We start from the raw sequence: 72089 nt of genomic DNA on the forward strand, positions 1-72089 counted from the left end.
AATTCAGTTAGCCGATGGATCATGTGTGCACCCTGAAGGTTTTTCTTGAGAATGTCCTTGTGAAAGTGAATAATTTTGTTTATCCTGCTGATTTCTATGTGGTGAAAATGCATGGTATGCCGTCGAAAGAGTCAGTCGGTGTTCTGTTAGGTCGTCCTTTCTTAAGGACCACTAGGGCAATCATTGATGTTTATAGTGGCACCATATGTTTGGATTATCATGGAGAGAAGTTCACTTTCAACATTGATGATACCATGAAAAGTCCTTCTGCTATTAAAATTGCTTGTGCCACCAATGTTACTGACCCTTTTGTCCAAGAACATCTTGTGACTAAATCTGCACAGGACAAGTTGGAACCGACCTTGACCAAAAGAGCAACTGGTCTTGATGCTCGTGGGATGAACAATGAAGAAGTCAAATAATCTATCAAGTCTCTTCATGCCCACCCGTAATTGGCAGATTCTGGAAATACGTTATGCTTGCCCAAACAGGACAAATTTCTTCATGCTGACCCGAAACTCGCAGGTTCTGGATATACGGACTGTTTGCCCAAACGGAAGCCACGCAACAGAAGTCTGTATTTTGATGTGGAACCACCCGACTTAAAAGATAAGTGTGAGGATGAGCTTCATCTGGAAGTTTATGATGTCAACATGTAGTATGAGGATCTAACAGCAATATGGTTTCACAAGAATCGGCTCCGAAAGACATTTGAAGTTGGTGAAAAGGTCCAATTCATGCTTGGGAAGCAGAAGACAAAGTGGATAGGCCCTTTCGTGATACAGTCTGTTTGCCCAAATGGGATAGTGGAGATTAAGAGTTTGGCTACGCCAAAAATGTTTCTAGTCAACTATAGCAAGTTGGAGTCGTACTGCGATGCATCACACATGACAACGGTGGAAGAAATTCCATTGTCACCTCAGATGGGACTCTAATCGCATCATAAAGTCTAGCCAAAGACTTTAAATAATGGCGCTTATCGGGAGGCAACCCGATTTTCTTTCCCTTTTTATTTTTCCATTTTGCTTTTCTTTTCTTTTTTTTCCATTAAGTTTTTCTTTCAGTTTCTTAGTTTCCCTTCCTTAGTTTTAATTTTTTTTGTTATGTTTCAATAAAAAAAAGATCGACGGGAACGTGGCAGCCCTATAGGAGAGCATCGCGAATTTGAGCACCACCATTCAGCAGGAGCTGCGGCAGCAGCGCACACGGTGACTTCCTTCCTTTTCTTATCTTGTTTCGTTTATGTCTTTATCTTTATCTTTTAGTTGTGTGTTTCGTGTGCTCCTTTGCTTATGCTTTGTTTGTTTGCTTGAGGGCAAGCAAAATCTAAGTGTGAGGGGGGAGTCTTTGAGTTTGTGTCCTATTGAGTCCGTTTGTTATGTCGTTTTTGTGTGTTTTGAGCTTTGTGTTGTTGAAATATTAGTGATAAGCATGCTACCCGGTTGAGTTATGTGATGAACTTGAGATTTGATACTTGAGATTTGGGATTTTGAGATTGAAAATTTTGTGTTTTTGTTGGATGAAATTTGGAATGACAAATAAGAGCAACAATGAGTAAAAAACCACATATAAGTGAGAATTGAGCTTATTAGAGTAGAGCACTCTCTACTATTTTTCTTTTTGAGTGGTTTGTTATTCATGAAGTTGTGATATGTTGTGAGTCATTGGTAATGCATGATAGAAGGCATTAGGGTAGCCATTTGGCCTGCGTTTCATTGCCTACCTTTACATTAACCCCTAGTGAGCCGTGTTTGAAGCCTTGAACCTTTTTTGTTCTTAATAGTCACTAAATAATAAACCAAAGCCTGTTTTGGACTTTCTTTTGACCCAGTGATGCATGTTTAATCTTGAACCTCATTCCCTCATTTATTAGAGAGAGTTACACAGTATATTTATGTGTCGTTTGCCCAAACTGCTGTCTTGTGTAAAATGATAAGGATCTGTGATCCGTTTAGCCAAACAGTGGCATTGATCAGATCAGTTTTTGGGAGGGGAACAGCTTTGGGAGATGATATTATGGGGAATATTTTGTAAATGATTATCATGTGTTGGAAGTGAAAATAAATATGGGTGTTGCTGTATGCTATAAAGAAAAAAAAAGAGAAAAAAAAGAGAAAAAAGAGAAAAAAAAAAGAGAAAAAAGAAGAGAAAAGAGAAAAAGAATAGAAAGAGAGAAAGAAGTGCAACACCAAATTTTTGAAACATGTTAGAGTTTTTGATGAGTTTTCCCTTTAGTTTTGCAGTGTTCTTCCTCTCTCTATAGTCTTGATTGTATGAATAATGGTTCGGATTGAACATGCACACTTTGAGTTTCAAGAGCTTAGGACCCATAGGATCTTGCCAACATCACGAATAGTCCTTAGCCCCATTACAACCAATGAGAGAAGACCTTTTTGAGTTACTATGTGACCATGACATATCACGACTAAGTGGATTTTTCTTCTTGCGTGTGAATTTCCAAATGAATTCTTGAGAGAATAGTGAACCTTGAGAGGAGCTCGTTGTTGCTTGATTTGGACTGAATTGACAATGAAAACACATGTTTGATATCCCTCTTTCTTGATTCGAGAGTTGGGAGTTGATTGTGAGTTGCATAGTTCGACTTGGCAATATGTCCTGTTACTAGTGTCTTGATGATTACTTGGTTGTTGTTTTTAGTTGAGTTTGTCGTTGTTTAGTGTCTTCGTTCTGTTTAGTTTTCGTTTGCTTGTTAGTTTGTTCTTTTATTTTGTTTTGGAGTCTTTAGTGTCGTGTCAAGGAGGAAAGTTGTCTCTAGTGGCTAATTTTCACCATTAAATTCTTCTTTCATGTCATACTTGAGGACAAGTATGATCTAAGTGTGAGGGGATTTGATGTGTGTATTTTAGTTACCTAGTTTAGTGTGTGTTTGCTATGGTTTTATATGTTTTTTTACATGGTTTGCGATATTTTGGATGTAGGAATTGAGCAAAATTGGAGATGGATCTCGTGGATGAAAGAAATCGAAGGAAGTCGAGATTTTGGATGAAATTGGCATGGATTTGACGAAGATGATGGACTGTGAAGAAGAAGTTTGGAGATCAAGCTTGGAATTAATTGTCTAGAATTTATTTAGCCCATAACTCTTGTTTTTAATTATATTTTTGAGGCCTTATTTTGATTAAGGGTCGAAGCCCATGTTGCTAGGAGGTGGGCGGCAGCCTTAGGGATTAATGTCCCATATTTATGTTTGGTTTTTGGTGGTATACGACGTCCACAACTCACTCTTAACTCTCTCTCTCTCTCTCCCGATTACTCTCACTCGCCGCCTCTCCTCCTCTCCTCGGCGACTCCGTCTCTCCTCCTCCTCCACGGCGACAGCGCGGTGACTCCGCGTCCACCTGCCGCCTTCTCCTGCCCTCTCTACCCTCTTCTTCATCCCTCCACCACCATCTCCTAAACCCTAGTGTCGCCTCCACTGCCTAACGCCGCCACCACCCTCCACCGCCTCCACACCTCTGCGCTTGCTCCATCCGCCGCCGCCACTGAGTGAAACCCTAGCACCAGTTGGCGTTAGATCTGAGCGGCTCCATCGTTGCGCCTCCACCCCCTCTGAGGAAACCATATCAGCGGCCCGGCGGTGGACTGAGTGTGACGCCGCAGCGGCTTCCTTCGCCACCGAGTGAAACCCTAGCACTAGTGCGGCCCCAGATCTGAGCGGCTCCATCGTCGCGCTTCCAAACCTCTGCGCCTGCTCCATCTGCCGCCGCCTCCAAGTGAAACCCTAGCACCAGTGTGGCGCCAGATCTGAGCGGCTCAATCGTTGATTTTTGTTGATTTTGTTCTTTTTTTGAATCTCATTCTTATTCTTGATTTCGTTGATTTCATGATTTTTGTGGAATCTTATTCTTGATTTCATACAATTTCTAGAATCTTATTCTTGATTTTTGTTGATTTCGTGAATTTCATGAATTGTGAATATTTGTTGATTTTTAGGATCTTTATTGTTGCTTGGTGAATTTTGTTCTGGTATTTTGATTATGTTTTGTGTTGATTTCGTGAATTTCACCCAGTTCATGAATTTTTTATTTTTCACCCCAGTTCATGTTCTTCCTAATTCCCAAAACTACTTCAGTTCATCTCGATTTTTGTTGATTTCATGAATTTTGACAGCAGCTGTTTCTGCTGATGAAGTTAACAAAATTAAGAAGAAGAAAAAATGCAATCTTCCTGCCTATTTTACTTTGGAAACTTTTTTTTGTGAAATTAGTGTTAATGGTAAGAAATGATTAATTAATTACAGATTTTAAATTTATTTAATGAATCAAGAAATAAATATTTTTATATATTGATAAATTAGAAATAATAAACAATCCCTAAACACAATTCTAATTATGTGGACCATACACTTTTATTCCCTAATTTTCTTCTCCTTAATCTCCGTGCCGAAAAGAAACGTGCCATTAATAACGGGATGGAGGGAGTAATAAATAAGAACTAGAAAAAATATATGAATTTTATATAGAACACGTATGAAATCTCTATATAAAGGTATGAATTGCGAAAAATGAATTTTTGCTACCTTTGGGATTCGAATTCAGGACCATGAATTCATCCAATAGGATGATGAATCAAACGTAGATCTTGATGATTTAAGGACTGAAAATGATTCTTATTTTATATCTTAAGAAGTGTTTTTATTTAGCCCTCCCCTATATATATATATATATATATATATATATATATAATTAAATAAGTCACTACATCCCACATAGGCGGGACCTCTATACCACACAAAGGTGGGAAACTACACTGCATGTAGGTAGGACCTCTACACCACACAAAGATGTGCAAATACTACACCACATGTAGATAAGATTGAACCCAACTACATTATCACTTGAACTAGGCCTCATTGACTACTCTTACTTTAAGCTTGAAATCTGTCATCTATTGCTATTATAAAAGATATCTATAGAACGGGATGGAGGGAGTAATAAATAAGAACTAGAAAAAATATATGAATTTTATATAGAACACGTATGAAATCTCTATATAAAGGTATGAATTGCGAAAAATGAATTTTTGCTACCTTTGGGATTCGAATTCAGGACCATGAATTCATCCAATAGGATGATGAATCAAACGTAGATCTTGATGATTTAAGGACTGAAAATGATTCTTATTTTATATCTTAAGAAGTGTTTTTATTTAGCCCTCCCCTATATATATATATATATATATATATATATAATTAAATAAGTCACTACATCCCACATAGGCGGGACCTCTATACCACACAAAGGTGGGAAACTACACTGCATGTAGGTAGGACCTCTACACCACACAAAGATGTGCAAATACTACACCACATGTAGATAAGATTGAACCCAACTACATTATCACTTGAACTAGGCCTCATTGACTACTCTTACTTTAAGCTTGAAATCTGTCATCTATTGCTATTATAAAAGATATCTATAGAACGGGATGGAGGGAGTAATAAATAAGAACTAGAAAAAATATATGAATTTTATATAGAACACGTATGAAATCTCTATATAAAGGTATGAATTGCGAAAAATGAATTTTTGCTACCTTTGGGATTCGAATTCAGGACCATGAATTCATCCAATAGGATGATGAATCAAACGTAGATCTTGATGATTTAAGGACTGAAAATGATTCTTATTTTATATCTTAAGAAATGTTTTTATTTAGCCCTCCCCTATATATATATATATATATATATATATATATATATAATTAAATAAGTCACTACATCCCAGATAGGCGGGACCTCTATACCACACAAAGGTGGGAAACTACACTGCATGTAGGTAGGACCTCTACACCACACAAAGATGTGCAAATACTACACCACATGTAGATAAGATTGAACCCAACTACATTATCACTTGAACTAGGCCTCATTGACTACTCTTACTTTAAGCTTGAAATCTGTCATCTATTGCTATTATAAAAGATATCTATAGCTATTATAAAAGATGCTAGGGTAACCATTTCACAACAAACGATCTGAAATGACACTGTAATACAACAATTAAGAGGGTGTTTGACTGAACTTATAATATCTTTGAAACAGCTTATAAGCTCCTTCAAAGTGCTTACTACAAATAACCTCTAAGCACTTCTAAGCTCCCAAAAAAATGAATTCATCTACCCTAACTTATTTTCTCATTATCTTATAAGTAACACTCATTTTATGAACATAATTCAACTATGATTTTTTATTTTCATCGTATATCATTCTAATTTCATTTTTCTTCAATTTTTCTCTCTAACAAAGATTTTCTCTCACTAACTAAAAATTCCTTCTCTAACTTATAAGTTCATTTACCCAAAGACTTTGACAACTTACAAGCTCTTAAAAAACTACATCTTATAAGCTCCAAGAACTTATAAGCTCTTTAATTAAAAATAAGCTTAGTCAAACACCCTCTAAGTATATTATCATATTTGATGGAATTAATATGTATTCTTAAGAATGGAGTGTATGTGAGATTATGTATAGCTTTTACTACTAAAAATTTCAATGATCAGGCGGTTTTTTTAGTAATATATGGCTGAATTTAACTTTTTCCTTGTACGAGAATTTGACATTTTCGAACTACGTACATATAGGGATACAATTAATGGATCGGTTTTTGTATTGAGCTATATAAAATAGTTTTTCTTCTTCTTCTTTTTCTTATTATTATTATTATTATTATTATTATTATTATTATTAGGGTTAAGGTGTAGATCCACCCTTGAAGTAGAGGTCTCTAGAGCGTTTACCTCCCCATTTTCGACTATGGCGCAAACACTCCCCCATAGTCCAAGAAAATAGTGCAATTAAATTCAGACCTCTAAAGCCGTTAAGCGCCGTTAAATGTCTGGATTTAATTGCACCATCTACGGTGGATCTTCACCTTAACCCTTTTTTTTTTCAATTTCGGCAATCCACCTCTGACATCAGCTTAGCCGCCCTCATACTCATCGGCTCCGACTTGTACCTTGTCAGCTCGCACGCACTCAATCTCTTGGTCGTCGACTGTCCATCGTCGACATGCAGCAGCGCCACCAGCTTCTTCACCACCCCGCACAACAGCAACTCCTCCAACACCTTAACCCTTTAGGCTTATCTTGTGATATTAATTGTGTATAATATTTTGAATTTTTATAACATTTTTTATAGATTATGGTTTAATTATTTATTTTTGAATAATTGTTAAAACTCTAGACAATAATTATAATTTTATTTTTGGTTAATATAATATTTTTAAAAGAGAAAACAATGGATCCGGGTCAGGACCCGAGACCTTGAGGATCTTATGGATCTGAACCTGGATCTCGTTTTTTTGAATTCAATGAATCTGGACCGGATCCGGACCTAAGTAAAAAAATATGGATCTGGGTCTAGACCAAGCAAGATCCAGTCCAGGTCCAGATTAGGACCTAGTGGCGTTGCTGCATTCCAGCGGTGGGCAGTCGACAAGTAAGAAAATGGGTGCGTGTGAACTGTTAAGGTGCAAGTCGGAGCCGATGAGTACTAGGGCGGCTAAGCTGATGCCGAAGATAGGTTCCTGAAATTGAAAAAAAAAAGGAGGAAGGGGGGTTAAGGTGCAGATCCACCCCTGAAGTGGAGGGTGCAATTAAACCCAAACGTTTAACGGCATTTAACGGCATTAGAGGTTTGGGTTTAATTGCACTCTTTTCTTGGACTATGGGGGGGTGTTAGCGCCAAGGTCGAGAATGAGGGGGTTAACGTTCTAGGGGCTCTACTTCAGGGGTGGATCTGCACCTTAACCCTTATATTATTATTATTATTATTATTATTATTATTATTATTATTATTAGGAAAGGAGAACGATGAGGTTTAAACCCTATACCTCACTATTACGTATAAGAGTTCACATTCCTTCGAGGACAAGCTATGCAATATTTTCAAGAAACAATGGTGTCAAATGGCCACATTGAAGATGCTAACACAATATTTGGCCACTAATTGAAAAAACACAAATTATGGCCATTAATTAGGCAATATGCCTAATATACACCTAAGTAAAAAAAAATTATTTTTTTACTTTTTTAATTCTCTGCGCTCTATCTACCCCTTGACCCCACCCCCCAGACCCCCGACCCCACCCACCCCTCCCCATCCACCACCCACCCCAAGCCAAAAAAAAAAAAAAAATACTTCCCCTGCCTTGTCTACCCCCACCACCCACCCTCCCCCCACCACCCACCCCCAAGCCAAAAAAATATATATATATTTTTACTTCCCTGCCTTATCTACCCCCAAGACCCTCGACCCCACCCACCACCCCAGACCTCCGACCCCACCTACCCTCCCCCCCCCCACCACCCACCCCCAAGCCAAAAAAAAAATTTTTTTACTCCCACTGCCCTGCCTACCCCCCCAGACCCCCGACCTTACCCACCCCACACCCCTCCCACCCACCCCTAAGCCAATTTTTTTTTTACTCCCCCTAGATAAAATAAATCAAATTTTACTTTTGTTATTTTATTTTATAGCACTTATGGTACTAAATAGTGTCATAAGTGCCAAAAGGACCTTTTTAAACACTTCCCATAGGGTTTAGATATTCCATTTAGGGTTTAGATTATCCATTTAGGGTTTAGATGTTCCATTTCGGGTTTAGATGATGTTGTTTCTATATTTGTTCTGCATGTTTGGCACTTATGGCACTAATAGCGCCATAAGTGCTAAAAGATCATTTTACTTTATTTTATTTTGGATTTTTGTTGGCACTTATGGAACTAATAGTGTCATAAGTGCCATAAAATAAAATAACAAAAGTAAAATTTGATTTATTTTTATCTAGGGGGAGTAAATTTTTTTTTTTTGGCTTGGGGTGGGTGGGCGGGGGGGTGGGTTCGGGGGGGTAGACAGGGCAGGGAGAGTAAAAAAAAAAATTTGGCTTGGGTGTGGGTGGGTGGGTGGGGGGAGGGGGGTGGGTGAGGTCGGGGGTCTGGGGGTAGACAGGGCAGGGGGAGTAAAAAAAAAAATCGTTGGCACTTATGGCACTAATAGTGCCATAAGTGTCTAACCCGACCCGCGTACCTGATCCTACCCGGCACGCGACCCGCGCTCCTGACCCTACCCAGTCCGCCCAATTAAGGGCAAAAACGTCCCAAAGCTATAAAAATGGCCAAAATTTATATTTTTTCAATGAGTGGCCATAATTTGTGTTTTATGATTCATTTTGGCTATTTCAAAATTTTACTCTATTTTCAACTTATTTACCACCTCGCATAATCGATCCGAGTGCTAAAAATGCTACCCTATAGTCATAAGATAGAAAAAAACAAAATGCATTTTTTTTATTATTGGTACTACTTTGCAATCTCCCACACTTAAAACCACAGTCGGCAATTGTTTCCCAGAATAAATAAATTAAGATGATCGATAAATTTGTTATTCTTTAATGCTCAAGTTGGTTATTAAACAAAATATGACTTGATATGCACGTCGGAAACTGGCTATTCGTACGCAAACATCGGCGGAGAGAGAGAGAGAGTTACGTGGAAAAAAGTTTGTTACGTAATACATGTGTGTGTGTACGTAGAAATTGTGCAGACAGATCGAGTTCGTAGAAACTATATATTGAGTTTGATAAGATGTCGTTTTAGTGTTAGATGGGAGCACAACATATTACTACTGTTCCATGGGTCCTCCTTCTTCGTCCCAACATATTTAGACCCCAATTAATCATCAATATAATCAACAAATAAAAGTCCATAAAGAGAATTATAGTAAAATTAGTAATATATGGGGCACCATTCTTGCTGCAACCAGCAGAAGGTAAAGAGGGGGCTGTGGTCTCCCGAGGAGGACGAGAAGCTCATCAGATACATCACAACTCATGGCTGTGGCTGCTGGAGCGAAGTGCCTCAGAAAGCAGGTTTTTTCACATTATATTATCTCATTTTAGAATCTTGGATTAAAAAATAAATTGATTTTACGGTAGGGCTTCAAAGATGTGGCAAGAGCTGTCGTTTGAGATGGATAAATTATTTGAGGCCTGATATTCGAAGGGGGAGGTTTACGCCGGAAGAGGAAAAACTCATTATTAACCTTCATGGGGCAGTAGGAAACAGGTATGTATAAATCTTCTCTTTTTTGGGTTGCACCTCTCCTGCATTTTTAAAATAAATTCTACTTATATAAAAAATCACATTTCTTGATTTTGTTAAACTATAACTACAAACACACGGATATATCTTTTTGGACCAAATTCTTGGGTCCTGTAAAAGTAAAACTATTGTTGATTGTGTGGTATACTTTTCGAGATTGTTGTTAATTTGGAAGTATAAATGCAGTTCCTGCATGGAAGTGCCATGTTTTATATTTATATATGTACAGTATATATGAAGTATATATGTACATACGTTATATATATAGATTTCGAATTCTTGAGTGGGTTATACCTATAATTAAGTATTTTAAAATAATGTGGGTATGTGCATGTGTGTGGTGTGTTTTTTCATATTCAAAATACGTAGTTTTCATCACTTGGCAATTTGGAAGTCGTTAAGATGCTAATGTCACATATTCAGTCTAGTTATGGAGTGTTTTTATTGTAAAAAACAAGCATACAGTTCTAGTCAAGTATGAATTATTCTAGCACTTGATTAAAGTCACTTCTCAACGAAGAAATCCCATATTCTTGATTTCTTTCTCCATCAATCATTTTCCTTTTCCGAACCATCTTTAGTTCAAGTCAAGAAATTGCTCCATTCTTTCAATATTACACACAAAATCTTCTTGCTTCAAATAAAAGTCAATGTTACGTCTCATTTCATGAAATTAACAGTAGTTTTTACTTATTTTCAAAAAAAAAAATCACAAAAAGGACTCACTATAATATATATATATATATATATATATATATATATATATATATATATATATATATAGGGTTAGTTTCAATGAAAAAGGCCTAAATATATGTAAGAAAGAAGAGAGAAGTAATCTCATCCGTTGATCTTATATAATCTAACGGACATGATTTGTTCACGCCATGTTCAACGGATTTTTTCGTTGAACATTCGTGAACATATACAATATTTTTGGGGGTTATGGGTTTCGACCCCCCATATGTTCAACGAAAAAAATCCGTTGAACATGGCGTGAACAAATCATGTCCGTTAGATTAGATAAGATCAACGGATGAGATTACTTCTCTCTTCTTTCTTACATTTAGGCCTTCTTCATTGAACCTTGGCCTATATATATATATATATATATATATATATATATATATAAATTATTCATTTTAAAATTGAAAAGATAAAATTACCCTACTTAAAACGTGAACTTTGCTCTACATACTTAACCATTGCAAGTCGAGTATATGAACATTAGTAGTAAATAAATTAATGTTCGAGACACTCGACCTCTGCGAGTGGAGCATTAGTGGTAAGTGTACCAATGTTCGACCATCAATCGAGCATTTTTAAAAATACACTAATGCTCGAAATACTCGACCACTGCAATTTGGTATAGTCGAGCATCAAATTAATGCACATTAACTCGGCATATCTGTAAGTAAAATTATATATTTTGTAAAAAATAAATATTTTTAAAATTTTATCTTTGAAAATGGGTAGATGGAATTTTCATCGAAATTATAAATCATATTCCTTCGTCCATAAAAAATAGCCATTTCTTCCTATTTTGGGATTTCCACAAAAATTTGTCCCTTTCCGTTTTTAGAAACTATATATCACATGGCCGGCCCTATTATTCTCTCACAATACAATTAATTATCATTATAAACACTAATTTTTAAGTACAACCATTTCTCCATTCACAATACAATAACCATTTTTTTATTAAAACACGTGTCGTCTCTTACTATGACTATTTTTTGTGGACGGAGGGTTCTTACACCTAGCCATGAATATTTTTAATATGGTCAACTTTATGTATATGATCCACTTTATATACATATATGGAATGGTTCCAATGAGATCTCTCATATGGTGAGATCTTAGACCGATTTATAGGTGTTGATTTAATGTATTCTATGTCTGATATTTATTTGGAGGGGAAATTTTATTACCTAGACTCGAATCCTAGAGGGAGTGAAAACTTTACTAATTTTTTTAATATTGTTATTCAACACTATATATTGTCTTATTCATCACTATATACTGAATATCTCACAAAAAATAGCAATATCACTAGAACCTAATCCTATATATATATATATATATATATGGAAGGGCTACCGTGAGAACAACTCTTAAAAAGAAATAAGAACAATTTTCAATGTACGAATTTTATGTAGAACACATATGAATTCGCTGTATAAAGATATGAATTGTGAAAAATAAATTTTTGCTACCTTAGATATTCAACTCAGGACCATAAATTCATCCAACAGGGTTACGAATCAACTGTAGATCTTAATGATCTAAGGGCTGAAAATTGTTCTTACGTCCATATTTTAAGTGCAAATTACTTATAGTTTTTGTGCAGTTACTTTGTTCAGCGTAGAGTTTTCACAATATTCACAATAGAAAGTTTTTATACATAATTAAGAAGTTTAATTTTCTCTTATGGAACAATGCATGGCAAAACCTAATTTAAATTATTTGTGTTTGTATGACCTAGCTACGTTACCATCAAAAGATGTATTATTGTAATATATAATATTTTAAAAAACTTAAACATGCAGATGGGCTCATATAGCCAGCCATTTGCCGGGAAGAACAGATAACGAGATAAAAAACTATTGGAATTCATGGATCAAGAAGAAGATAAGAAAGCCATCAACAACTTCATCAAACAATACCAAAATAAACACTAATCAAGATTCTCACTTCACCTCTGCTCAAGACTTCTTCAACCGGAATCTATCTACCAAGTCGCCCGTTCAGGACACACTATTCCCTCTAACGTTCATGTTCGACATCGGCCCGACGACAACGACAACGACGGAAGGCCTCGGCGTCACTGACAACACCAGAATAGATCACATTAATTTCCATGAAAATGCAGGAATATTAATGAACCAAGAAACATGGCAAATGAACCAACACCAGCATCATCAATCGGAAATGCTCCAATTCACACCGTTGATGGAGAATCTCGAGAATATTATGCTGCCTATAGATGTGCAGAATGGTGGGGGAGGGCAGATCTCAGAGGCTGATTGTTTGCAGCAGAGAAATGAGATGAATGAATGGATTGAAGCGCAGAATTCATGTTCTAGTTATTTTTTATGGGATCAAGCACAAGGAAATGTTGGTGGGGATGCTTCGTCAAATATGGCGACTTTGCTCTCTTCTTTTCCATCATCTCTCTGACTCTCAGGATTAACCTATATATGTATATGTGTATGTGTGTGGTTGTCATGATATTTATATTTTCTGGATTTTTTTAGAGGAGTTAAGTTTCATAATTATAGAGTGGTGAAACGTGAGAGTCTTTGGCGATTAATTTCTTGAATAATGTAAAGAAAACTCTGGACACGAAATAAAAATGTTGACAAATTTTCCATTAATGCTTGCAATTTATTTAAGGGTTAATAGTGTTTAATATCCCAAACTTTCAGCGTTTTCCACAAAATGTTCCGAATTTTCATTTTCTCCTAAAAAACCCTGAACTTTCAGTTTTTTCCATAACATGTCCCGTTATATAAAATTCGGTGACAAAAAGATCTCGTCGAAAGAAATATTTTGGGGACCGCCATTGTTGGAAAATTATATTGGGAACCACCATTGTTGGAAAACGCTAAAAGTTCGGATCTTTTTATTATTTTTCTGTCATTGAATTTTGTATAGCGGAACATTTTATGCAAAAATACTGAAAGTTCAGGATTTTTTAGAAGGAAATGAAAGTTCGAAACATTTTATGGAAACCACTGAAAGCTCGGAATATAAAACACTATTAACCCTTTATTTAATTAATTACTTTCGGATTTTCACATATTCAACTTTGATTATACATATATATATATATAGCTTAGAGGCCTCCTCAATTTGTGTTAAATTAAGATTATATGTTAATGTCACGCACACTTCAAATTCGACCACATTGACACATATATCCCTTCATTTTTATTTTTATTTTTGGTTATTTGAGTTGGGCATGCTGATGGTCATGGATCTGTATCCCACCAATATGTCGATGTAGAAATCATATCGCCATATCTAATAAGGAGCAGTCTTGGGTGTGCGCGTGTTGGATGGGATCAGATCAGATCCGGGTCCGACCCTATTTGGATTTGACCTATTTATTTTTATATGTACAAATTGCCACTTATATCAAGCTACAATTATTACTTTTGCAACTAAGACTTTTACTCAAGAGAAAAAATCTGACTTTTCTTCCTCTGTTTCCCTTTCCCACGGCGGCTAGGGCTTCGAGAGTGTAGTCTTCTGTCCTTGGGAGAGACGAGTTCATCCGTTGGAGGGAGTGTTGTCTTCGGCTGTTATTGATTTCCATCGCCTCTGTTTTAATGGATTCCGAGGAAATTGCAAGAAGAGTTGCCAGTCTCAAACTCTCTAGTGAGGCACGAACCAGATCTGTCACGGTTGCGCCTCCAACTTCTGTGGAGGGCGCTCAGAACATGACGAAGATGATCATGGGTAAAGTTTTCTCTAATAGAATCATAAATCGGGATACCCTGAGAGATACGCTACCCAACATTCTTCAAGCAAGGGGTTCGATGGAGATAGATTTGGTGGGAAGGAACATTTTTGCTATCTCGTTGGATCTGGCTTCAGATCGTGATCATATTTTTGCCGACGGCCCTTGGCACTTCTTCAACGATCTCATGATTCTTCAAAAAGCTGAGATCACACACACCGCAACTTCGATCTCGTTTGACTCTGTGACAATATGGGTACAACTACATAATCTTCCCATCTCATGTATGAAAACTCACACTGTCCGTCAGATCGGGGAGCAGATTGGACGTGTGGTAGAGGTGGAGGGCTTTGTTTAGGCCGGTATGCCCGTGTCTATGTTACCTTGTTCCTGTTACCATAGAGGGGTTTTCTGAGGAGATTATGGTGCTTGTTTTATACGAAAAATTGCCAGATCATTTTTGTTTTGCTTGTGGTAAGCTTGGTCACCACATGAGACAGTGCGAGGCTGACCTGGAAACTAAATCCAATCCACAGTTCGGCAATTGGTTGAGAGCGGGTAGAGGAGTTGATTATAGACGTGGTGGAGGGCGCCAATCCCCACCATGGAACAGGACTGATAGACAGAGGTTAGTCCCTAGAGCTGCCCCCCATGGCCCTCGACCTCCATCGAGGAATGATGAGCCCGCCCCGAATCCTCCCACCGTGCGACCGATTGTGGACACAGAGACGAACAAGGAGACAAATTGCCTGGAGTTAGATCTTGTTGACTCGACTTTAAAAGGGGTAATTGAGGACTCTCCTTGTATGGACCTTGAGCTCCCACCACTTGCGACGGAGGGCAGTGATACTACCTCTGTAATTGAGAAGATTATTGATCAGGAGAGTGCTTACTTGGGAAAGGCAGTACAACCAGAAAATGACAAAGGTCCAAAAAACCCCAAAATAAACCAACCTCCGGCAAAGAGTAGACTGAACCCGAATGGCAAAGGTTGGAAAAGAAGAGCACGACAGCTTTCCCCTAACTTTAATATGTCTAAGAATGGGACTACCGAGAAGAAAACTGCGGGGAATAAGCGCTCCGGAGAGGCCATTGGGGAGTTAGATCACAGAGGGCATAAACTTAAGCAATTGAAACTTATTGATGAGGAGAAACAAATTGAGTGTGAAACGCCCCGTCGAGCATTATGAGGTGCATTGCATGGAACGCGAGGGGGTTGGGGAGCCCTCGAGCGTTCCACGAGCTGCGTCGGCTGATTGTCGACCACTCCCCATCGCTACTCTTTGTTTGCGAGACAAAACTCTCTACTTCTCGCTGCAAATGGTGGCGCACGAACTTGGGCTTTGATGGACACTTTATTGTTGATTCGCAGGGAGCAAGTGGGGGCCTCATGTTGTTTTGGAGGGCCCCCCTTGCTCAATTACGATTAAAAGCTACTCGGTGGGTCACATTGATTGTGTTGTTCAGCAAACTGACACATGTTGGCGTTTTACGGGCTTCTATGGAAATCCTATCACTTCTCAGCGGACACACTCTTGGGAGTTAATGCGACGTCTTGCACGAAATGATTTGGAGCAATTACCGTGGATTATGGGAGGCGATTTTAACGAGATTCTTTGCCAAGATGAAAGCTCTGGAGGAGGACGACGCCCATAGGGAAAAATGCAAGGCTTTGGTGCAGCGATATCTTTCTGCGGTTTTCAGACGCTTCCTTGCGATAGTGCATTCACCTGGTACAATCAACGCACGGGAGAGGCTGCCACTTGTCTCCGTTTGGACAGATTTATGGCTAACCAAGCAGCTTTTGATATTTTTGGCGACCCCTCCTCGTCGGCTCTTGATACTTGGGTCAGATCACCGCCCTATTCTCCTTCAGCTTGGTGGCTTTAAGAAAACTACTATCCCGGGCAAAGGTCATCGCCGATTCTACTTCGAGCAAAAATGGCTTCTAGATAAATCTTTTGCAGCTGATTTTCTTACTAATTGGCGATCCTTCCTCCCCATGCAGCTGCATGACCACCTTGAGAGGAGCAAGAGCTTCCTACAGACTTGGGCTAAAAATAAGTTTGAATCTCCGACGAGAGAGCTCATAAAACTACGGAAGAAGTGCACACACTTACTGTCCCATGGAGACCGAAAGCGTTTGGCGAAGGAGCTGAAAAAGTTAGATAAAGAGATTGATAAGTTTATTGAAGCGGAGGAGATCCATTGGAAGCAACGCTCGAGGGCTAACTGGCTCGGCTTGGGCGATCGAAATACCAAGTATTTTCACTCTTTCACGAGTGAAAGGAAAAAGAAGAATACTATCACAAAACTCATTGACAAAAATGGCATTGAGAGAAAGAATGATGAAGAGTTTGCTGAGGTTATTCAAGATTTCTTTGCAGATTTGTTCACATCCTCCGCTCCGCTGGTCGAGCATATTGATGCTGTCACTAACACTGTCTCGGCCTTCTTGAGTGTTGGGGGAAGAGAGGAGCTTGATGCGGAGTTCACATCAGTCGAGGTTCGAAAAGCGGTCTTCTAGATGCAGCCACATAAAGCACCTGGCCCCGATGGCTATCCACCATTCTTTTATCAGAAATTCTGGGGTGCTATTGGAACTTTGGTTACAAGTAATGTGCTGAACATTTTGAATGGCAGAGCTAGCATCCGGGAATGGAACAAGACCCTCATTGTGTTGATCCCGAAAACACACAAGCCTAAAGACGTGAAGGAGTTTAGGCCGATTAGTCTGTGTAACACAAGCTACAAGATTGTGGCCAAGATGTTGGCTAATCGGCTTAGAGGGTTTCTGCAATATCTAGTGGACGATTCTCAGAGCGCGTTTATACCGGGTAGGCTGATATCCGATAATATTTTGTTGGGCTATGAATGCATGCACTGGCTGCGGTCTAAAAAGTTCGAAAAAGAGGGTTTTGCAGCAGCTAAGTTGGACATGAGTAAGGGTTTTGATCAGGTAGAATGGCGATTCCTCCGGGCTATGATGATTGTGATGCGACTGCCGGTTAGACTTGTCAATCTTATTATGAATTGTGTCTCTTCCATGGAATACTCCTTTGTGATCAATAGGAAAGTTTACGAATTACTCACGCCTGGCCGCGGTTTAAGGCAAGGTTGCCCGCTCTCTCCTTTCCTCTTCGTCATTTGTGCACAGGGCTTTTCTTCTTTACTCCGGAGTTTTGAGAATCAAGGGCTCTTTAGTGGGATTAAAATGGCAAAGTTTTGCCCAACTATCACGAACCTCTTCTTTGCCGATGATAGTTTGGTGTTTTTTTAAGGTGGATAGACAAGTGGTGGAAGGCTTTGGCTCCGTTCTTAAGATCTATGAGAGGGCGTCTGGACAAGTTGTTAACTTCGACAAATCAACTGTCTCTTTCAGTGGAAGCACGACCCCAGCTGACATCAAGATGGTTACTGATAGGTTGGGAATTAAAGAGACCGATGGCTATTCCTTGTACCTGGGACTCCCTACTTTTATTGTGAGAAAGAAAAAGCTGCAGTTTGAATACATCCGAGATCGATTTCAGAAGAAAGTCAGCAACTGGAACAATCGTTAGTTTTCTTCGAGAGGCAAGGAGACTCTTATCAAGTCGATTTTATAGGCGATCCCTTCTTACGCTATGACCTGCTTCCGGATACCTGTTGGAATTTGCGAGGATATTGAGCAAATATGCAATAAATTCTGGTGGGGTGATTCAGAAAGCAAAAATAAGATGCACTGGCAGTCGTGGAACAAATTATGTGTGCCTAAATCTCAGGGAGGTCTCGATTTTAGAAAGATCGCCAACTTTAATCAGGCCATGATCGCAAAACAGACTTGGAGACTTATTCACAAGTCGGATTCCTTGCTCGCCAAAGTTCTTAAAGCAAGGTACTATAAAGACTCCAACATCCTTAATGCTCCTACCCCTCCCAACTGCTCGTTTACGTGGCGCTCTATCTGCTGGGGTCGCAAGTTGATCCGCCATGGGCTGCGCTGGAAGGTTGGAGATGGAAGTCAGATTAACGCCTTTAAAGACCCGTGGGTGCCAGGTGCAGGGATCTGCTCGAAGCTTGATCATTCGTTCTACGATGATAATGTTTTGGTTTCTGATTTTATTGATGTTTACGGGGAATGGAATATCCCACGGCTCTCGGAGGCTCTCTCACCACACTGGGTGAATGCTGCTCTGAGTATCAACCTCAAGGAGGGACCAAGAACACACAAGTGTTACTGGAACTTTGATGAGAAAGGACAATACAATGTGAAATCAGGCTACCTTCTTTCCTTAGATTTCTACAAAGCTCCGGCTTCCACCTCAATTGATCGAGGTTCCCAGCTGTGGAAGCGTGTGTGGAGCCTCAACATTCCGCCCAAAGTGCGACACTTTGCGTGGCGAGCTCTTAAGAACTTTATTGCTACTGACGTCAACTTGTTGCGGCACCACGTCCCGACTAACGGGATTTGTTCCTGGTGTTGGAAGGAGTGGGGATCAACCACGCATTGCCTTATGTTCTGTGAGAAAGTCCGTGACGCATGGAAGAACTCCGAGTTTTGGGATTTCATCAAACCAATTCAGTGGCTTTCGTTGGAGGATATGTGTGGGGCAATTTGGGACAGCATGGGTGAGGAGGGAGTTGAGAAGTGGTTGTTCAAGCTTTGGGCGTCGTGGAAGTGCTTGCGCGAGTTCAAGCATAGCACTGATGGCGTCTTTTTTGTTAGGGATATCCAAAGGAGCGATGCAATGTTGAAGGTCTTCAAAGATGCTCGGCACTCTTTGACTATTAAACAGCGAATTTTGCCTAACGAAGGTGCTAAGGACTGGTACGCGCCGCCTCCGGGCAGCTGCCGGCTTGATGTGGATGTTTCTTTCCGTGAGGATGGACAGAAGGTGGGTGCGGGTTTCATTGTCAGGGACTCCTCAGGTACAATCATTTTTGTCGAAGCCCGACCGATTGGATTCACGCCTACGGTTTTACTTGGGGAACTCCAAGCTATGATGATTGTTATAGGCTTTTGCCTTGAACAAGATATCGGTCCAGTCTTTTTTTTCTCCGACTCCCTTCTTGCTATTCATGTGCTTCAGGATGAGAGAGGAGGGTCTGATTCTCTCTGTGATGATTTGTGGGAGGTCTTTGAGCATGCGCGCAAGTACGTGGTGTTGGAGTTTTGTCATGGTCGAAGAAGTGCAAATAGAGCGGCTCATGCTTTAGCTGCTTCTGCTGTGGTTTCTTAGGGTGAGCAAACGTGGACGTCAAACTTTCATGTTTGGCTTCTTGATATTGTAAACTCTGATATGGTTTGATTTATATGATATGCCTTTTCTCTAAAAAAAAAAAACACTTTTACTCAAGAGAATTGTCACTTTTTATTTGTAAATTGTTACTTTATGTTGAATACGTACGGTCATTTTTATTCATGACAACCACTCTCTTTGTTCTTTTTTTATTTTTTTTAAAGAGCATTTATAAAACTCAGAGCCACTAATAGTGATACACAATACTAGGTGGCATTTAATTTTGAGGACTAGGTAGTTTTGATAGATACAAAAAATAAAGCTAATCCCTTTTACTTTGATGAATTGAAATTTTGGAATATCCCAAGTTCTTTGATAATTTATATGATTTGAACTAATTTTACTTGATTTATATATGATTGAAAGGATAATCCTACTCAATTCGAAAAAGTAAGAAAAAAAACATACCAGTTACATGAATAACTAAAACCCAAGCGTCAAGATGTACTCGCATATTATCAGATGGCAAGAAAACTACATATCATGAAATTCATTGAAGACCTAGCACCATGTGCTGCTTTTTCATCATTTGTGCCTTCTTCACGGCGGCCGCTGCGTAACCGTTAGGCTTGGCTCTACTGGAGTAGTTGGTGAATTTGATGCTGAGGTGCCGCAGCCACCAATCCTCGTCAATCAGGAGCGCCTTGACCGGATAATACAAGAGCTTGGCGACGTAGGCCCCGATGATGGCGCAGAGGGACATGACGAAGATCATGTCGGAGATGCCCGTGTAACTGGATGTGAAGTCCAGAGCGAGAAGGTAGCTGAGGCACATGAACACCAGGCAGAGGTGGAGGATCAGGAACATCGGCGAGCCCGGGGCAACGAATATCACGATCACGGCTGACAGCGCGAACGCGAACGTGTTGGTCGGCATGAAGGCCCGGTAGTGGTTCTCCTCCATCACCATCCGCCCCGCCAGGTGCTTCCGCAATGCGTTGTCGCCCGCAGAGTAAAATCTTGTTTGGCGCTGCATTTTCAAAATTTCTGAGAGTTTGAGATTTTTACATAAAAATCGGGTAATTAAAGATAAAGAGGTGGGGGCTGAAGCCCACCTGTGTCCACCCCTGCATATGGTGGCGAGTGTTGCCAATATTGGTTTTATCCTGGGGAGGAGGATAAACTCAGCCGGGGGGCTGAAGCACCCCCTGGTAGGTGGCGGACACGACTAAGGTGGTGTTTGGCTAGGCTTATTTTAAAGAGCTTATAAGCTCTTGGAGCTTATAAGATATTTTAAGAGCTTATAAGATATAGTAATTTTTAAGACCTTATAAGTTATCAAAGTGTTTGGATAATTGCGCTTATAAGCTAGAGAGAGATTTTTTTGTTAGATAGAGAAAATATTTTTTAGAGAGAGAAAATCGAAGAAAAATGAACTTGAATGATATATAATGAAAATAATAAATTATAGTTGAAAAATATTTGTAAAATGATTGTTGCATATGAGATTATAAAAAAATAAGTTGAGGTAGAGGAACTTATTTTTTTGGGAGCTTATAAGCTATTGGAGCTTATTTTTGGAACTTATAAGTTGTTTGAGAGTTTATTTTGCCAAACACTTTGGAGGAGCTTATAAGCTCCTAAACAACTTATAAGCTGTTTTGAGGAACTTATAAGCTCAGCCAAACACCCTCTAAGATGGTGTTGCGCATCTCGAGGGTGAGTTCTCGGGTTAGAAAGTAGTAGGCTCGGGAGACTAGTTCAAAGAAACATGCTTCGGTGAGCACGTATTCTGTTGTTGTTTGCGGGTGGAGAATTTCACTACTTTTCTTGGCTCCATTTTTTTCTAAGATTTTGATCACCGAATATTCGTCGTCTGCAGCTTTGTCTTGGTTGTGTGTTATGGCAAGGTCCAGAGCGGTCTTCTTATCATAATTCAGTCTGTTTAATTTTACCAGACCCACTAATTTTTTCGCGGCCTACGAAAATTAAAGGAGCATTGCATTAATTTATATATATGATATGAAATCAAAGAGCTCACAAGATATTTACACACAATAAGGAACAAGAATAGTTGCGCATCATTTTCAGGGTTTATATATGAGTCAGGGGATGTTTTAGGACATTAACTTAGATTGATTTGAAAATTATGACAATAACTTTCAGATTTGTAAAAATAGGACACTAATTATTTTTTAGAGTAAAATAGGACACTAATTAATAAGCGTCGTAAAAATAGGACATTTCTCAGCCGATAATTGGCTAAAAAATGTCCTGCGGATGCAACACTTATTAATTAGTGTCCTGTTTTACTCTAAAAAAAATTAGTGTCCTATTTTTACAAATTCGAAAGTTATTGTCCTAATTTCCAAATCAATCTAAGTTACTGTCCTAAAAAACCCTCGAACTCGTTTATATATGGTAGATTTTACCAATAATAATAATAATAATAATAAACTCACTATACAAGAAAATTATAAAAAATTATTTATTTTGAAATTGGAAGGACAAAATTCCCTTATTTAATAAATTCAAAATTTCATCTCTTTTTTCATATTGTTCGAATCACAAACTTTGTTCAATATTTTTTACTAATATATACAAGTTCAACATATCCATAAGTAGTGAAAATACATTACTGCTCGATATGTTTGATTGTTGCGAGTCAAGCGTTTCTAAATATATATACTAATGCTCGACATTTTAGATCACTACGAGTTAAACAATTAAGCATTAGTAGTCTAATATTATTCAAAAAAATGCACTAATGCTCGACATATTTGACCACTACGAGTCGAGCATTCCAGCATCAATGGTGGAGCATTGTTGTAGAATGTTCAATATAAGTGTAAAAAGGTCCTAAATAAATATAATTTATATATTTTATAAAAGATAAATATTAAGCTTCAAGGCACACTTACACTTAACTCATGTTTGGTTGGACTTTTTAGAGCTTAGAAAGAAATTCAATTAATTGAATCCATATTGTTTGGTTTGGGTAATGAATTAACCATTATCCTTACTTGAGGGTAACTCAATCGTTCAATTTGCTATCCTTCAAAATAGAAGAGAAACAAATTTAAAAAAAAAAATCTTCTACTAGTGATTCATTTTCATTGTTAAACCAAATACTCAATAAAAATAAGCATTCATCTCCTTTATTTAATATCATTCCTTTTTTATTTCTTTATTTGAACCAAACAACACCATTTTAGTCATCCAAAATAGAACCCGTGTTGTTGAATCATGTCAAATTTCAATGCATCGTAAAAATATTCTGATCTCCAAACAGCTATAAAGTGGATGATGAAATTAATTGATGAATAAGTCAATATATATATTTATATATATTCTGACCTTGACACAGCCAAATTGAGCTGCAGCGTGAAGGGTGGTGTTGCCGTTGATATCCCTGACGGAGAGAACTGATCCTCCTCAGCCAATCCACCAGCATGCAGACAGTGTCGCACCGCCTATGCTCCAGCGCCACGTGAATAACAGTCTGGTTGTTGTTGTTGACGTCGGCGACCGAGTCGGGGCATGCAACCAAGAGCCTTGCAAGAAGCCTCAGATCTTTTATCCCCTCGTCGCCGTCGGCTCTGGCAGCGCATTGCATCAGCGGAGTCATGCCCTTCTTGCCCTTCACCCGCACCAGCTGCTTGTCAGATCTCGCCATCACCCGCGCCGTGTCATGGTGCGCCCCTTCTATGGCCAGGTGGAGGGGGCTCAGCCCCTCCTTGTTCAGCTTCCTGCCCAGCGACGGCATCAGGTTAAAGATCTCCATGGCCACCTCCGTGTTCCCCGCCGCTGCCGCTGTGTGCAGCGGAGTTTCCGCGAACCTCATCTCCTCGATCTCCTTCCACTCCTTTGTGTGATCCTTTATCAGTGAGTATAAATGATCCATGCAGCAGTTTTGTTTGTCTCTGCAGCCACCCTCACATATACTTGCTATGTTTAGAATTTCTTCTGCCGTTTTCTTTTTTTCGCCCTCCATTTTCTGCTGCAGGTATAGACATTTGAATATTGTTACTTTATGGATGTTGTAATGTAATAAATTAATCTAGCATTTATACAATAGCCTAATTTTCTTAATATACGTTTCCTCCCGCTACAAATCATAGTACGTGTTGGAAAATAGAATACAAGATTGTCCCGCTATATGTGTTTGTGGTTTGAAGGAATATACTTCCAAGATACAACAGTTGGAACTGGAGGTGTGTTGCACACTAGAAGCTTAATATTCCGGTAAATTCCTTGATACTCGGGACTGGGCACTGTCCTAGGACTTAAACTATATGGAGATTATGAAAGCTAATTCTAAAAACGTTCGAATCAATATAATATATGTGCTGAATGAGTTATTCTGACCATCCTGTTGGCTTCTATTTATAGCTAGCCATGGGGTAGTTGGTTCAACCCTGCGTGCAGTTGGGTTCGAATAAGTGTATTCCCTGATTTTGGGTCAGGAGAATGCCGTCTAATGCACGAGCACGATCGAACCACCACCGGACCAAACCTAAATTTTCTTATCATTCTTTTATTAATTTCCTAAGGTTGGATAGTGAGATCAGATTTACCCAACCCCCCCCCCCCCCCCCAACTCAGTTGAGAACCGACTAGCCGCCGTCGCGGCTCCTCCGTCAAGCAGCATGGTGCCGCCGCAGTCAGCCCCATCCTCTGAGTCTCTCTCTGCCGGACGAACAGCAGTAACGAGCCGATGTCGTCAACTTCCTTTGCTCTCAACCTACCAGGGCACAGGGAAGTAACCCCCAAAGAAAAAAAAAGACTATTATATATGATTCTCATTTTTGTTCTAGGTTCTTTCGTATTTTGATGCTATATAACTTCATCTATAATTATTTCTTTGGGTTAATAGTGTTTTATGTCCCGAACTTTCAGCATTTTCTATAAAATGTCCCGAATTTTCATTTTCTCCTGAAAAATCCCGAACTTTCAACTTTTTCTATAAAATGTCCCGCTATACAAAATTCGATGATGGAAAGATGACAAAAAATCTCAAACTTTCAATATTTTCTATAAACAGTGGTTCCTAATATGGTTTTTCAACAATGGAGATTTTCAAAATATTTCATCCGCGCGAGATAAGTTATCTTTCCATCACCAAACTTTGTATTGCAGGACAATTTATGGAAAAAGTTGAAAGTTCAGAACTTTTTAGGAGAAAATGAAAGTTCGGGACATTTTATGGAAAATGCTAAAAGTTCGAAACATAAAACACTATTAACCCTATTTCTTTTGGTTTGATGCATAAGAAGTGAAGTCCGTTGTTGCTACGTGAGAGTACTCTTTGATTATGTGTTTGATTTCATTATCACAGCATTTTTTTCTCAGAATCGCAGCATTTAGCATGTTCAGAAAAAAAAGAAGCTAAAACAAGTTGAGTTTAAAAGATAATGAAACCTTGACGATGTGTTGCTTGTTTTCTGGAACTTGGTGAAGTAGAGCAAACTCCAGAGCTTGAGTTCAGTTCATTATCTTTGTTTTTGGTGTTGAATTTCAGTTTCTTCCTTTGTGCTGAATGATTAAGGATATAAAATTTGGACTCATATATTGAGTGTCGATCGGCGTGGCTATTGATTTAGTAGTTTAGGTAATGCAGTGTGTAAGAAAAGGCATGGAGGTAAGCTGAAAATATGGGTATGGTGTGTTTGGGTTGGTCTGATGTAATTGAAGCATGAAAGGCGTAAAAAACAGCATAGTGGTGAAAGAAAAGGGCATGTGTCTTTGCAGGGCTATTGTGTTGTAGGAAAAATTAGACTGGCTGTAGTAAAAGGACGACGCAACGATTTATTGGGATCTAAAACTTTCCGCCTCGTTTCGTTTTTGTGAAAATTTATTGCGGTTTATAAAATCGATTATTAGTAATATATCAGGAAAATTGAGAAAAAAATCGATTTAAACAATTAATTGCTTATTAAAAACTCAATTGCATATTTGACTTGATAGAATTTAACTGACTTGTATCAAGTCACCAACTCGAAATCTATTATCTTAACAGTTTCAAAAAAACAAAAGAAATCTATTATCTTAACCTTACTTTATTATTCAATTAATTTTACGCTTTGAGTCAATTATTTCCTATATATTGCTCGACTGACTTGCAGCGTTATACTCCCTCCGTCCACCAATCAACTTCTCATTTGCCTCTAAAATTTTGTCCACCAATTAACTTCAAACTCTGTTTTTTGGACTTATATACTCTCCCTTACTTTTTAAATTACTACACTTTATCAATTGGACCCACCACACTCTCTATCATTACTTGTCTAATTAATCCAATTTTGATTTTAATTAAATAGAGTAGGATATTTCAAAATTTTCAGTTTATTTTTTATTTTCTGAATTTTCAGTTTACTTATTTTCTGAAAATTTTATTTTCAGTTTATTTATTCATTTTCTGAATTTTCGGTTTATTTATTTATTTATTTATTTTCGAATTTTCAGTTTATTTATTTTCCAGTTTATTTATTTTCGAATTTTCAGTTTATTTATTTCCAGTTTATTTATTTATTTATTTTCTGAATTTCCAGATTATTTATTTATTTACTTTCTGAATTTCCAGTTTATTTATTTATTTATTTTTGAATTTTTAGTTTATTTATTTCCAGTTTATTTATTTATTTATTTTCTAAATTTTCAGTTTATTTATTTATTTACATTCGAATTTTCCAGTTTATTTAATTATTTTCTGAATTTCCAGTTTATTTATTTATTTATTTTCTAAATTTTCAGTTTATTTATTTATTTATTTTCGAATTTTCAGGTTATTTATTTTCTAGTTTATTTATTTCCAGTTTATTTATTTATTTATTTTCTAAATTTTCAGTTTATTTATTTATTTACTTTCGAATTTTCCAGTTTATTTATTTATTTTCTGAATTTTAAGTTTATTTATTTATTTACTTTCTGCATTTCCAGTTTATTTATTTATTTATTTTCGAATTTTCAGGTTATTTATTTTCTAGTTTATTTATTTCCAGTTTATTTATTTATTTATTTTCTAAATTTTTAGTTTATTTATTTATTTACTTTCGAATTTTCCAGTTTATTTATTTATTTTCTGAATTTTAAGTTTATTTATTTATTTACTTTCTGCATTTCCAGTTTATTTATTTATTTATATTCAAATTTTCAGTTTATTTATTTTCCAGTTTATTTATTTATTTTCTGAATTTTCAGATTATTTATTTATTTATTTATTTATTTTCGAATTTTCAGTTTATTTATTTATTTATTTTCTGAATTTCCAGTTTATTTATTTATTTATTTTCAAATTTTCAGTTTATTTATTTTCCAGTTTATTTATTTATTTTCTGAATTTTTAGTTTATTTATTTATTTATTTTCTGAATTTTCAGTTTATTTTTTATTTAGTTACTTTCGAATTTTCCAGTTTATTTATTTATTTTCTGAATTTGCAGTTTATTTATTTATTTACTTTCTGAATTTCAAGTTTATTTATTTATTTATTTTCTGAATTTTCAGTTTATTTATTTATTTATTTTCGAATTTTCAGTTTATTTATTTATTTTCGAATTTTTAGTTTATTTATTTTCGAATTTTCAGTTTATTTATTTTCTTAATTTTCAGTTTATTTATTTATTTATTTTCTGAATTTTTAGTTTATTTATTTATTTTCTGAATTTTTAGTTTATTTAATTAAAGTGTAAAAAAAAAGAATAAATAAATAGCTTATCAAAAAAAAAAAACTTTAAGTCTAGGCATTAAAATAATGTCAAATAGCTACTGAAATATTAGTAAAAGTAATCACAATACATTAACACTACCCTTTTAGTCTTTTACACCACCTTTACACCACCTTTTTCAGCTTTCTTAGTTTCTGTGCCGACCACCAAATGGGAAGTTGATTGGTGGACGGAGGGAGTATATTTTTTCATTGACACCCCCATCTGTTCTCTTAGAGGGGCTCTAACGCATTTTTGATTTTAGATTGCTAGTGGCCATCGATCCGGACATACTCAATATCTTATTTCATGATTATGGGATTCGCCCCCAACAATTTTTAAACTTTAATTTATGTCCCACTTTCAATTTTCTTCATTTTTACATATTTTTTCTTCAATCTTAATATTGTACCTTAATTTAATTATTATGATTATTAACTAGGGTTCAGTCCATTTGGTGAATTGTGAATTAACACCTAAACTAGAAAGCAATAAAGGAGGCAAGATTTACGTGGTTCGGTTATGAAGGCCTACGTCCACGGGAGGTTTTTCGTTGGCTTTACTATCTCAAGAGTATTTTACATATTACAAGTAGAATGAATTGATCTCTCAATGCTAATGCTAAACCTTCTATTTATAGATAACTAATTGGGCCTAACTTTGAAGCCCACGAAACAGAGAAATGGAGCCCAACTTGGTGGTAAAGTTAGCTCTGGCAAGGTCGTCTCTGGCAGAGCTGGTAGCTCTACTCTGTCGGGACGGTTCCTCTGCTCGGGCAGAGCTGGTAGCTCTGCTCGGCTCCGCTACTCTGCTCTGCTCCGCTGCTCTGCTCTGCTCCACCGCTCTACTCCACTCCGCTGCTCTGCTCTGCTCCACTCTGCTGCTCTGCATATATTACTCCTCATCAGCTACTCCCCCCTAGTCAACAATATATGAGTGTTTCTGACGAATTTTTTGTTGCTCTGACTCTTCCTTCATTTGCATTTCTCTGACTCTTCCCGCGTGCTAGCTGGAATACTCTGCACGGAGCATAGCTGGTCGTAGGGACCCAGCTAACTTTCGCGGCTTACGATTAATAAAGAACCCTCTGCGCGGAGCATGGATGATCCGGGGGATGCATCCAACTTTCGCGGCTTACAATTAAGAGAACACCCTGCACGGAGCATAGACGGTCAAAGGGACCCGCCTAACTTTCGTGGCTTACGGTTAAGAGAACACCCTGCACGGAGCATAGACGGTCAAAGGGACCCGCCTAACTTTTGTGGCTTATGGTTAAGAGAACACCCTGCACGGAGCATGAATAATCCGGAGGATGCATCCAACTTTCGTGGCTTACGGTTAAGAGAACACCCTACACGGAGCATGGATGATCCGAGGGATGCATCCAATTTTCGTGGCTTACGGTTAAGAGAACACCCTGCACGGAACATAGATGGTCAAAGGGACCCGCCTAACTTTCGTGGCTTACGGTTAAGAGAACACCCTGCACGGAGCATGGATGATCCGGGGGATGCATCCAACTTTCATGGCTTACGGTTAAGAGATTACTCTGCGCGGAGCATGGATGATCCAGGGGATGCATCCAACTTTCGCGGCTTACGATTAAAAATGAACCTTCTCTCTGCTCTGTTTTACTGTGGTATCCTCTGCTCAACTCTTTAGCTCTGCTTTTCAGCTCTGCCCATTTAACTCTGCTTTTCAACTCTGCTTTTCGGCTCTGATTTTCAACTCTGCCCCTTTTAGCTCTGATTTTCAGCTTTGATTTTCAGCTCTGCCTCTTTTAGCTCTGATTATCAGCTCTGATTTTTAGCTCTGCCCCTTTTAGCTCTGATTTTCAGCTCTGCTTTTCGGCTCTGATTTTCAACTCTGCCCCTTTTAGCTCTGATTTTCAGCTCTGCCCCTTTTAGCTCTGATTTTCAGCTTTACGTGGATGTTGACTCTGGATGTTTGTTTTCCCCTTAACTTGCTAAGCAGCAATTTGGATTGAAATTATGAATTATGGGTATATACCCTACTCCCCCATCTGGTGACATATGCAATGTTATGCATGAACATGTTAAGTAAAATATGCAATGTAAAATGAAATAATTACAATGAACGATACAACCTCACAGAATTCCTAAAACCACGCATCCAATTTATACTTTAGCATATATGCAGAAGTTGTGCAGCTTCCAAGATAACATTAAATTCTCACATCCCATCAAAGATAACATAAATCATGATTATGTCCAATTGTTAAAGTATAACATATCCCAATCATGCTTTTCTCCATTGATAGAGTTCAGCCAAGTACCTGAATTACCACTTATTAGTGGGTTACCCTGTTTTACATTATGGTATTTACCATAATCGTTCAAATCATTCCCCAAATTTGCTTATCCTTACTTTTCCTGAGCAACAATGATGTTCTAAACATTTATTTCACCGATTAAAAGTTGTGAGAATCCCCAAAAATGGCGTATAAATTAGAATATTTGTGTCCCAATGGCTGAAATCCACAATCCTGAAATCATGATTCTCAAAGAGAAAGTATAATGGATAAACAATAATTATTCGTCAGTGCAGATGATATGAAACCCTAGATTCAATAATGTCTTCAACCCAGAAACCCATGTCATAATTAGTCTTTTTTGTGAGTATGTTCAGCAGCCCTGTCTTGACGCTATAACATTCCTCAAAAGTTGAGCCTAGGACCCGAGCAAGTAACTAGCGGAGCTGTCATTTGTCCCCTTGTCAAGAGCTCCCATTAATAAACCATATTTGGCTTGGCTAGGCAATCGTAGTGCTTTCAACAACGAGCAAATGTTGAAATACCCGTCTTGGTGGCCCTGAACTCACAATGCGACAGGGCTAAGTTAGTGCAACAAAATGACAGAATCAATTCCCCAAAATCAGAGCAAAAATCATAGCTAAAGTAATCCCGAATATAGAGCTAAATCATAGCAATATCAGGCCCCAAAATCATAGTAGCATCAGCACTATCAAGCTTACAAGTAAAGTAAAAGCACAATAATACCAAGCTCAAAAGTCCCAAGAACCAGCACAGGGCAAATGATGAATTTAAAAGGGCCAATCGCTACACAATCAAGGTAGTGTACAATAGAAAAGCTACTGAAATATCCTGATCATTTTGCTATCCCTCTAGACAAGAGACGAGTAAATAAAATTAGTAGAAATTAATGGGCTAAGTTCAATATTAATGAAATTCGTATTTGTTTTCAATCACTATAACCCCACAAGTGACAACATGAATCTCGACACAAATCTTTGAATCTTTAAAACCAAGAACACGCAATAGGCATTTCAATATCTCAAACATTTAGCCAAACTTATATGTTCTCCAGATAAACATTTTCAAAAGTAACAATGAAATTAACAGATAGCAAATGGAAATAATCGCAAATGTAATGTTAGTTTTCATCTTTCCTTATGTGATTCAAAAGGTGATAAAATCTAGAGAGATGAATAGATGTCTTAGCTTTTATGTTTATTTCTTCTCGAGGCCCAGATCATCATTTGGGGGGTTTCCAATGGAGCCCTCTTCGAGATTTTGCGGTGTGGAGGAGGCTCGATATACAGACAGACTGAGGCGCGGTAGAATTTCACCGACAAAGGAGAAGAAGACGAAGCACGGACAACCCCAACATAGATCGAGATAGGAATAAGTTGCAATCCAAGGCCCAAATTCAAGCCATTAATGATACACAAATACGCATATATGTGTGTGTGTATATATATATATATAGAAATTTACAATTCCCCGAACACATTTGCGACTGGAGTTAGATCCAGACTTTTTCGATGATCGGAGGCTAACGACGCGTGCAGTGGCGGCGGCAGGGTGCAGCATGCTGCCTGAGCAATTGAGTCCCTGAGACCAGCGGTGGAGCTGAGACCGGCGGTAGATTCCCTGAGATTTTAAGGTTGAACTTAATTTGGAGTTTTTTCTCCCAAATACCAGCTGAAATCGGGATCTAAGAAGCCATAGATCGGCAAAAGCCTTTTGCTGCGATCGGATCTGGAGATAGTCATATTGCTATGGCGTTTGTTGGACCTATGCCTTAACCCAAAATTTCCATCAATGTGAATCAGATTTAGAAACCCAGGATGAATGAACTCATTTTTGGAAAAATGGGCAGAACCTCAATTGAGTTGATAAAGCATGATTTCAGCGAGAGGTTTTTCGTTGGCTTTACTATCTCAAGAGTATTTTACATATTACAAGTGGAATGGTAGAATGAATTGATCTCTCAATGCTAATGCTAAACCTTCTATTTATAGATAACTAATTGGGCCTAACTTTGAAGCCCACGAAACAGAGAAATGGAGCCCAACTCGATGGTAAAGTTAGCTCTGGCAAGGTCGTCTCTGGCAGAGCTGGTAGCTCTACTCTGTCGGGACGGTTCCTCTGCTCGGGCAGAGCTGGTAGCTCTGCTTTGTCGGGACGGTTCCTCTGCTCGAGCAGAGCTGCTCGGCTCTGCTACTCTGCTCTGCTCCGCTCCGCTGCTCTGCTCTGCTCCACCGCTCTACTCCACTCCGCTGCTCTGCTCTGCTCCACTCCGCTGCTCTGCATATATTACTCCTCATCACCATTCAATTAGGGTACATAATTATTTTTTATCATTCAATTTCACTTAATTTTAATTCATTATTAGGATTGATAATTTTAAACTTAGAGTATATAAATTTATCAAATTTCAGTTTTATAAATAAATGTTAGGTATAAAATTATAGTATTGTATTTCATCCCTCGAGCTAAAAAGCGGTATATATATATATAGAGGAGGGCTAAAATAAGATCATTTCACTACAAGAAAACTGGTCGAACACCGACGAAATCACCGACGGACTATTTTCCGTCGGTATCTACCGACGGATCCCCGACTGACCGTCATCCGGCAACATCGCCGGAGCCGGCATCTATTTCCGATGAAAATACCGACTTACTACCGACGGAATCACTTCCGACGGACAATATCCGTCGGTAAATTCGGTATTTTCGATTTTAATAATTATTTTTATTTTTTACCGACGGAATCCCTACCGACGGATTAAACTCCGTCGGAAAATCAGGTAATTTCGAATTTAATAATTATTTTTATGTTTTACCGACGAATTACCGACGGAATATTCCGTCGGTAATTTCAATAAATATTTTTATTTGTATTTTTATTTTTTTTATTTATTTTAAATTATTTTTAAAATTAGTACCGACGGATAAAGTCCGTCGGTAAATTTTTTTTTTATTATTTTATTTATTTTTTATTTTTTATTTTTTTTATTATTTATTATTTATTTTTTTATTTTAAATTATTTTAAATTAATTTTCTATATTATTATTATTTTTAAATTATTGAAAATATTTTAAAATTGATAGTTATTTTTAGCAATAATATTTTCTCTTTTTAATAAACGATAATATTAATTTTTATTTATTATCTTAAATTCGATAATATATTTACCGTCATTTTTTCGTCGGCACCACAAGTCTTAGATATCATCTCGACATATTCTAAGGTTATGAATAAATGATATTGTATATTGAAATAGAGTTTAAATGAATTAATAGGTGCTAGTTATATCAATAATACGCGTGTTCTCTACTGGCGACCACTCGAAAGAAACTTCAAGGTTAAGCGTGCTTGACTCAGAGCATTAGTAAGATGGGTGACCCACTGAGAAGTTGGCCAAATCATATGCAATTAAGTTCAAAATACATTAAAAATACGAAATACTTGTAGAATACGAAGATAGGTTGATAAAAAAAAATTAAAATTAAAAATTAAAATTTAAAAATTAAAAATAATTTACCGACGGAATATTCCGTCGGTGTTCGGCCAGATTCTGGTTGTGTTTCTTAAGATAGAAAATAAAAATTATTTTCAGCCCTTAGATCATGAAGATCTACGGTTGATTCGTAATCCTGTTGGATGAATTTATGGTCCTGAGTTCGAATCCCAAAGGTAGCAAAAATTTATTTTTCACAATTCATACCTTTATACAGTGAATTCATACGTGTTCTACATAAAATTCATACATTAAAAATTGTTCTTATTTCTTATTTTAAGATGTGCTCTCACTGTAGCCCATCCCTATATATATATATATATACAAAAATTAAGATGAATGTGTAAATTGAATGAAAGTGGAAACAAGTTTTTCAAGAATTGGAGGAAATAATAAATTTTAATTTCATAAAAAATATTATTAAAATAATAAATATAATTCTCTCTCCGTGTTCACAGAAAGCATGGTACTTTTGCTGCACATATATTTTATTCATCCGTCCAACTAACCTTTTTTTTCACCAAAAATAGTCATATTTTACTTTTTATACTATTTTACCCTCTTTTGACTGTCATATTTACTTTATTTTGCCATTCATAGACCCACCACAATAAATGATAAACAACCTACTTACTCCTTTAATTAAATCCTAATCAATTTTCTTAATTAAATTCTTCCCATTTGTTTTTGTTCGGTTAAATGCATTTCATTTTCTTCCATTTCTTTGGCAAAAACCTAGTTTCTTCCACACTTGCGCTGCCTTTCTTCGGCGAGGGTGACACCTCTCTTCCCCGGCGAAACTCTTCATCCTTCATCTCTCACAGGCCACCGGTGCCCTCGGAGCCCTGGAGCTCGAATGCGTCAACTCATTCTGAATATTGGCAGATTCGACAGTGACTTGAGCAACTATTCGGAGATTTAGCGACAACAACTTCCTCGTGCCGGTGGGAGATTCGAGCAGCGCGTGGCAGTGGCCCTCTCTCTGCGATGGATTGAGCTTCGAGATTACTTGGTTCATGAACGCCAGCTGGCAAGAGAACTCCACCGGGATTCCATCGATGTGGATTGTGTTAGTCGAGATGTTGCGGTTGGATTCGGGGTTAGGGTTCTCTGATGGTGTTGTTGGTAAGGTGAGTGGAGAAGTGGAATCCCCCCATTTCTTGCCCTTGCGCTGTCGCTGCTCTACAATTTCATTCTCTTCAGATTTAAATTTAAAATTGAAATTTCACCTTAAATTAAATGTATAATTTCAATAAAATAAAAGAATTTTAAACACCAGTAAAATAAAAGAATTAAGTTTAAAAGTTAATAAAGGATTAAGCATTTAAAAAGTGTCATTAGCACTACCCCTATTATAAATTTACTTTTACTCTACTTAATTACACCTACTTTAATAACTTTCTTAAAACTTGTGTTGAATCCCAACTGGTACTCTATTTCATGGATGGAGAAAGTAATAAAATGAGTGGTGATTTTTATGTAGTGTTAAAATGGTTCCATCATTGTATGAATAAACGATTGAGATTGAATTAAAGATGATTTTTTTTTTGTGTAAATAAGGGGTATATATTTATAAAAATAAAAGATAAGGAAAAAATGTGAGGTCATGTTCTAAATATAAAAGTATATTTTTTATAAACATAAAAATTTGACAAAAGTATCATATATTTTTCGTGGATGGATAAGTAATTGGATACCATAACATTCAAAATTGTGGTACACTTAATTACCTAAAGATAACTAGATATAACCACAATCCATTTATTACATTACCAAATTAAACATCTAATTTCATCAACACATCAAATACATGACCCCATCCCAAAAAGAAAAACACACACACACTAGTTACATGAATAATTAAAACCCAAGCATCAAGGCCCACTCGCTTATTCTCAAATGGCAAAAAAAAAAATACATATCATGAAATTCATTCAAGACCTAACACCATGTGCTGCTTCTTCATCTTATGTGCTATCCCCATGGCGGCCGCCGCGTTACCTTTAGGCTTGGCTCTGCTGGAGTAGTTAGCAAATTTGACGCTGAGGTGCCGCAGCCACCAATCCTCGTCGATGAAGAGCGCCCTCACCGGATAATACAGGAGCTTCGTGACGTAGGCCCCGACGATGGCGTAGAGGGCCATCACGAAGATCATGTCGGAGATGCCCGAGTAATTGGATATGGCGCTCAGAGCCAGAAGGTAGCTGAGGCACATGAACACCAGGCAGAGGTGGAGGATCAAGAATACTGGCGAGCCCGGGACCACGAATATCACGATCACGGCTGACAGCGCGAACGCGAACGAGTTCGCCGGCATGAAAGACCGGTAGTGGTCGTTCTCCATCACCATCCGCCCCGCCATGGTTTCCGCAGATGCGGGCGCTGAGTAAAATCTTGTCTGGTGGCGGCGGCTGCCGAGAAGAGTGTTGCCAATATTTTTTTCCTCCTGGGGAGGAGGATAAAGTCCGCCGGGGGGCTGCAGCACCGCCTGATAGGTGGCGGCCACGATGAGCGTGGCCACCACTAAGATGGCGTTGCGCATCTCGAGTGTGAGTTCTCGGGTTAGATAGTAGTAGGCTCGGGAGACTGCTTCGAAGTAACCTGCTTCACTCAGCACGTAGTTTGTTGTTGTTTCAGGGAGGAAAATTTCATCACGTCTCTTGGCTCCATTTTCTTCTAAAGTTTGCTTCACCAAATTTTGATTATGTATTATGGCAAGGTCCAGAGCGGTCCTCTTCTCAGAATTCAGTCTGTTTAATTTAACCAGACCGACTATCTTTTTCGCCCCCTACAATAAAGAATTCCATTAATTAATATAAAATATGAAATCAAAGAGCTCTTAAGATTCTTAGCACACATATAAAATGTGTAACAGCTTATTTTACAATGTTACACATTAAAAAGGTATTTTATTAAAAAAAAATACTACTATATTTTCACAATTTTATCGGTATGGCTAAAATTTCTTTATACTATTTGATTAGAGTAGGGTGTTGCCCCCCCCCCCCCTCTCTCTATATATATATATTCTCACCTTATCTGTCACGACCGCACTTGCTAAGGATAGCAAATTCGGGAAAACCGCGACTAAGGGAGGGAATTTAGGAGCGGGATTTAGAAAGGGGCATATTCGGTTTCTTGATGACTTGACTTGTATAAAGAAATCAATCGAAATATCTAGATATCAATGAAGGCCACAAGGGGACCGTACATAATATTATCCCAAAACGGGGTACTCAATAGTTTTAGTACATTATTCAATAATACATATTGTTTGACATAATATCTTAACATAATCAGTGTTCGCAGCGGAATAACAATTTGAGTATATGTATGAAGACATATACTCTACTCTGAGGTAATCATCCTAGTTTGACAAAGCTCCGCTTGCACACTACATCCTCGATCACCGCTCAACCTGCACATTTAAAAATACATGCAGGGCTAAGTACAAAAGTACTTAGTGGACACTTGCCGAAATTTACATACATGCATAATATTTTATTGTCAAGCCTTTCAACAGTAGTAAAATACGAGGGTTTTCCTTTAAAGACTCGTATTTACCAAACATAATATCATTTCTTTCATCAATAACCCGCGCAGGTATTTTATATCATTAATCACCATATCAGTAACTCGTGCCGAGAGGGAGGCCTCCCTCTACGGACACTATGATCGGCCAACCCGCTAGATGACTCACGATCACAAGGTGTACACTAATTCCGAAGGGATTTGCGGTCCCATCCAGAATCCGAATTCGATTAACATCAGATAGGCAATTAATAATAAAACATAAAGCATTTAGGCATTGACAATATCATTTAAATTCATAAACATAAAGTCTTAACAATTCTAATATATAATTTTAGTTTATACGTAGAAAGCCTACCTGAATAGCAGACTCACGGTTTAGCTCTAACTCTGGTGCTTGACCTTTAATTCGAGAAAATAAAATAAGATTCTAATTCTCGAAAAATCTCAATAAATGAGGATGCGTGAAATGATTATGCATGACTCATATTCCTTTAATTAAATTATGAGATGCTAATCCTATTTAAGGAATTAAAGCTCGTCTTATGAGGTCGGATTATTAATCTTTAATAATCTACTCATCTTAAAATAATCTAATTCACTTACTAATTAATAATTAGTAAGTCTTAAAATCTTCTCTAATTAAATTTAATAGAATAATTATGACGACCCAATTAAAATAAAAATAATCAAGGCCCAAAAGGAATTTAATTCGAGCCCAAAAGAATAAATTCGAAGCCCAGTGCATTAATAATATTAGGCCCAACATCAATTAATTTCTAGAGCCCAACAAATGAGGCCCAAGATAATAAAATCATGAAGCCCAATAAGTGAGCCCATCATCACCCTTTAAAAATTAGTAAATTTTAATATTAATCACTAATTAAAATAATTAGGATTAATAAAGAAGCCTAAAATAATAATTCTTATTGGGTTAAATAAATAAATTTCATTGGACTTAATCAATTAAATCGTAGGAGCCCAAGTAATATAAATTCGAGACCCATTATTAATAAATAATAGGAGTCCAAGTAATAATTAATGTGGACTGGAAAGAATTAATCTTATCTCGTCAAAACCTTAAACTCAAAACATTATCACATAACTATCATTTAGGTTCGAAACTATTTATTCGAACATCAACATGCGCATTAATCATAACTCGTTCTATTTATGTCATCAAGTCAAATATTCCGTCATTTAAAAACAAATCCTATAATATTACATAGATAAATTATATCATCATAGATCATGCTTTCTTATTTTTAAAATCATTTAATCATTTTCAAATAATCCATATTAATAAGTCATTTTGAAAAGAATTAATTTAAATGAGAGTTTAACTCGAAATATTTCATTTTGTAATCCATTTATAAATACTTGAAATAAAGAACTCCATTTAAATAATTAATTTAAAGGTCAATATATAATTAAATTAATCAAGCTCAATTTAAATTAATAATTAAGAGCTCAAATAATTTAAATAGATATAAGCCCAAATTAATTAGATAAATTAAGTCTATCATGTTTTTCTTTGAATAAGGCCCAAACAATTTAATTAAATCGGCCCAAGAGTTTAATTAAATCGGCCCAAGAGGGAGCCCAATATTTTCGGCCCAAACCCGGCTCAAACCCGGCCCAAACCCGGCTGAAACCCGGCCCAAACCCGGCTGAAACCCTAACCTAAATATACACACACAATAAAACACACTCAGCACACACACATCAAATGCGCCTCTCTCTCTCTATCTCTATCTCTCGGCTCTTTCTCTCCCTACTCTCTCTGCTGTCTCTCTTTACTCTCTCTGCTCTCTCTCTTCGTTCTGCCGCCGCCGCTGCCGTTCAACGGCGCCGTCGCCGCCGGCGAGCGGCGCGGCCTCTCCTCCTCTCTCCCTGAACTCTTCCCCCCCCTCTTCTCCTCTATCTCTCTCGCTCAATCTCGGCCGCTGGAAAGGCACAGCAGCGCAACCACGCCGCCGCTCCGTCGCCTCCGCCTCTCTTCCATGGCAGATCCGCCGCCGCTGCAACTGGATCTCGGCGAGCACCGTCGACTGGAAGCCGCTGGAGCTGCTGCTGCTTCGCCGGGAGTCGAGCTGTCGCCGCCTGGAGCTGCTGCTGCTCGCCCGGAGTCGCCGCTGGCTGGCCTGCGATCGACGGCCAGCAGCTCGCTGGAGGAGCGCCGCCGTCAGCCGCTGCCGTTGGCAGCAAGAATCCGGCAGCCGCCTCTCCTGGAGTCGCCGTCGCCGTGAGTCGCTGTGAGGAGCCGAGCACCGTCTCACAAAGGTAAGCCCCGGATCTCCCTATTCTCATTTCATTTTAAATTAAAAACTGAAACTCCTCTTTCCCTTTCTTGGCAGATCGGAGACAACCGCGGCTCCGTCGCCGTCCGTCAACCGCCGGCGACGACGAGCCACCGAGGCTGCCCTCCCCCTGACCTCGACTCACACACGCAATCAGCCAACACAAAGGGTTTTTGTGCGAGAATCATATACTGTAATTGCTCAAATAAAAGTTTTAACTCTTTCCTTGTAACTTCAGTTCACAAGTACATATTTAGTAACTGTAAATCTATGAATTTGCTACTCATTTTCTTCATTTATCAAAGCATATGTAAATCTGAGTTAATGAGCATGTGTTGGTATTCTGGAATTGATGTATACAATTGAAGGATAATATATAAATTAGAAATATAAACCTTGAATGATGAAAGATGTGGTGTCGTTTCTTGGCTGCGAGAGAGATGGTAGATGAATGTGAGAGGTGGGAATTGGCTGAAAAATGGTGTAGGTTATAAAAGAAAAAAAATGGGTTGGCTTGGATGGAAATTCTTCAACTTACAGGTATGAACACTTTCAGCCTGCATGTAAGACTGAAGAATTTCCTTCAGCATGCGCTCAAAAATTCTTCAGCATGCTTTAGGATTCAGCATGCTTAAGATTATTCTAATTAAAATATCCAAGAGATTAATATATTAATTATAAGGTTCCAAACTCATTTAAATACATTAAGACATATAAGCCTAATTCTTATTGAAGCATAAAATCCATTTGAGCTTGCTTCTAACATAAAATAAATTACTCATGGGCTTAAGTAAACAATCGATAAAAGATTCATATTTAACACTTCAGTGTTAAATTCTCCACAATAAATTAATGGACTCAAAATATATTTTGAGTGCATCATCTATTGAAAATAAAAAAAATAAATCATCACATATATAAATTATCAAATTCATATAAGTTCGTATTTTATTAATGGAAGCTGAACTCTAATTACCATAATAATTCCTTAAATCAGTAATTAAAAGTATATAATCCTTAATAAAAAGTCGGGTCATTACATACTATCCCCCTTAAAAAAATTTCGTCCCGAAATTTGCATACCTATGTGAAAAGTTCTGGGTATTTTTCTTTCATCTGGTCCTCAAGTTCCCACGTTGCTTCTTCCGGTCCATGGTGTCTCCACAGTATTTTGACTGACGCGATCGATTTATTCCTTAACTCTTGCACCTTTCGGTCCAAAATGGCTTCAGGTTTTTCCTCGTACGTCAAGTCTGGGTTAAGAATCATTTCATCTTGGTGAATCACGTGTTTGGGGTCAAACACGTACCGTCTCAGCTGTGACACGTGGAACACATTGTGAACGTTTCCAAAGCTAGGTGGCAGTGCCAACCTATACGCTACGGGACCTATTCTTTCAAGGATCTCATAAGGTCCTACAAAACGAGGTCTCAACTTACCCTTAACACCGAATCTAACGATCCCTTTCGAGGGTGATATTTTAAGGAAAACCTTGTCTCCAATCTGAAATTGTAGTTCAGTTCGTCGGGTATCAGCATAAGACTTCTGTCTGTCCTGAGCCTCTTTAATTCTTGCTCTAATCTGGCGGATGGTCTCAATCATCTCGCTTACTGCATCTGGCCCAAGGATTTTTCTTTCACCCACCTCATCCCAGTAAAGTGGTGATCTACACTTCCTTCCATACAGCGCCTCATAAGGTGCCATATCAATGGTTGCCTGGTAACTATTGTTGTAGGCGAATTCGATTAACGGCAGCACTGATTCCCAACTTCCTCCTCGGTCTAGCACCACTGTCCTCAACATATCTTCAAGGGTCTGAATTGTCCTTTCTGATTGTCCATCTGTTTGAGGGTGAAAGGCGGTGCTAAAGTTTAATCTCGTTCCCAACTCTTTCTGCAAACTGATCCAAAATCTAGAAGTAAATTTTGAATCTCTATCTGAAGTAATGGATATTGGTATTCCATGTAGCCGTACAATCTCACGAATGTACAGTTGGGCTAGTTTCTCCGATCCATGGGTAATTGGAATCGGTATAAAATGAGCGCTCTTTGTGAGACGGTCTACTATTACCCAAATAGCTGTGTTGCCCCTATTTGTCTTGGGTAGACCCGTCACGAAATCCATCGCTATGTGCTCCCACTTCCATTCTGGGATTTCCAATGGCTGTAATTTCCCATATGGTCGTTGATGTAAAGCTTTCACTTGCTGGCATGCAAGGCAACGCTCTACAAACGAGGCTATATCTCGTTTCATCCCGTCCCACCAAAACTTCTGTTTTAGATCTTGGTACATTTTGGTACTTCCGGGATGAGCGGTATAGGGCGTGTCATGAGCTTCACTCATGATCTCGTTTCTGAGTTCCTCGTTATGGGGAACACACAATCTTCCTTCAAAAAGAACTGCGTTATCCGTTGCCTCTTGGTAGCCTCCTGGCGTGCCTGTTCGGATCTTGAGACGAACTTTTTCCAAGCTCTCATCCGCTCTCTGGGCACTGACGATCCTTTCTCTGAGGTCTGGGACGGCTACTAGAGTTGCAATAATTGCTCTTGTCGTTGCCGGTGGCTGAACCACTTCTATCTTTAATTTGTCAAAATCCCTTACAAGCGTGTCCTCTTGAGTGAGAAGAAGTCCTAACTCGGATTGAGTTTTACGACTTAAAGCATCAGCTACTACATTAGCTTTTCCCGGGTGGTAGTTGATACCGCAGTCGTAATCCTTCACGAGCTCGAGCCATCTCCTCTGTCTCATATTCAAGTCTTTCTGCTCGAAAAAGTACTTAAGGCTTTTGTGATCAGTGAAGATTTCACATCTAACTCCGTATAGATGGTGTCTCCAAATTTTCAGAGCATGCACAATTGCTGCTAGTTCCAGATCATGAGTGGGGTAGTTCAATTCATGTGGCCTTAGTTGTCGCGAGGCGTAGGCAATGACCTTTCCTTCTTGCATCAACACACAACCTAGCCCATTTTTGGACGCGTCCGTGAAGATCACGTATTCTTTATCGGCTGCTGGAACCGCTAGCACTGGTGCAGTTGTCAATTTCTTCTTCAGCTCTTGGAAGCTGGCTTCACACTCTTCGTTCCACTTATACTTGATTCCTTTGCGAAGTAATTGCGTCATTGGTCTTGCTATTTTAGAGAATCCTTCGATGAATCTCCGGTAGTATCCTGCCAAACCTAAGAAACTTCGGATTTCATTAGGTGTAGTTGGTGATTTCCACTCGCGCACTGCTTGCACCTTGGCGGGGTCCACCTTGATTCCATCTGCTGATACGATGTGCCCTAGAAACATTACTTCTTTCAACCAAAATTCGCACTTGCTGAATTTGGCGAACAACTTCTCCGTCTTTAATGTCTCCAGGATGATTCTTAAATGATTTTCATGCTCTTGGTCATTCTTAGAATAGATGAGGATATCATCTATAAACACTAAGACAAATTTGTCTAAGTATGGATGGAAAACTCGATTCATGAGGTCCATGAATACTGCCGGTGCATTGGTTAGACCAAATGGCATGACAACGAATTCATAATGACCATATCTTGTGCGGAAAGCGGTCTTAGATATATCCTCTGGTCTGATCTTCAGTTGATGATACCCAGACCTTAAATCTATTTTTGAGAATACACTGGCTCCTTTAAGTTGATCGAACAAATCATCTATCCTTGGAAGAGGGTATTTGTTTTTAAGCGTCAGTTTGTTCAACTCTCGATAATCAATGCACATTCTCATGGTTCCATCTTTCTTCTTGACAAAGAGTACAGGCGCTCCCCAAGGCGAGACACTGGGTCTGATGAAACCCAAGTCCAAGAGTTCCTGTAGTTGCACCTTTAATTCTTGTAGTTCCTTTGGGGCCATCCTGTACGGTGCCTTTGATACTGGGGCAGATCCAGGTTCTAGATCAATGGTGAAATCTAGTTGCATGTCTGGAGGTAGTCCTGGCAATATTTCAGGAAAAACTTCTGGAAAGTCTCGTACTATTGCCACATCTTCCACCTTCTTGTCTTCACTAGCTTCCCCGTTTAGGTAGACGAGATAAGCTGTGCTTCCTTCCTTCATCATCTCTTTTCTGGCTTGTAATGCGGATATCACTGGTACTCTTTTCTTCATACCTATGCCGTGAAATTCCGTCGGTTCCTTTCCAGGTGGTCGAAGAGAAATTTTTCGTTCACTACAAAGGATGGTGGCGTGATTCTCAGCTAGCCAGTCCATTCCTAAGATCATATCTACGTCCCACATGAGCAGAATATTAAGATTGTTCGCTACCATCTTAAGTTCTCCTATTTCAAATTCTACGTTCGAGCAAACATGTGTGGTGGTAGATCTTTCTCCTGAGGGTGTAGTGATTCTTAAGGCACACTTAGCTCGTTCTGATTCGATTTCTACGGTATCTACGCAAGGGGCAGATATAAAAGAATGCGAGGCACCAGTATCGAACAGAATCATTATGGAAAAACCTTTAAGCTTGCCCATACCTGCCAGGTTTCCCTGGTTTTTCTCGGGCTGGTTTTGGGTGAGAGCAAAGGCTCTCGCCTGCTGCGGCAATGGTTGTTGCCGCCTCTGTTGCTGTTGGCGCTGTTGGTTCTTGTGTTGGTATTGCTGCTGGTATGGCTGTTGTTGGCGGGGCTGGTATTGGTATTGCTGCTGGTATGGCTGTTGTTGGCGGGGCTGGTGTTGCCCTTGAACTGCTTGCAGGGGCTGGGCATAAGTGGCCCTGATTGCCGCGCCCTGCTGTTTGTTGGGGCATTGTGAGGAGTAGTGGCCCTTCTGGCCACACGTGTAGCAACTGTCAGTTCCAGCCTTACAGACACCACGATGTGGTTTGTGGCATTTTGGACAAAGGGGAACTTCATTTTGTCTTTGGCTGCCTCCAGCCGGGGCAGGACCCTGTTGCTTCCCTTGTCCTTGTTGCTGATATTGTCCCAACGGCGCATTTCCTTGCCATGGCCTCTTGTTAGTCTGGTTTTCATTTCCTCTATGGTCGTTCCAGTTGCGCTTCCCTTTAAAGTTCTGAGGGCGTGCAGGTGGGTTGGCTGGCGCTGGGGTCTGTGATGGAGCCAACCTTTCTACTGGCATCGCAGCTTCGATGTCCAGTGCCCTGTTCAAAGATTCAGTGTATGAGAGTCCACCATGACTAGCTAGAGTCATCCGAATCTCGTGCCTCAGACCGGCACAAAATTTCTCCGCCATTTTCTCATCAGTATCCACCTGTTGTGGAGCATAACGCGATAGATCGCAGAACTCTCTGTCATACTCTGTCACCGTCTTCTTCCCTTGTTTCAGGCTATAGAACTCAGCCTCCTTCTTCTTTCTGTAGCTCTTGGGAATATACTTATCATATAATCCCGTCTTAAAGTCTTCCCAAGTGTATACTGCCCATTGTTCGGGAGTCAGAGTCTTTCGGCGGGCTTCCCACCAAAAGTCAGCCGATCCGGCTAGTTGGAAAGACATACACGAGAGTCGCTCCTCTTCTGTGCAGTGTAGGAAGGTGAAGATACGCTCCAAGGCGCGTATCCAAGCTTCGGCCTCGGCTGGGTCGCCTGTCCCAGTGAATGTGGGCGGATTCTGTCGAAGAAACAGTTCTTCAGTCCTTCTAGCAGGGGGTGGAGGGGGTGGGGTAGGTTCCCTGTCGTTTCGCCGCCCTTCAGGTATTTCATCGCGATTTCCATCATTGTTAACGTTTCTCCTAGGGGGGCGACCTCGTTTAGGCGGCATTCTGCAAATTACAAACACCCTTTTTTATACATTCTATACAGGAATCTCTAAGGCAATTAATAAAGAACTGTTTGTTAAATTTAACTTATCATAACTCTAAAACTAAGATATTAACAGGAACCGTTGCATACACAAGTCACATTATTCAAAGTTACTACATTCTTAACTGACTCGTGAAGAATAAAACCCGTAGAGAAACATAAAACATACACGAGATCGTCGTAGAAAACCCATGCTAGGGTCATTTATATCTCATGGAAAATTGTCTCATCGAGGGCTTTTACATTGTCAACCCAAAATGTAAGTAAAGTCTATCCAGTACTCCCTATGATGTACCGGCTTACTAGTTAAGTAATCACAAAAGGGTTTTTTTTTTTTTTTTTTTTTTTCGCGGAATGTCCTAGAGACCAACATTTCCGTACTAATGCTAGCTAGAAACAACATAAATAAAAACATAGTCATTGGAACGAATTATCGTTTCCAGAGTACATCCACAAGCTAAAAACTATCAAATCTGTGAACTCTCAGTCGCGGTACGACTGTTCCTCGGTGACGCCAGGGGGTCCTCTTCTGGATCCTCCTCGGGGTCCTCCTCCTCATCCTCCTCCTTATCCTCGCCCGGCTCCCAGCTGGGCAACGGAGTCTCTCCCTGGCCCTCGCCTGTCTCCTGCATGATCTGGGCTGAGCGGAAGATATCGTCCACAATCTCACGGATCGGATCGTCTCTGGTGCTGATCCTGGCCGTGGCACGAGGCTTGATTGGAGCTGGAGTTGGCACGGGTTCAGGACGAGTAATCCTTATCGTACCATACTGCGCTGTATCGTCATCCTCCTGCATAGGGTATTTGCCCCTATCTAGAAACTCCCTCATGTTGGCCATGACCCTGTCGACATCTGCCATGGCAGCCTCAAACCTTGCGTCTATGGTAGGTATCAGTGGTGGTGAAGGAGTAGTAGCTCGGATCGCTGAGTCAGGAGGCGATGGGAAATCCCTACGAGCCCGTGGACGAGAAGGGCCTGCCTCGTCATCGTGCCTACCACGGCGCCCTAGAACTGAGGCACGTGGTGGAGAATCTCGTGGCAAGGCCATCGGAGACTCAGGGGCAGTAGCGGGTGTCTCCGCTGGCAAAGGCGTCCCCACTTGTACGTAGTCTCCCGGAAGGATGTAGGGCCCTAGAGGGGCGCGGCCCCACAAAGTGAAACAGATCTGAAGCTCCGCAATAAAGCTAGGGAAGTCTCCCATGAGGTCGTGGTAATCTTCTCGGCGAAAGATGTAGTGGGCAGAGATCTGCCTAGCCCATCCCTGCCACTCGGAAGGTAACAGTAAGATCAACCTCTGGATACCGTCATACCCTGATACTCCATGTGCACTCGCCTCGACCCAGTGTCTGTGAAAACCTGCGAGGAACTGTCCGAGGTTATCCCCGTGACATGGAGCATAGGTGCGGTAGGACCGCTCGACCTCCTCTGGACTAGCCCATGGGGGCAGTGGTCGTCGTCGGGTGAAAACAGTCCTCGCCATCTAACAAAGGAAGTTCTATCGTCAAAAGTAGCACACGACAAGTAACTTAAGGCGATAAGGTTCTAAATATCTAAAATCGGAAAACAAGTTCGGTTCAATAACCATAACGTGCAAAAATACCTCATCATCTAAATCTAGCATTTACACAAGCCATACAGGTTCTTAATACTTAATTATAGATTACTAATTCGACTATCATATAGTTCTAGTGTCGTTGTTTCCCGAACTTAGGGCTTGTTATGTGATGATGATATTTTCTTAAATCTAGCAACGAGCACTAAAAGTTTCAACAAAATAAGTTCAAAAGGCCAAGCTAATTCGAGATCTCATCGTAGAAAAACACTCGAATATTTAAGTTATGCCCATGCCATCAACGTACTATTGGCGTTCGTTACGCTGCTCAATCTTCATGCTCGTGGTTTCATCATGCGACCCTTCGTGTATTCTTCTTTCTCTATTTCGACCATCATTGTCGATGTCATCGTAACATGAAGAAAAATTAAGGCATCTCCCTAAGTTCTCTTCTATGTTCCGTCGTGAGAGTGAGCATATATAACTTAACAGTTCTAAGTTCTTGTGATTCATACCATAGTCATACTTATTCATGCTTCATACATTTCAAGAAATTAACTAAATTAAAACTTGAAAGTACTTACCATAACCTCCGTTGAGCGTGACGAGATGTAGTGCCAAGCTTTTGTCAACTAGTTCAAAAGTGTATTAACTTACTTAATCTAGACTCAACTTAGAAGGAATGAGTAGTACTCAGAGCAAAAGAAATGCTCTGATACCATTCTGTCACGACCGCACTTGCTAAGGATAGCAAATTCGGGAAAACCGCGACTAAGGGAGGGAATTTAGGAGCGGGATTTAGAAAGGGGCATATTCGGTTTCTTGATGACTTGACTTGTATAAAGAAATCAATCGAAATATCTAGATATCAATGAAGGCCACAAGGGGACCGTACATAATATTATCCCAAAACGGGGTACTCAATAGTTTTAGTACATTATTCAATAATACATATTGTTTGACATAATATCTTAACATAATCAGTGTTCGCAGCGGAATAACAATTTGAGTATATGTATGAAGACATATACTCTACTCTGAGGTAATCATCCTAGTTTGACAAAGCTCCGCTTGCACACTACATCCTCGATCACCGCTCAACCTGCACATTTAAAAATACATGCAGGGCTAAGTACAAAAGTACTTAGTGGACACTTGCCGAAATTTACATACATGCATAATATTTTATTGTCAAGCCTTTCAACAGTAGTAAAATACGAGGGTTTTCCTTTAAAGACTCGTATTTACCAAACATAATATCATTTCTTTCATCAATAACCCGCGCAGGTATTTTATATCATTAATCACCATATCAGTAACTCGTGCCGAGAGGGAGGCCTCCCTCTACGGACACTATGATCGGCCAACCCGCTAGATGACTCACGATCACAAGGTGTACACTAATTCCGAAGGGATTTGCGGTCCCATCCAGAATCCGAATTCGATTAACATCAGATAGGCAATTAATAATAAAACATAAAGCATTTAGGCATTGACAATATCATTTAAATTCATAAACATAAAGTCTTAACAATTCTAATATATAATTTTAGTTTATACGTAGAAAGCCTACCTGAATAGCAGACTCACGGTTTAGCTCTAACTCTGGTGCTTGACCTTTAATTCGAGAAAATAAAATAAGATTCTAATTCTCGAAAAATCTCAATAAATGAGGATGCGTGAAATGATTATGCATGACTCATATTCCTTTAATTAAATTATGAGATGCTAATCCTATTTAAGGAATTAAAGCTCGTCTTATGAGGTCGGATTATTAATCTTTAATAATCTACTCATCTTAAAATAATCTAATTCACTTACTAATTAATAATTAGTAAGTCTTAAAATCTTCTCTAATTAAATTTAATAGAATAATTATGACGACCCAATTAAAATAAAAATAATCAAGGCCCAAAAGGAATTTAATTCGAGCCCAAAAGAATAAATTCGAAGCCCAGTGCATTAATAATATTAGGCCCAACATCAATTAATTTCTAGAGCCCAACAAATGAGGCCCAAGATAATAAAATCATGAAGCCCAATAAGTGAGCCCATCATCACCCTTTAAAAATTAGTAAATTTTAATATTAATCACTAATTAAAATAATTAGGATTAATAAAGAAGCCTAAAATAATAATTCTTATTGGGTTAAATAAATAAATTTCATTGGACTTAATCAATTAAATCGTAGGAGCCCAAGTAATATAAATTCGAGACCCATTATTAATAAATAATAGGAGTCCAAGTAATAATTAATGTGGACTGGAAAGAATTAATCTTATCTCGTCAAAACCTTAAACTCAAAACATTATCACATAACTATCATTTAGGTTCGAAACTATTTATTCGAACATCAACATGCGCATTAATCATAACTCGTTCTATTTATGTCATCAAGTCAAATATTCCGTCATTTAAAAACAAATCCTATAATATTACATAGATAAATTATATCATCATAGATCATGCTTTCTTATTTTTAAAATCATTTAATCATTTTCAAATAATCCATATTAATAAGTCATTTTGAAAAGAATTAATTTAAATGAGAGTTTAACTCGAAATATTTCATTTTGTAATCCATTTATAAATACTTGAAATAAAGAACTCCATTTAAATAATTAATTTAAAGGTCAATATATAATTAAATTAATCAAGCTCAATTTAAATTAATAATTAAGAGCTCAAATAATTTAAATAGATATAAGCCCAAATTAATTAGATAAATTAAGTCTATCATGTTTTTCTTTGAATAAGGCCCAAACAATTTAATTAAATCGGCCCAAACAATTTAATTAAATCGGCCCAAGAGTTTAATTAAATCGGCCCAAGAGGGAGCCCAATATTTTCGGCCCAAACCCGGCTCAAACCCGGCCCAAACCCGGCTGAAACCCGGCCCAAACCCGGCTGAAACCCTAACCTAAATATACACACACAATAAAACACACTCAGCACACACACATCAAATGCGCCTCTCTCTCTCTATCTCTATCTCTCGGCTCTTTCTCTCCCTACTCTCTCTGCTCTCTCTCTTTACTCTCTCTGCTCTCTCTCTTCGTTCTGCCGCCGCCGCTGCCGTTCAACGGCGCCGTCGCCGCCGGCGAGCGGCGCGGCCTCTCCTCCTCTCTCCCTGAACTCTTCCCCCCCCCTCTTCTCCTCTATCTCTCTCGCTCAATCTCGGCCGCTGGAAAGGCACAGCAGCGCAACCACGCCGCCGCTCCGTCGCCTCCGCCTCTCTTCCATGGCAGATCCGCCGCCGCTGCAACTGGATCTCGGCGAGCACCGTCGACTGGAAGCCGCTGGAGCTGCTGCTGCTTCGCCGGGAGTCGAGCTGTCGCCGCCTGGAGCTGCTGCTGCTCGCCCGGAGTCGCCGCTGGCTGGCCTGCGATCGACGGCCAGCAGCTCGCTGGAGGAGCGCCGCCGTCAGCCGCTGCCGTTGGCAGCAAGAATCCGGCAGCCGCCTCTCCTGGAGTCGCCGTCGCCGTGAGTCGCTGTGAGGAGCCGAGCACCGTCTCACAAAGGTAAGCCCCGGATCTCCCTATTCTCATTTCATTTTAAATTAAAAACTGAAACTCCTCTTTCCCTTTCTTGGCAGATCGGAGACAACCGCGGCTCCGTCGCCGTCCGTCAACCGCCGGCGACGACGAGCCACCGAGGCTGCCCTCCCCCTGACCTCGACTCACACACGCAATCAGCCAACACAAAGGGTTTTTGTGCGAGAATCATATACTGTAATTGCTCAAATAAAAGTTTTAACTCTTTCCTTGTAACTTCAGTTCACAAGTACATATTTAGTAACTGTAAATCTATGAATTTGCTACTCATTTTCTTCATTTATCAAAGCATATGTAAATCTGAGTTAATGAGCATGTGTTGGTATTCTGGAATTGATGTATACAATTGAAGGATAATATATAAATTAGAAATATAAACCTTGAATGATGAAAGATGTGGTGTCGTTTCTTGGCTGCGAGAGAGATGGTAGATGAATGTGAGAGGTGGGAATTGGCTGAAAAATGGTGTAGGTTATAAAAGAAAAAAAATGGGTTGGCTTGGATGGAAATTCTTCAACTTACAGGTATGAACACTTTCAGCCTGCATGTAAGACTGAAGAATTTCCTTCAGCATGCGCTCAAAAATTCTTCAGCATGCTTTAGGATTCAGCATGCTTAAGATTATTCTAATTAAAATATCCAAGAGATTAATATATTAATTATAAGGTTCCAAACTCATTTAAATACATTAAGACATATAAGCCTAATTCTTATTGAAGCATAAAATCCATTTGAGCTTGCTTCTAACATAAAATAAATTACTCATGGGCTTAAGTAAACAATCGATAAAAGATTCATATTTAACACTTCAGTGTTAAATTCTCCACAATAAATTAATGGACTCAAAATATATTTTGAGTGCATCATCTATTGAAAATAAAAAAAATAAATCATCACATATATAAATTATCAAATTCATATAAGTTCGTATTTTATTAATGGAAGCTGAACTCTAATTACCATAATAATTCCTTAAATCAGTAATTAAAAGTATATAATCCTTAATAAAAAGTCGGGTCATTACATTATCACAGCCAAATTGAGCAGCAGCGTGAAGGGCCGTGTTGCCGTTGATATCCTTGACGGAGAGAACCGACGCAATCTGATCCCTCCTCCTCAGCCAATCCACCAGCACGCACACAGTGTCGCACCGACGATGCTCTCCAGCGCCACGTGAACAACAGTCTGGTGGTTGTTGTTGACGTCGGCGACCGACTCCGGGCATGCAACCAAGAGCCTTGCAAGAAGCTCCAGATCTTTTATCCCCTTTTCGCGGTCGGCTCTGGTTGCGCATTGCATCAATGGAGTCATACCCTTCTTGCCCTTCACCCGCACCAGCTGCTTGTTGGATCTCGCCATCACCTGCGCCGTGTTTCGGTGCGCCCCTTCCAAGGCCAGGTGGAGGGGGCTCAGCCCCTCCTTGTTGAGCTTCCTGCCCAGCGACGGCATCAGGTTCAAGATCTCCATGGCCACCTCCGTGTTCCCCGCCTTCGCCGCTCTGTGCAGCGGTGTGTCGGCGAAGCTCATCTCCTCGATCTCCTTCCACTCCTTTGCGTGCTTCTTTATCAGTGTGTATATATGTTTCATGCAGCAATCTTCTTTGTTGCTGCAGCCACCCTCACATATAGTTCCTTCATTTAGAATTTCTTCTGCCGTTTTCTCTTTTTCGGCCTCCATTGTTACCACAGGTACAGACATTTGGATGTTGCAATGTAATAAATTAATCTAGCATTTATACATATGGATAAATGAATGCCTATGTACACATGTGATTTGTGATTATGATAACTATTGAAGCAAGGCATTCGGCAATTGACTGCCAATTGAGGAGATTGTGATTCCTTGTTTCTCAAAAGAAAAAAGGAAATTGTGATTCTGTCTTTATTATTGAGTACACAATAGCCTTCTTCTTAATATACCTTTCTTCCCGTTTACTAGTTTATCCAAGAGGAAGTCGAAACGTATTTTTAATCATACTAGTGATGATGACGATGACGATGACGACGATGATGACGACGGGCCTTTGCACATAAAAAAGAATTATTTTAATAAATACTTTTATGAGTTTAAATATATAGTATATTTTATTTTATTTTATAATACTACCCATTTGTGGACGGCACGGGTTTTAAGAAATGTATGGAGTGTAGTGTGAATAGTTTAAGGGTCCCACTTTTTTGGTGTATTAATTAAAGAGATGTGTGGGGTACACTTGCCAAAAAGGGAAATGGGTACTCATTTCGTGGACGGACGAAAAAGCAAATATGTGTACTCATTTCGTGAACGGAAGGAGTAACATTTATCATTTTAATACATTTTTTGAATCAATTATTGGACCAAGTTTGAAAATTATATTAATACTCCTAAAATTGAAAAAAAAAATCATCTAAATTTAATATAAAATTATTTTTAAATAATCTTTACATAATTAATTATAGAGTGGATTTTTAAAATGGCCACTTTCATATTGTAAAGATAAAAAATGTCCACTAAGATAAAAAAACTTAAAAAAATGTCCACTGTTACCAAAATACCCTTCACATTAAAAATTTAAAAAATGTCCACTTTACATCACCCCTTTAAAAAATCTCGCAATTCACAACCCGTGTGAATTCACAACCAAAATTTTTTGGTTGTGAATTTACACTAGTTGTGAATTGAGAATTCACAACCAGTCGAATTCACAACCAGAATTTTTTGTTTGTGAATTCACAACTAGTCGAATTCACAGCCAAAATTTAATTCACAATCAGTCGAATTCACAACCAAAATTTAATTCACAACTAGAATTTTTTGGTTGTGAATTCACAACAAACGAATTCACAACCAAAATTTAATTCACAACCATATTTATGTTGGTTGTGAATTCACAATCACTCGAATTCACAACCTGAATTTAATTCACAACTAGAATTTATTTTGGTTGTGAATTCAAGTAGTTGTGAATTTGAGTTTTTAAAGTTTGAATTCACAATTAAAACTGTAATTTATTTTGATTGTGAATTCGAGTTTTAGTTGTGAATTAATAGATCTGGTTGTGAATTCAAGAATATTAAGTTGTGAATTCATAGATGTGGTCGTGAATTCAAAAACATTAAGCTTTTGTGAATTCATAAATTTGGTTGTGAATTTAAGAACATTAAAAAAAATAATTATACAGCTCAATCAAATTGTTGTACAACACCAAAATACAACAACTCAATCTGCCATAAAAATACATCAATTCCTCTAAATCAACAATCAAAATACAACAAAACACAGAGTCTCCCCAAAATTTTCACTGAATTGGGTGACAAATCATGTCTAAACATAAATTACAATAATAATTAATTAGTATAACTGCATCACCATCAATTACCTCCATTTGAGGTGTAGTAATTAATTAGTAGAGATTTTGGTATACGCAGTCGAGCTACGCCCAATTTCATCGCTGACAATCAACAAAGAAAACTCAGATTAACATTGTCACGATCGCCATGAATCTGCCTGAATTGAATCAAATCACCAATTCTATTGAAGCTTGTATCAGAGCTCTGCTCGTGGGGGCAGAACCAGGCGGAGGTAGTGGAGGGCGGCGTGACCCGGTGGCGGACCAACTCTGTAGCTGCGTGGAGGGGCTACCGGAGCTTAGATCTGAAAGAGAGAGAGAGAGAGAGAGCCAGATCTGCGTGGAGGGGCTACCGGAGATCGAGCATGAGAAAGAGAGAGAGCCAGATTTGTGGCGTCTCCTCCTCAGAAATTAGGGTTTCAGGCGGCGGCGATAGGGTTTCAGGCGGTCGATCGACGGCGCGGCAGCTACTGATTCAGAATTAATTTAGCAGTCTGGCAATCGATGTGGAAGATGTGGCTGCAATTCGAAATCATGCGCAGCTTCTCTCCCCGCTGGAATTCGTTCAAGCAAACCGCGCAATCGCAAGATTGAGATTGAGATTTCGCGGCGTCGTCGTCGTCGGAGGAGGCTTCGCTCCCGAACTTGAAGATTGGGATGGCTCAGATGGCGACCTCGTTGAGGCCGCGGTTCTCGAGCGGCGGGAAATAGGCAGCAGCAGGAGAAGCAGGTGTTCCTCCGCTGCGCGCCGCCGCGAGAAGGAGAAGCGGCGCAGCAGGTCGATGCGGTGCCAGTTGAGGCAGCATTTGATGACGAATATGTAGTAGCTGACGAGGAGGATCGCGGTGGCGAGAATGCCGATGACGGCGACGGTGATGATGGGGAAGTGCGCGGAGGAGGCGAACAGAGAGAGGGGGGAGGAGATGAAATGAGCTATTAGGTTGAGGGGCATTTCCGTCATTTCAACCATAAAGTGGACAGTTTTTAAGTTTTTTATCTTAGTGGACATTTTTTATCTTTATAATATGAAAGTGGACAGCTTTATATATTTACTCTTAATTATAATTCCTAAGATTCTAGCTAGCAAAATTAAACTTCTAATACAATTAATAAATAAATTCTTTGTACTATATTTATAAATTATTAAATAAAAAATTATAATGAATGTGGATGAAGAATTCTAATGAATAATACTATATTTAAATAATTATTAAAATATAAAACGTAAATTATAATATATTTTTTATTTATTATATGTATAATATATTACATTTTACAATTAACCTTAAATTAAGTATATATGAGGGATATAATAGGCAAATCAAATTTTGTAAAATAAGATTCTTTTATAGTATGTATAGATAATACTCCCTCCGTCCGCCAAAAGTAGACAATTTTTACTATATTGGGCGTCCGTAAAGAGTAGACCACTTTCCTTTTATGGAAATTGTCTCACCACCCACTTTAATTTTTTATCCTTACAAACACTCTTTATTTACAAAAAAACTCACCTCAAATTTAATCTCAACCATACATCTCATAAAGTGGTGGGACTACATCAAAATCATCACCAATTTTATTAAATCCCGTGCCCAACCAAAATAGTCTACTTTTGACGGACGGAGGGAGTACAAATCACCAGACATAAACTATATATTCTCTGATTCATAGGTGAAAACAAATCCACGTCAAATCCACCAAAGGTGATTCATCTTCCCATTGGTGAATTCTTGGTTTAATTTCGGACCATAATTTACAATTTATTTTGAAAGTTGCAACTTTTTTCGAAGTTATAGACTTTAAAAGTTACACCTAGCTAAATTGAGAATATTAATTTTTCAATAAAAAGTTAAAGTTCGAGAAATACTATACTTATACCAATATACATTATAGATTGGGACACTAGATTTGAACAGCCCCAGTACACATATGTGTTTTTTATTTATTTGTGTTTTGTTCATTGAAAGTTTGTGCACATTTTATGTGTTAGGTTATTCCAAATTTGAGTTTCACATTTTGCAATTACAGAGTTTTATTGTGATTTTGTTTTCGATCGAAACATCTCTTCATAACAAACCGCTTTATCTCGGATATATGCATCTTCATCGAAGGCTTTCAATATATCGCTTATCGTTTTTGTCATGCATCCCATCTCGTCTTGGAGTTGCATGATCACTACAATAATTAATTCAACTCATACACAATAGATATTTAGTATTGTCTATGTAAAAAAAGGTCTGTTGTTGTTTTTATTGTTACGGTGTTGTCTATTTTGGGGCGCTCATAGACAAAGATATTTAGTGTTCTTAATGTAGAAAACGTTTATTGTTGTTGTTGGTATTGATTTTTCTTTTTTTAACGTTCATAGACAATACATATTTATACGTGGAGATGCACCAAAACCTTCATGCATGCATCAGCGAAGCAATGGATGATGAGATCCCTATATTTATATGTGGAGATAATGGATTTTTTTTGTTAGAATAAATAGCTAATTAATATCATAATTATTTTGGTAATTAATAGAATTAAATGATAATTTTGAAATCTTCATGTTGAGTAGATTAATTTGGTATATTTACTTGTTCAAATCTATTAAGAGTTGAATGAGTAATTAATGCCCAAATATAGCCATTTATAAATGAAAATGTGGTGTGCTATCTCACATTGGAAAAACAAGGAAGTTGTAAGCTATTTATAAAGGACTCTCTACCATAAAGGAACAATCAAGTGTGTTCCTCTATGGTGGACCTTATGGTGCACAATGGACGCCTTTGTAGGCGCACCTTGTGTCACAACCCAAAACCATTTATTTTTTTGCAATTTTTTTATTTAAAAATCATTAAATTTTTAAGCTATGAAATTTACATTCATATAAACCTATATATATATGCATAATAAATAATTATTATGGTTTATAAAACTATCACTTGTCTTAAAAAAAAAATATTAAATTAAGATTTCAAATGGATGGACTTTAAAATTTATCTATTTTTCGAAGCCTGAATTGTGCACCAAACTTATCTTGTTTTAACTATAATTATATTATGTTGGATAAGTTTAAAGTATTCAGATATTTTCTTAACATAATATTAATTAAATGTGTTAGATATCTTTGACATTAAGTTTTGTCACACCCCAATTCTTGAAACAATAACTATAACTGGGGTACGACTAATCATCAAAATGAACAAGGGAAAATCCTTGTGAAATCCGAATAAAAAGGATAACAATCGGGCTTAGCCCCTTTGGATGAAGAAAGAAAGATATTCAAGTGATACGAATCCATCAACAAACATAATAACTTCAGGATCACAAGTTTAGTGTCATGCTTCAGATAACCAACATTCATAGAGTGAAATACTTGAGAGTCAATAGTTTAGGCTCACAAAAGATAGATACTGGCTAGTTCTACAACGGAAGTCAAAATAAGAAGTTGAACTCTAGCCTCAGCTCTGCCCCGTCATCACCTGCCGTTAACCTGAAAAACATTTGAAAGTATTTTTGGGCTAAGTACTAATGTACTTAGTGGGCTGAAACTTTAAAACATTTCATAATCTGAAGAACAGTTTATCCAATCATACTTGACATGACTTAGAAGGTTTTAAAGTGAAAGAACTTCTAAGCATGTTAAAACATTTCATTTATATAGATATATATATATATATATATATACTTAATTTGCGCGCAGATGTCACACTCACACACACACTCGACTGCTCGGCCCTCTCTCTCCCTCCTCTCGAAATTTCATCCACCGTCGGAGCTCCCTCCGGCGAGGCAGCCGTCGACCGGCCTCCTTCCTTGGCAACGAAGATAGGTACCGCCGCCGCCTCCCTCCGTCAGTCGTGCACATCAGTCTCTCTCCCTCGACTGATCGCGCTTCTCAGATCGAAACCATCACCTCACTCCATCCGAGTCGTCTTCCTCCTTGGAAACGGCGAGATCGCCGCTCCCTCCCTCTCTACTCTACTCTCCCTCCGTCCGTGGCCGAGCGACAGCAGCAGGGCCGCCGCGCCCTAGCCTCCCTCGGTGAAAACTCAGCCCAGACCAGTCACCCATCCCCCTACTCTCTGCTCACTCCGGCCGACAGCAGTTGATGGAGCAGACTGCCGCCGCCGTTCCGCCCTCGACAAAACCCAGCCCCGACCCGGCTCAGAGCGGCAACAAGGCCCTTGCCTCGCCGCCTCTCCCTCAAAACTCCAGCCGACAGCAGCAGGAGAACCACCGCCGCCGACCGCATCTGCCTCCCTCCACTTTCGACTCAAATCAACAGCAAACGTTCAAACAACGACAAGCACAAACAAAGCTCAAGACTCATTCTTTCTTCTTTTTCTTTTTGGCAGAGTAATCTTAAAATCAAGGAACAATTGATGCTTCAAGATTCAACCTTTTCTTTATAAAACATGCGATGTATGTATATGAATGTGTATATGTCAGTTTGATTGAAAAGCTTGAAATGTGTTGCTCTGTATATGTCAAATTGTATATAGCTTTGAACAAGCTTGCAGCTTGAAGCTCGATTTATGAGCAGAGGTAAAAAGAAGTTAAGTGGCTACCTTGTGATAATTTTCAATGGGTGTTCTTGTTTGGTTGTTGGCTGAAAATCCAGACACATAAACGTTAGATGAAGGGTTGCTGCTCTCACTAGAGTAAGAGTGGAAAGAAAATTGTTTCAAACTCTTACCTCTGCACTTGGAGAGAAATGAACGTGGGAACTGCTGGAGGTTTGCAGAGGAAGTTACAAAGAATTTGCTTTAGGGTGCTTTGGTTTTGCAGAGAAGTGGGGATTGGACAGCTTGACTTTTGGGGGCTGAATTGGGGGCTGCCGCAGAGAGTAGGGTGGCTGATAGGAGAGTAGGATATGAGTGTTTATTGGACAAATAAAATCCCTCAGGATAAAATTGTCGAAACTGTAGAAATTCTTCAAGGTTTGCTAATTAAAAGCTCGTGAAAATGCTTGAATGCTAAATTAAATAAATATGCGACGCACATAAACTTTAATAACTAAATTTACAAAAAAAGTTTTTTGTAAATCATTTTTGTTGGAATTAAAAATAAATTCATTTTTCTTTATCCGGCGTGAATCATCTTAATCTAAGTTCAAAGTTATTCTAAACTTAGCTCGAGGGAAACGGGGTATTACAAGTTTTTATTTTCTTTACACCGCCTATTCTCATAACTTTTATAAATACCCCATTCTTCTTGCCGATAATTTTCCCACAACACTTTTAGTCGAAAATATTCTCCGGCTCAAAATTTCTAAGGTATTGTCCCCTTTCCAAATTTACTCCACGCGCGCGCGCGCACACACACACACACATATATATATATATATATAGAACCATTAAAATCAATGAGAACCACGCTTATCGTGAGAACATAAGAACCATTAAAATCAATGCATCTACTGTATAAATTAATGCATTCGATATTAAATTTAATGCATCCGAAAATAATAAATTTTTTGATCCCTTCAGGATTCGAACCCAGGATCTGCATTCATCCACCAAGATGATGCATCCACCGTAGATCTTGATGATCGAATGGTTTAAAATGGTTCTCTGTTCTAATTTTATTTAGTGGTTCTTATTTGAACCTCTTCCTATATATATATATATATATATATATATATATATATATATATAGGGGAAGGCTAAAATAAGAACGCTTCTTAAAATATAAATTAGGAACCATTTTCAGCCCTTAGATCATCAAGATCTACGGTTGATTCATCACCTTGTTGGATAAATTCATGGTCCTGAGTTCGAATCCTAAAGGTAGCAAAAAATTATTTTTCGCAATTCATGCCTTTATACAGTTTATTCATGCGTGTTATACATAAAATTCATGCATTTTTGTTGGTTCGTAATTCTTAAAATAAGGGTGGTTTATTGAATAACCGCCCCCTATATATATATATGTATATATATATAGGGTTCGGTTATAGTGAGAACCACACTTATCGTGAGAACATAAGAACCATTAAAATCAATGCATCTACTATATAAATTAATGCATTCGCTATTAAATTTAATGCATCCGAAAATAAATTTTTTTTTGCTCCCTTCAGGATTCGAACCCAGGATCTGCATTCATCCACCAAGATGATACATCCACCGTAGATCTTGATGATCGAATGGTTTAAAATGGTTCTCTGTTCTAATTTTATTTAGTGGTTCTTATTTGAACTTCTCCCTATATATATATATTACAAATATAATATACACACGCACACAACAAACCACATACAATGATACAAAATAAAAAAATCTTCTTACATGCACACACTCACGCACCCCTACTATACATATGTAATCACATATTATATGTATTAATTATATTTAATTAAGTTTCTACATATTATATATACTAATTATATTTAAGTTTATTTAATTCTTTATTGGTTATAACGCAGTCTGTTGGTAAGACGCTTCTCCTCCAATCAATAGGTCGGGGGTTCGAGTCACCCTAGGAGCTAGAGTGTGAGTGGGTTTTTTCCTTTCTTTGGTTGTAACAAATTTTAAAAAAAAAAAATTCTTTATTGGTTATTATTTTAATTTTATGAAATTAGGTGCCGCGCGAATAGAACGTGGACTTTAAATTATCGCAATTACTTTTCAAAGTTCAAGTATCAGGTGTGGGATTTATTTAAATGCATGATGTGGTTAATTATTGTCCATTTTAATATTATGTGTTTACCATATGTGAGTTAAATTAAATATCGCTAGGGGCCAGCATAATTGGTCCAGGATGGTAAAGATCCTTGGTATGCCACAATGCGTTATACATGTTAAAGTTATGATTGCAATCATAGTCGCCAGGGGCCAGCATAATTGGTTCAGGATGGTAAAGATAATTGGTATACCACAACGCGATATACATGTTAAAGTTATGATTGCAATCATAGTCGCCAGGGGCCAACATAATTGGCCCAGGAAGGTAAAGATCTTTGGTATGCCACAATGCGATATACATGTTAAAGTTATGATTGCAATCATAGTCGTCAGGGGCCAACATAATTGGTCCAGGATGGTAAAGATCCTTGGTATGCCACCGTGCGACTTTCAATTATGAATGTTATGATCATATGTGTTACCATTTTATTAACGTGGACAATGATTGCATGTTCGCACACTGAGTGTACTCTGTATGCTCATCCCACATTTAACATTTTCAGGTTTTAAAGGCCGGAGATGCGTGTAAGGTCGAATGGCGAATCAAATATTTTGTATTTAGCTTTAACTAAAGATGTTATTTTAAGTAAAGTATTTTAAAATAAAAATTTATTTAACGATTTTCAAATTAAATATTTATTTATAGTAATCATTTTTCGCATGCGTATTCATTTAAATTTAAATTGGATTTGGGTGTCGCACTTTGCACTTCGCTCGTTCGCATCGTCACGAGGAGCTTTGAGGAACCTTTAGTTTTGATAAATGAAACGGTGGCTCAGGTGATGTGGCAGTGACGTGGAATAGGCGGTTCGGTGACGTGGCGGATTATACCAACACGTGTCACCTATGTGGTAGATAAGGAATCCGAGTGGAAAGGCGCTGCTGACGTGGCAGCGGTTGGATAAGGCTGGGTAAGGTAGCAGCGGTTGGATCATACCCTTTGGCCGAAACAGTGTGATGGTTCGATCAAGCCCTTTGGCTGAACCATTGCACTGGTTTGGTCAGCCTCCTCCCTACAGACACACCCTTTCACAGCACCCCTCGACATACTATAAATATGGCCCCCTAGAATGAGAACAAAACCAACGAATTCAGATAATCAACTTGTCATATTAGTTTAGTTTACATACTCAGTCCCGAGTATCAAGCCGTTCGATCGGATAGTAATCTCCTAGTACTAAGCACTCGTCTATCATCCCTAAACCGTTGTATCTTGGGGGCAATTACTGTAGATCTGTAAGCATAGAGTGGAAGTAATTTTTACCTTACGGCGAGAGATTTATTCTCGCCTCGGCTCTGCATCTTTTTTCATTATCGTCATTTTATTTTCTACACTCCCAACTAACATACGTACCTAAACTATTAAAAAATAAACATATAAACTTATTATAATAATATTGGTTATATTAGCATAATTTAATATTAAGTCTCTGCATGCCATCTGTAATTAGCCAAATAGTATAGAAGTATAAGGACTTAAATAAAAAAAAATAGTTCAAGGGCCTAATGAGATAAACATTAAGAATATAAGGATTTAAATGCGTTTTTGTCCAATATCGAAGATAGATATAATTAGTTTAACTTTTATTTTAATTTTAATAAAATAGTGTAACTTTTTAAGATGGCATTTCTACATATAACATTAATTTAAAGTACGTAGAAAATAAAGAATTGCATGCGACTTTTATTTTATTGACCTTATAATGAGTTGGGTATCTAATCAAATATAAGCTGCTAAGTAAGTCCCCACTTGATTAAATATAAAATGACTACAGAATCTAATGTGCACTGAAAGGTAGGCGCGCATATACCTTACTTCTTCAGTGTTGATCTAAGCTTTTTATCCGAACGTGTATTGAATGGGGGATAAAGCAGTGTACAGATCAGTAAGAGAAATTATGTTAAATCAAAATTATAATTTTTGAAAATTATAAAACAGTGTGATGCTTCGATCAATTTGGCCACGGCGGCCGCAACCTCACAGAGGCTGCCGCTGCACCCTACGCATTTTGGAGGTGGCGGGCGCTGCTAGGGATGGACCAAAATACCGAAAAATTGGTATACCACATTTATCGTATCAAAAAAATATCAAAAATATCGAATTTTTGGTATACCGTAAATTTCGGTACGGCATGCAACCGTACCGAAAATTTTCGGTACGATAACGGTATCAATCTTCATCATACCGCGGTATACCGATATATACCAATACCGCGGTATATACCGAAAAATCAATATATCCTTATTATTTCGGTGTATGCCGAACCGGTATATACTTGTATCTCGGTATATACTGCATTACCAGTATATATCGAATATTAGTATATTGAACTTGTAGTAATTATTTAATATTTTCTGGAACATAATTGTATTATTTTTTCCATTACTTGTTGAGTTGGATACTTTGATTGTTGCCTTGTTGAAAAATTGGAGTTTAAATTTTAATCACCGAAAAATTATTTTTATATTTGTTTGATATAATTTCGGTATGTACAGATATACGATATACCGTAAAATATCGTTAATTTAGACATGAAATGATATATGTAAAATATGGTATACCGAATTTCGATAAGGTATACCGCACTATTGGTATGACATCGGCATGAAAAAGTTCATACCGAATTTTTCGGTATACTGATCTTTGGTATACCGAAAAGTTTGGTATGGCAACGATATGAAAAATATCATACCGCAATTTACGGTACGGTAATACGGTATGGCGAAAAAAATTCGGCATACCGTACCAGTCCACCCCTAGGCGCCGCCTCCCGGCAGGCGCATGCCACTGCACTGCGCAGTGTTTTTTGTTTTGGTCCGTTCTCCCTCGTTTCAAGTTCGATTTTAAATCCGTTTTCACCCACGAATTCGTATCAAGACAAGCTTCAATTATTCTTCGACCATTCAACTCAATTCTGACTCCATTCTTTTCCAAGGATTAATCAATTCGAGCATAAAATCCTGAGACAACAAAATTAGCACAAAAGCTCAAATCAATCAACTCTTAAGTGAACGAGACCAATATATAAACCAATATCACACCTAAACACCCATATATAAAACTCATCACAAAATAAGCCTAAACAACTTTCTCACACTTAGTCTTTTACTTGTCCTCACGTAAAATTTATAAAAACACAGTAAGAAGCGACTCACAAACAAACAAACAGCCATCAAATGAGATTAATAAATCAAGACTATTTTATTTTTAATTAGTAATTGGGCTGGATTTAGTTTGAAAATTAGGTCTCTGTTTTAATTAAATGTGTCACACCCCAATTCTTGAAACAATAACCATAACTGGGGTACGACTAATCATTGAAATGAACAAGAGAAAAACCTTGTGAAATCCGAATAAAAGGGATAACAATCGGGCATCGTACCTTTGGATGAAGAAAGACAGATATCCAATTGATACAAATCAATCAACAATCATGAGAACTTCAGGATCACAAGTTTAGTTTGATGCTTCAGATAACCAACATTCCTTAATCAAAATACCTTGAGAGTTAAAAGTCTAGGCTCAACAAAAGATATCGTTTAGAGTCATAACATAAAGGTCTTAAGTCAAGAAAACGAAGGACAGATAAAGGCTAGTACTACAGTGGAAGTCAAAACACGAAGTTGAACCCTAGCCTCCACTCCCCCCGTCAACACCAGCCATCAACATGAAAAACATTTGAAAATATTTGGGCTAAGTACTAATGTACTTAGTGGGCTGCAACTTTTAAAATATTTCACAATTCGTAAGAGCAGTTTATCCAATCATTTATGACATAACTTAGAAGGTTTTTAAAGTAAAGGAACTTCTAAGCATGTTAAAGTATTTCATTTTATTAGCGAGCTATTGTCACACTCTGTTTAGTTACTCACTGTGATACCGGATTTTTTAGCCACCGACGTATCGCTTTCTCCCATGACACTTGCCCTGAGGACATAACTCAGACAAGTTGAATTGACCTCGGGACGCTACCCAGACAGGCCTTACATGATACATGCTTCGGAACACATCCAGCCAAGCACCCTTATAACGCCTCTTACATGAATTAGTGCCCGATGGAGATCAACCCACCGAAACAACTAACAAGTGTACACAATTCTCAAATAACGTGTTAGGCCATAAGAGAACCTCGATCGATCCATGAATTACGAGCCTTAAACATAACAGAGTGCACAAAAATATTTATTGGATGCATTTCATGAAACATTTAGAGCTTAATAACTCAAACATACATTTGGAAAATAAGCCCACCTGTATAGGCAATGCCTGTCGTTTAACTAATCTCTGAATCGGAATAGTTGTGCTAGTCCTCACGATCCACAGCCTACAAGAAATCTATAATCTTAATAGGTCTCCTGAATCTAATCTTAAGTCGTAGTAAAGTGCTTAACATTCTATGATTCACTTAGCCGGGTTTTCAAAATTTAATGAATAAATAATTGAAAACTAAAAATTCTCTAGTTAAGGACACCAACAACATCCTTACTCGATTTTCTTTAATAGTTGGATTTATAAATAAAACCAAATAAATCATAAATACTTTGATTGCAAAATGTAAATGCAATTTCATGTCATGCTTAGCATATAATAAGTAATTACTTAAAATATGCACATATTAATAATATAATATTATTATGCAAATTATTCTTTAAAATAATTAATGAAACTAAATAAGTCTAATTAATTAAAAGTAAACTGCACAGCCCAATTTTAATAAAAGGGCAGCCAAACATTTAAATAATAGGGCCCAATTTCAAAATAAATAGGTAACAGCCCATGCCCCCCCCCCCCCCTTTTAACTTAAAACAGAGGCCCAATTTAATAAAAATCGGACCACTTTCTTTAAAAAAAACTTGCAGCCCAACCCTAATTTCTTCTTCCTTTAAACACCACCCACACACCAAATGGGATCCTCTGTCCCAAAATATAGTGTGTACCACTTGTACCACTTTTTATTTCTTTATATTTTTAAATTATTTTTATTCAATTTTAATTTATTATGCTTTTATATAATATAAAGATAGTTAACAAGGGTTCACTCATCCATTTAGGGTTTATAATTTTTTTTTATATTTATTTGAATTAATAATAGATTAGGGTTCACTAATTCAAAGTTAGGGTATATAATTTTTTAAATTTTAATTTTTCTATGATAAATACTAATTAGAGTTTATAATATAATACTCCCTCTGTCCCAATATTGTTGGCCACATTTTGTTTTTGGGTTGTTCAACTATTGTTGACTATTTTCTAAAAATGGCAAAGTTTACTTTAATTAAATTCAATTAATTAATTTAATTTAAGTTTATAACTAAACCTAAACCTCTTAAATAAACACACACACACACACACGCAGCCTCCCTCCCCCCTACCACCACCGCCCCTCCCCAGTACGATCGTCGTCTTTGCTCGCCGGCGTCGAGCTCTTCCACAGCGGCACCATCTTTCTCCCTCGTCTTTGCTCTCTCTCTCTCTCTGTCTCTCTCTCTTGTTGCGCACACACACGCGCAGAACACCACTGGCGCCGCCCCCTTCTTCCTCTCTGAAGGCTCTGCCGCCCACCTCGTCGACGGCGCGGGTTTGCTCTGGTTTGGGGTTAGGGCTTTTTCGCCGATTTGGGCGCCGCAGTTGAAAATCGAAGCCTGTGTCCTTTTCTACCTCTTCACTGATTCGCATCTCCTCCGCCGTGACCCCATGGCCGCCGCCCCTCTGTCTCCAACTAGAGAAGTAGCGCGATTTGGGGACTAGGGCTTTCAAGCGGCGGCTGCGACCCTTCCCCCTCACCGTGCGATTTGGAGGAGCAGTGGTTGTGGGCGACGACGACGACAGCGGTGTTGGGCTGAAAATCGAAGCCTGGGTCCTCTTCTCCCTCTTCACAGCGCCGCATGCCCTGCTCTCTCGACGGCTGGAGAGCCGCCGCCTTCTCCCCCTCTCTGAAAAACCCTAGCTCTTGCCTCCATCTCTCTCCGTCCTCAGCCCGGCAGCAGCAGGCGGTGCCGCCGTGCCGCGCCTCCCTCTGTCTCACGGCCCTCTCTCTCTCTCTGTGCACTCCGGCCGACAGTGGCGCGGAGCCACCACCGACCGCCGCCTGCCCTCCCCCCTGATTTCGACTCACACACAACAAGCACACACACTCAACATCATAAGCTTCTTCACCCTTCTATTCGATTATCTTCATTGTAAAAAAAACATAAAAGTTTTGGAATGTAAAAGTTTGCATCTTTACAGCTTTTGAAGTTCAAAACTCATACAATTGTTGGTTTGCTATGGATTGAAAATATGAATGCAATTTACAGCATTTTAACATATGTGAAAGAGATAAGTAGCTACTTATTCTTGAAACAACAAGACAGAGTTTCAGTGAGTAAGGTGATTAGAGGTATAACCTCTAAGTATGGATTGCTTGTATGGTTTCTGCGCAGGAAATTGGTAGAGGACATAGATTAGTTAAGAAATTCTTACATGAGAACAAAATTGAAAGAAAGAAAATGAGAGAGGACATATATCGATTGAAGCTTGTTGATGAGAAGAGCTTGCTATTTACAAGGTGAAAATCAAGTGAGGGTGGGTTTCTTTTCAAGGAAGAAATAAACAGTGTAAGCTATGTGGCTTAGCCCTCTCCACAATCCCCTAATCACCATTGATAAATTATCTAGAGGATTAAGGGATAGATTGGGCTAAATGGACTTGAAGGTGTGGGTTGGATCTATAAGTGAATGGACTCTCATTTGGTTAATCAAGTATTTTTAACTTAAGGGGTCCAATATAAAAATCAAAGCCCAACACACACAAAATAATTAAAGTTCAACATAGACCTTAATTTAAATCTTGTAAAAACAAATTATACTAATTATGTTTAGAAAATTTCACATATTCACATACTCATATTTAAATTAATATGCAATGCACAAAAATTTAAATAACTTAAGTATTCACAAAAGCTTTTGTAGATCATTTTTGTTGGAATTAATAAATCATTTTTTTTTTCATCCGGCGTGAATCATCTTAATCTAAGCTTAAAATAAATTATAAACTTAATAGAAATGGGCAGGGTATTACAAAATGGGAGCCTGAAATAAGATTTATAAATTGGATTTGATTTTAATCAAGAGTTGAACTGATATTCATAAAGAAATAATCTTTAATTATTAATTTATTTTATGGATTAAACCAGTGTTTTCCAAAGGCTTTATAAAATTAATTTTTAAGTTTTAGTTAAATTATTTTTAAAGTTTGATTAGGCCGTTATATTTTATTATTGAATTCTACCCAATTATGTGCAGCGCGACTAAGGCGTAATCTTGATTTGAATTGTTCAAGTTAGATATCAAGTTCAAATCAAGATCACGTCTAAGGCGCGACTAAGACGTGATTATTGGCCTATAAATACTCAAATTTTGTCTATTTTCTAGTTTTGTACCCCAACTTAAAAATCTACCTATAAGTACCTAAACTTTGTATTTTTTCTGATCTTGCACCCATCGCATTTTTACCCCCAAATCGTTGCTGACATGACAAACAGATTGACATCCCAAACTCTACAATTATATGTTTTAGATCCGTATTGACAACAAACTTATCTTTTTCATTATGTACTTCAAACTTCCTTCTCAACCCGAATGCCATGTCAGCAACGATTTAAGGGTAAAAATTCGTTGGGTGCAAAATCAGAAAGAATACAAAGTTCAGGTATTTAGAGGCAGATTTTAAAGTTGGGGTGCAAAACTAGAAAATGGAAAAAGTTCGAGTATTTATAGGCCATTACCCCTTTATTTAAAGGGTAATATTATATTAAATCCCAAATTATATCAGCTTTATAAAAAATGTCCTAAATTATAAGAAATGTTTTTAAAAACCCCAAGCTATTATATCTCTATCAAGAATATCATGCGTCTATTTTTCAGTCCTCAGAATTATATATTATTCGTTTAAATGACATGGCACAAAATGACGTCGTTTTGTGTCACGTTCGTTGATTCAAATCGTGTTGAAAGTCAGTCTGTCGAGCGTGGATTTAAGATTTTTTAAATGATATGACAAAAAACGACGTCATTTTGTACCATGTCATTTATAAAAAATAAAATATTAATTGTACGGTGGCATCCGGCGAACCACGTCATGATTATGAGGACCGAAAAATGGACGTAGAATATTTTTGATACAAACATCATAGTTTGGGGTTTTTAAAAATATTTCTTATAATTCAGGATATTTTTGATAAAGTGGGTATAGTTTGAGGTTTAATATGATATTTACCCTTATTTAAATATTGGGATATTTTCCGCAAAATACACGAACTTTCAATAAATTCTGTCTTTTCCCATGATCTTTATAATTTGAAAAAAAAAATACAACGCCTTTCGTTTTTTTCTTATTTTTCTCACGGATATAAAATATCCCTAAATATAAGTTGATTTTAGGGCTTTTTGAATTAGATTTTTTGATACTTAAGCATGACACATTTTCAATTCACAATAAATCGACTTTATTATGCCACCTTTATTATCCCTCGCGCTTAGGTATCAAAAAATTTAAGTTAAGATTTTTGATGGTCAAAACTTGAGAGCGGAGAAACCCTAGCGCCGTCCTAGCGCTAAGAATCCTTGCGCCGCCTGCACCGTCGTCGATGGTTCCCGGCGGCACTCCTCCTTTCGGTCCGTCTGATAGGGGTGGTCTAAATCTCCCCATGATTTCAAGCAATTTCTCTCCTCGTTCTTCGCTCGAGAGGGCTGCTCAACAGCGGGATCACGCGCTTTCCCCTGGTTTAATTGAGAAGGAGACTGCTTCTCAGGAGTTACAGCGTTCGAATAGTTCGGCTTCGGGCTTGGGCAAGGCTGTTGGGTTGGCTGCTAAGGGGGATGGTTCGGCGCCTATCACGAAAGAGGGAGTTGATCAGGTTCAGGGAGGTTTAAACCTCCCTCCTAATCCTGCGCGTTCAGATACGATGGCCGCGGGGCCGGTTGCGTTAGCGACTGGTTCCGTAGATGGACATAACCCAGCGGGTGCTGGCGCCGCTGCTGTTAAGCCTTTTGGGGTGAAGATGCCCGATGTTCCAGCTCACAGGTTCCGGGCGCTGAACCCAACTATTGAGGGTGAGGTGGTTACTTTGTCTGTTCCTCCTTCTTCTCAGGAGCAACTGGATGATTTCAAGTAACATGTACTCATTGGTCGCCTTATACTCCGTAAGGGATGCAAACCACGTCCGTTTGCGGAATTTACCTACGATTTACAGGGTATCTGGGATTGCCACAACTGCAAGTTCGTTCCTATGGAGAAGGGCTATTTCACGGTGAAATTCATGACGATGGAGGATAAACTTAGAGTTAAAAACAATTCGATTCAGGAGTTGCCTACGGGCCATATCCGTCTCCGTGAATGGGTTCGCTATTTTGACCCATATAAAGAATCATCGTCGTTAGCTCAAATATGGGTCCGTATATATTATCTGCCTTGGGAATTTTGGAAACCGGAGGTGATTTCAGGAATTGGAAGAGCGTTGGGCACTCCTATTCGCATTGATCATGCTTCGGCTAATGCCGAAGTAGGGCATTTTGCCCGGATTCTTGTCGAAGTGGATATGGCTCGCCCGATTTTGAACTCTATGTACATTGATGATGGTAATACTTCTTTTTATATTGAGTTTGGCTTTGAGACAATGCCATTTTTCTGCTCACATTGTAAGATTACTGGCCATTCGTCGGAGAAGTGTCGGCGTTTGCCAGCTGACAAAGCAAAGGTAGGTACTAAACAGGCGGAACCTATGACTGTTGAAGTTGCGGGTTTAAAGCCTTCATGGCAGGCAAAGGCTGCGGCCGTTAGCCTTCCTAAGGACATGGGAGCTCTGGGAGCAGGTTTGGAGGCCGTTGAGAACTCGAGTCAGTCGAAGGAGATTAAATCGGCTGGCAAGGAAAAAGCTCCGGTTGTGCAGCAGGAGAAACAACCGGGAGTTGAGGGGAATGCGAAGGTTTTAAACTCTCCGCGTATGTCAAGAGAGTCTCCTTTACGGAATTCTACTTTGACCAATAGATTTGATGCATTACGGTATGAGCCTGAATGCGAGGAGGGGCATGATCAGCCTTTGAATGAATGTCATTCGGAGGACGAGGAGATGGATGAAGAATTGGAGATGGAACCTGCTCCAGGGAAGGAAAAGGAAGCTCTTGTTTTGGAGAAGGAGCAGGTTAGTTCGGATATTGCTAGTCGTTTGAGTCGACTAGAAGAGCAAGTTAGTCAGGGGATGTAAATGCTATCGGAGCCCAAGCGAGGACGTGGTCGTCCAAAGGGTTCAGGAAAGGGCATGGAAAGGGCGCCGGTGCAGGCAGTTCCGGAAGGTAGCATTAAAAATCGCCTCAGGAATGCGAGCGAAATAGGTTATCATCCGAGGGAGTTTATGATTGATCTTAGCAATAGACCTAGTATGCGCGCTATGGATAATATTGTCAATGGTCGCTGGTCAGAAATGGATGATTATCCTGAGTATAGATATTGATTTGGTGTTTTGTTAGTTTACGATCACTTTTTGAGTTCGTGCCCTTAGTCTGTTCTTTGTGCTTTCAAGGGATGCTTCGTTTTCTTTTTCTTTTATATTAAACTTCATTTTAATAAAAAATTTAAGTTAAAAGTCTTAAAATCAGCTATTATATGAGGGTATTTCATACCCGTGAACAAAATTAGAAAAAATCAAAAAGTGGTGTGTTTTTTTCAAAATTTAAAGATTATAGAAAAAACAGAATTTGTTGAAAGTTTGTGTATTTTACGGAAAATATCCCTTAAATATATATTTTAATTTGTATCATGTCATTTATAAAAAATAAAATATTAATTGTACGGTGACATCCGGCGAACCACGTCATGATTCCGAGGACCGAAAAATGGACGTAGAGTATTTTTGATACAAACATCATAGTTTGGGGTTTTTAAAAATATTTCTTATAATTCAGGATATTTTTTATAAAGTGGGTATAGTTTGAGGTTTAATATGATATTTACCCTTATTTAAATATAGGGATATTTTTCGTATAATACATGAACTTTCAATAAATTCTAGTTTTTCCCATGATCTTTAAAATTTGAAAAAAAAATACAACACCTTTCGATTTTTTTTTGTTTTTCTTACGGATGATTTTAGGGCTTTTTAAATTAGATTTTTTGATACTTAAGCATGACACATTTTCAATTCACAGATAAATCGACTTTATTATGCCATCTTTATTGTCCCTCGCGCTTAGGTTTCAAAAAATCGAAGTTAAAAGTCTTAAAATCAGATATTATATGAGGGTATTTCATACCCGTGAACAAAATTAGAAAAAATTGAAAGGTGGTGTGTTTTTTTTTCAAATTTTAAAGATTGTAGAAAAAATCAGAATTTGTTGAAAGTTCGTGTATTTTACGGCAAATATCCCTTAAATATATATTTTAATTAATTATTGTTCATTTAAATATTATATATTTATTTTTAAGATACTTTTATTTTAAATATAATAATTATCACTTTTATACTCCCTCCGTCCCATGAAGCGTGACCCATTTCTTTTCGGCACAGGAATTAAGAAATTGGTATTTTGTGTGTTAAGTGTGGTAGGTGAAAAAGTGAAAAGGTGAATAAAGGGTAAATTTTTTGCTATTTTTAGAAACAGGTCAAGCTTCGTGGGACAACCCAAAAAGGAAAGTAGGTCACGCTTCGCGGGACGGAGGGAGTACAATAAATCATGAATCAGGACAGTGGAGCCGATTTAACCGGCGCATGCTGTAGCGCCAGCACGCATGTTTCTGTGGTCTGATAATGAGAACTACAAATGAATGAAAAAAAAAAAAACTTTAAATATATCTTGGGTATCATATGTAATTTTCTCATTACATTTTCTTTTTGTTTTTTGAGATAGTAACAAAAATCTAGGGAAAATGCTTCTAAGTTATGCCCAAACGTAACCATGTATAACTTCAATTCATTTATTACATTATCAAACATTTTATTTCATCAACACATCAGTTACACGACACCCTTCCGAAAAAAAAAAAAAAAAAAAAAAACACCAGTTACATGAATAATTCAAACCCAAGCGTTAAGGCGCACTCGCTTATTTTCAA

At 38.3% G+C, this 72089-nt stretch overlaps 5 protein-coding genes and 2 long non-coding RNA genes across 7 annotated transcripts in view; 3 read left to right on the plus strand and 4 right to left on the minus strand.

Annotated features, from left to right (window-relative positions):
* The first annotated feature begins 9667 nt into the window (after window positions 1-9667).
* On the plus strand, window positions 9668-13498 carry LOC131019195 (transcription factor MYB8-like). The gene is made up of 3 exons (XM_057947870.1): window positions 9668-9890; window positions 9957-10086; window positions 12672-13498. Exons 1-3 carry the CDS (start codon window positions 9758-9760, stop codon window positions 13300-13302), a joined length of 894 nt encoding a protein of 297 aa, XP_057803853.1. The 5' UTR covers window positions 9668-9757; the 3' UTR covers window positions 13303-13498.
* A 6858-nt stretch (window positions 13499-20356) lies between these two features.
* On the minus strand, window positions 20357-23807 carry LOC131018521 (uncharacterized). The gene is made up of 2 exons (XM_057947239.1): window positions 23164-23807; window positions 20357-20853 (listed from the first exon to the last, which is right to left on the minus strand). The coding sequence occupies exons 1-2, from the start codon at window positions 23798-23800 to the stop codon at window positions 20357-20359; spliced, it is 1134 nt and encodes a 377-aa protein (XP_057803222.1). The 5' UTR covers window positions 23801-23807.
* An 11223-nt stretch (window positions 23808-35030) lies between these two features.
* Window positions 35031-51780, minus strand: LOC131016781 (uncharacterized). Its single transcript, XM_057945508.1, has 2 exons — window positions 51021-51780; window positions 35031-36089 (listed from the first exon to the last, which is right to left on the minus strand). The coding sequence occupies exons 1-2, from the start codon at window positions 51288-51290 to the stop codon at window positions 35232-35234; spliced, it is 1128 nt and encodes a 375-aa protein (XP_057801491.1). The 5' UTR covers window positions 51291-51780; the 3' UTR covers window positions 35031-35231.
* LOC131016782 (uncharacterized) lies at window positions 38635-39526 on the plus strand. Its single transcript, XR_009099218.1, has 2 exons — window positions 38635-39115; window positions 39190-39526. It is a non-coding gene; the product is annotated as an uncharacterized LOC131016782 (long non-coding RNA).
* A 5237-nt stretch (window positions 51781-57017) lies between the features above and the next one.
* LOC131016783 (uncharacterized) lies at window positions 57018-58148 on the minus strand. Its single transcript, XR_009099219.1, has 2 exons — window positions 58012-58148; window positions 57018-57924 (listed from the first exon to the last, which is right to left on the minus strand). It is a non-coding gene; the product is annotated as an uncharacterized LOC131016783 (long non-coding RNA).
* Window positions 58149-69270: 11122 nt separating this feature from the next.
* Window positions 69271-70245, plus strand: LOC131018522 (uncharacterized). Its single transcript, XM_057947240.1, has one exon. It carries the CDS (start codon window positions 69271-69273, stop codon window positions 70243-70245), a length of 975 nt encoding a protein of 324 aa, XP_057803223.1.
* Window positions 70246-71917: 1672 nt separating this feature from the next.
* LOC131016780 (ankyrin repeat-containing protein BDA1-like) overlaps window positions 71918-72089 on the minus strand; it is a 4381-nt gene continuing 4209 nt past the window's right edge. Inside the window, exon 3 of the mRNA XM_057945506.1 lies at window positions 71918-72089. This exon is cut by the window's right edge and continues 493 nt beyond it. The gene's annotated coding sequence lies outside the window, so the exon portion shown is untranslated.

Source organism: Salvia miltiorrhiza, chromosome 3 (assembly GCF_028751815.1).
Source record: "Salvia miltiorrhiza cultivar Shanhuang (shh) chromosome 3, IMPLAD_Smil_shh, whole genome shotgun sequence".
Lineage (NCBI taxonomy): Eukaryota > Viridiplantae > Streptophyta > Magnoliopsida > Lamiales > Lamiaceae > Salvia > Salvia miltiorrhiza.

What these genes read in the sequence shown, in the direction of transcription:
- LOC131018522 (XM_057947240.1), top strand. Translation starts at nt 69,271, where the DNA reads ATGGAGAAGGGCTATTTCACGGTGAAATTCATGACGATGGAGGATAAA.
- LOC131016781 (XM_057945508.1), bottom strand. Translation starts at nt 51,290, where the DNA reads ATGCGCAACCAGAGCCGACCGCGAAAAGGGGATAAAAGATCTGGAGCT. An exon ending in CTCAATTTGGCTGTGATAAT is followed by an intron (nt 36,090 to 51,020) that starts GTAATGACCCGA and finishes TCTTTATTGTAG; the next exon opens with GGGGCGAAAAAGATAGTCGG.
- LOC131019195 (XM_057947870.1), top strand. Translation starts at nt 9,758, where the DNA reads ATGGGGCACCATTCTTGCTGCAACCAGCAGAAGGTAAAGAGGGGGCTG. An exon ending in CGAAGTGCCTCAGAAAGCAG is followed by an intron (nt 9,891 to 9,956) that starts GTTTTTTCACAT and finishes ATTTTACGGTAG; the next exon opens with GGCTTCAAAGATGTGGCAAG. An exon ending in CATGGGGCAGTAGGAAACAG is followed by an intron (nt 10,087 to 12,671) that starts GTATGTATAAAT and finishes TTAAACATGCAG; the next exon opens with ATGGGCTCATATAGCCAGCC.
- LOC131018521 (XM_057947239.1), bottom strand. Translation starts at nt 23,800, where the DNA reads ATGGAGGGCGAAAAAAAGAAAACGGCAGAAGAAATTCTAAACATAGCA. An exon ending in CTCAATTTGGCTGTGTCAAG is followed by an intron (nt 20,854 to 23,163) that starts GTCAGAATATAT and finishes TCAAACTCTCAG; the next exon opens with AAATTTTGAAAATGCAGCGC.